Source organism: Talpa occidentalis, unplaced genomic scaffold (genome assembly GCF_014898055.3).
Source record: "Talpa occidentalis isolate TD23 unplaced genomic scaffold, MPIMG_talOcc4v2.1 talOcc4.12, whole genome shotgun sequence".
Lineage (NCBI taxonomy): Eukaryota > Metazoa > Chordata > Mammalia > Eulipotyphla > Talpidae > Talpa > Talpa occidentalis.
In genome coordinates this window covers 41,728,662-41,797,254 of record NW_023601212.1, presented here as the reverse complement: position 1 = coordinate 41,797,254, position 68,593 = coordinate 41,728,662, and the positions used below count along the sequence as shown (strand labels likewise).

At 49.8% G+C, this 68,593-nt stretch overlaps 2 protein-coding genes across 6 annotated transcripts; one reads left to right on the top strand and one right to left on the bottom strand.

Annotated features, from left to right (window-relative positions):
* Positions 1–9,253: 9,253 nt before the first annotated feature.
* On the top strand, positions 9,254–17,115 carry DDX39A (DExD-box helicase 39A). Of its 2 annotated transcripts, none has more exons than XM_037506009.2 (11): positions 9,254–9,388; positions 13,194–13,405; positions 13,528–13,655; positions 14,341–14,433; positions 14,784–14,967; positions 15,624–15,742; positions 16,021–16,152; positions 16,242–16,351; positions 16,450–16,594; positions 16,702–16,849; positions 16,937–17,115. In XM_037506009.2, exons 2-11 carry the CDS (start codon positions 13,198–13,200, stop codon positions 16,951–16,953), a joined length of 1,284 nt encoding a protein of 427 aa, XP_037361906.1. In that variant the 5' UTR covers positions 9,254–9,388; positions 13,194–13,197; the 3' UTR covers positions 16,954–17,115. The 2 variants fall into 2 exon arrangements, with proteins under 2 accessions (XP_037361906.1, XP_037361905.1); XM_037506008.2 differs by lacking the exon at positions 9,254–9,388 and adding an exon at positions 9,636–10,893.
* On the bottom strand, positions 17,078–31,286 carry ADGRE5 (adhesion G protein-coupled receptor E5). 4 transcript variants are annotated; one of them, XM_037506004.2, is made up of 20 exons: positions 31,145–31,286; positions 28,300–28,350; positions 27,960–28,085; positions 27,614–27,769; positions 24,621–24,752; positions 23,936–24,082; positions 23,369–23,515; positions 22,936–22,982; positions 22,746–22,823; positions 21,316–21,493; positions 21,106–21,234; positions 20,703–20,926; positions 20,038–20,232; positions 19,035–19,226; positions 18,612–18,850; positions 18,427–18,493; positions 18,248–18,339; positions 17,993–18,161; positions 17,806–17,907; positions 17,078–17,730 (listed from the first exon to the last, which is right to left on the bottom strand). In XM_037506004.2, exons 1-20 carry the CDS (start codon positions 31,185–31,187, stop codon positions 17,701–17,703), a joined length of 2,544 nt encoding a protein of 847 aa, XP_037361901.1. In that variant the 5' UTR covers positions 31,188–31,286; the 3' UTR covers positions 17,078–17,700. The 4 variants fall into 4 exon arrangements, with proteins under 4 accessions (XP_037361901.1, XP_037361902.1, XP_037361904.1 ...); XM_037506005.2 differs by having other exon boundaries at positions 20,038–20,229; XM_037506007.2 differs by lacking the exon at positions 23,369–23,515.
* Between the last annotated feature and the right edge of the window lie 37,307 nt (positions 31,287–68,593).

Below are 68,593 nucleotides of genomic sequence, written 5' to 3'. Positions count from 1 at the left end.
AAGTGCATGAAACACCTCCTTACATAAGTTTCACTTGTGCGCTTTCCCAGGTAACCTCCTCCTGAGGATTCTGTCACCATCAATTAACTTTGCTTATTTTTTAATTTCATACTTCATGGAATCATTTCATGATTTTTTAAAGTTTATGTCTGGATTCTCTCACTCAGCATATTTTGGTTTTTGTTCTATTGAAATTAAATTCACATACATAAAATTCACCCTTTTAAAGCTGGTGATTTTTAGTATATTCACAAAGAACGTGATATTTTTGAGATCTATCCATAATGTTGTGTGTACCTGTAGGGTAAGGAAAAACGTCAGGCTTTTCTGCCCTCCCGCCATCAGGATAGATGATGGATCCTTGCGGTCCTGAATGCATGCCTGATGGCGGGCACCTGGAATAGGGTGTGGGCCTAGGTAGATGGGATTCACCTGGGCTAAGACTGTGCTTTTTAAGGGCAGCGTCACAGGGACGCCAGGAGAAGCCGATGAAGAAGCCGAGAAGCAGCAGAACGAACAGAAGAGCAGAGAAGCAGAGAGAACACCAGAGAGCCTGGATAGAGTGAGGATTTGCTGGGGGCTGGGAGTCCTGCCAGCCTCCCGGCCCCCCAGCACCCCTGCCTGCCATATGCCTGATAAACCCCAATAAAAACCTGCAAAACCACTGAGGACTCTGACTCCTCCTTTACCCGGTCTGCTGGATCAGTAAAACTGCACTGTGGCCATTCCTGCCCATACGGTACCTTTATTCCTTTTGAGTTCTAGTGGTATTCCAAGGTATAGATGTATCACAATTCCCATATCAACTCGCTTATTGATAGATATTTGGGTTGCTTCCAGTTTAGGGCTAGTATGCATAGTGTTCCTTGCTCATATATTTTTGTGGACAAAAAAGTGTTTCATTAACTCTTAGGTCTATACCTGGAGTGATTTTGTCTCCTCAAGTGAGGAAGGGGATCATTAGCAATGTCTGGAGACAATTCCGATGGTCACAGCTAGGGGCTGAGAGTGAGTGTTACTGGCATTAGAGTACAATGCACAGGCCATGCCCCTGCCCCCTCAGGAGTGATCCAGCCCAAATGCCAGAAGTGGTGAGTTTCAGAAACCCTTATTTACTCTATTACAAACTGTCAAAATATTTTCCAAAGTGATTTCTCTTTCCATACCCACCAGCCGTGGCTGTGGTTGCTCTAAAGCCTCTTTAGCCCTCAATACTGTCAGTCTTTATCCTTTTAGCTATTTGAGTGGGTGTGTTTTAAATCCTTTATAACTTAAAATAATTCTAAGATGATTCAGCCAACATGACAAATGTCAACATTTTTTCATCTTGGTTGCTGAAGATGTACTTTAGGAAGCTCTAATCTTTTCTGGATTTAAATTTTGTGTGTGTGTGTTTTGTTTTGCTTTGCTTTGCTTTGTTTTGTTTTGTTTTTGAACAGTAAATAGTCCCCCTGGCTGCATGGATAGTGGGTGTACACTGGGGTATTTCCTGATTTCTCAACTGGATTCTACTGGCTTTGACCATCTCCTCCATACCTCATCTCAGATGATCTAATTACTCCAAGCTTGCCTCCCACCTGCTTTCCCTAGGCACCTCCATTCTCCCTGGGGACTGGTTTTCTCTAGGCTTCCTGTCTTCACCTTCAGAGGATGCAGCCAAGTCTAATGTAGGGAGATGGCTTGAGCTTGAATCTTTGCCAAATGTATGACCTTGGAACTGGGATTAACCCTCTCTGGACCTCAAGTCACACACCTGGCAATGGATATGCTAATTCATTCACACACCTCATCTGCTCCAGGTGGGGATTCAATCTGTTGATATATTTAGGTTTCTCAGAACAAGACTGAGCACCACGTGCAACCAAATGAGGTGAGTGAAACATTTGCCTCAGGTGCAGCATTTAAGGGAGTGCCAGAAAACTCAAGATACACAATGCTTTAATGTAAAATTTAAAAAAAATCAAAATGAATGCAAAAAATCCAAACAAAACAGGATTAGTAATCTGAATCTCTTCCTTTTTTTTTATAGAGGCATGTTTTTATTTATTTTTATTTATTTGTTTGTTTTGTTTATACATGCACTGGGTACAGTCAGAAGCGCAGGAGGGTGAGAGAATTCACCAGAGCCAGAGCAGGGAGCAGAGCAGGCAGAAGGACCGAAGTACACTGCTGAGGGGAGCAGCGGGCGGCAGGAGAGGTCTGCGCTCCATGTGGGACCCTCCTCGGGTGGCCGGGGAGCAGCCGGGGATCGAACCGGCGCCACAGAGGCCGCAGGCAGCTTTGCACCCCAGTGCTCAACCGCTGCGCCACTGGGGAGGCCCTGAATCTCTTCCTTTTGCCTCAGGTACCAATATGACTTGATTGATCTCTCTTTGCTTGAAATGTTGGTATTTTGTTCATCATATGGTTTTTAAATCAATTTTGATTTTGGGCCTCCCGTGGTGGCACAGTGGTTGAGCACTGGGCTGCGAAGCTGCCCGCAGCCTCTGCAGCGCTGGTTTGATCCCCGGCCACCAGCGAGGGTCCCACATGGCGTGCAAACCTCTCCTGCTGTGCCTGCAGCTCCCCTCAGCAGTGTATTTCGTCAGTCTGCCTGTTCTTTCCCCACTCTGGTGAATTCTCTCGCCCTCCCGCTCTTCTGACTGTACCCAGTGCTTGTATAAATAAAATATATAAATCTTTAAAAAAAAAAAAGAATTTTTAAAAAAATCAATTTTGATTTTAAAAGTGTATAAATACACAGACTCTGGGCTTGATTCCCATCATCTCCACCAAAACAAATAACAAACAGTGCATTATTTTATTATTTATATTGCTGACTGGGGTTTTTGGTGCCTACTCACATTTTGCATGCCTCCCCCTCACCCTGACCTTGCTGGGTTTATAGTAGGGCCTATGTAAATATCATGGTATAAACATCACATAGGATACAGTATCACTCTTCCTTATATTACATAAAGGCTACCTCTGGATTGACAGGTTTTACCTCACTAGGCTTTTAACTGGAGTTCTAGCTCTAGTGGCTTCAGCTTGTTTAGAACATAGACTTCAAGGTAGCCTACATGAAGTGAAATTTAAAGGCTAGAACCTTCTTGAAAAGTTGCGCAGGGAGATTTAACAGTATCAGAGGTTCAGGGAGACTGGCAATTTGGAGCAAGCTTGTTTGATCTCCTTGCCTTCCCCCATCTCTCAATCCTCAAATCAATCTATAGCTAAGAAAATTGACAATACCACATATGGTTGAGAATTGGGAGTAACTGGGAACTTCAAAGGGTGCCTGTGGGAGAGTAAAGTGAACACATGAAACCATACAAACCTGGGGGATGTCACATTTTGTGGGTCCTCACCAATGCACTCATTGCAAGACATGACTCAGGCTCAGAGTGCAAGAATAACAGTTTATTAACAAAGGGGAAATCAGGGGAAAAGAGTTTCTAAGGTCACAAACGGCCAGCTGTCCTATTCCAGACAGTGTTTGCAGTAGTCTAAACCAAAATCTGCCTGTGCTAGATGTTGTTGTGCCTTCAACAAGAGGCTGGAGCTGGTGGCACACTGATAAATGGTGGACCAGGACCCAACTCATGGCAGCAGCTGGAGGAGGTCAGAAGTGGTGCTGCTGAGGCAGTGCTGTAGCAGCCAGCAGCAGTAATCTGAAGGCTGGGTTGGATAGCTGTTGCTAAACACAACATTACCAGGAGGTCGCACTGGAAGTGCTGGAGGCAGGGGCTGTGCTAAGGGGGTGGGTCAGAGGGTCGGAACTGGTGGGTTGCTCTTAGAGATGGCCAGACAACTGTTAGAGGTGGCCAGGCAGAGGCCACCAGTTCCGGTTATTGCCAGTTAGCAGGCAGTGATGTGGAGGATTAGGTACCAGGGTTACAGCTCTTTAGAAATGCTAGGTCCAGGTCAGTGGCACTTATCGGCAGATGATGTGGAAACAGCTAGAGGCAGGAGCAGTGATTAGGCAGTCAAGTGGTGGTGGCAGAGGATCAGGCACCAGTAGTCAGGATGTGGCCGTCAGACAGATCAGATGAGAAGTTCTCAGTGAGTCTTTCTGAAGCAAAAGGTCTTGATGAATAAGAATCTCTGAAGTGAAGGTCTTCACTCTGAAGCTCTCTGAAGCCCCACTTATACCACTTTTCAAACCTGATTGGCCCATTGTAAGGGCAGGAACGGGCACAGTGCAGGTTTTCTGATCCCATGCAGACCGGGTAAAGGAGGAGTCAGAGTCCTCAGTAGTTTTGCAGGTCTTTTATTGGGGTTCACCAGGCATATGGCAGGTAGGGGTGCTGGCTGGGGGGCTGGGAGGCTGGCAGGCCTCCCAGTCCCCAGCAAGTCTTCACTCTATCTGGGCTCTCTAGCGTTCGTTCTGCTGCTTCTCGGCTTCTCTTTTGGCTTCTGCTTCTACTGCTGCTGCTGCTGCTGCTGCTGCTGCTGCTGCTGCTGCTGCTGCTGCTGGCGTCCCCGTGACGCCGCCCTTAAAAGCACAGTCTTAGCTCTGCTGAATCCCATCTACCTATGCCCACACCCTATTCCAGGTGCCCGCCATCAGGCATGCATTCAGGACAAGGATCCATCATCTATCCTGATGGCGGGAGGGCAGAAAAGCCTGATATTTTCTTTACCCTACAGTCCACCCCCTCAGGGTTTTCTGCCATACAGTCTATATATATATACAATTTTCTTTTTTTTTTTTTTTTTTTATAGAGGCATGTTTTTTATTTATTTATTTGTTTGTTTGTTTGTTTGTTTGTTTTGTTTATACATGCACTGGGTACAGTCAGAAGCGCGGGAGGGTGAGAGAATTCACCAGAGCCAGAGCGGGGAGCAGAGCAGGCAGAAGGACCGAAGTACACTGCTGAGGGGAGCAGCGGGCGGCAGGAGAGGTCTGCGCGCCATGCGGGACCCTCCTCTGGTGGCCGGGGAGCAGCCGGGGATCGAACCGGCGCCGCAGAGGCCGCGGGCAGCTTCGCAACCCAGAGCTCAACCGCTGCGCCACCGGGGAGGCCCTATATATACAATTTTCTAAGCAAACAAACAATGCAGCCATGGCCCACAAAAGCAAATACATCAAATATAACAAAATACAACAGAACACAAATAAGTCCAGGCAGGGCACCAACCTAGCGCAAAAGACAATTATTGGTACCAGCAGATAAGCCACCAAATCTGCTGCCGAAGGCACCGCTCATACGAGGGAGGGGAATCACTCACAGCATCTACTATAACACACCAGGAGCCGTCAGGCTTCCTGGCCTTCTCTGGCTGTAGTCTCGGCTACAAGGCACACACAGCATCCACCCCCAGGATGCACCAGCTCTGGGATTGGCAATTTTATTCTGTTGGGGGTAATCACCAACCCTCAGGGTTTCTGTCTGCAGTCGCTCCAACACTCGGCCTTCACATCCACCCATGCGACTCGCAGACCCCTGCACTCAAGCCAGCCCACTGCACGAGCACATGGGTCGGGGATCCAAACTCTGCATTCCCCACCCGTCCCCCAAGGACGGGTTCCTCAGCTCCTCACCCTCACTCAAGAATGAGCAGGGCATCACCCACAGGTGATTTTACGAGACTCACAGCTCTTCAGCATACTCAGGCTGCTTAACAGCCGCTCAGGGCTTCTCAACTTAGCATCAGTACCAGTTTTTACCTTCTCAGTTGGCTTTTCTCCTCCACCTGGCTGCTGGGCATGCACAGGCTGCTTTTGGCCATCAAGGCCCACTGGCCACCCCCAGATTCTCAAAAAAAAAAAAAAAAAAAAATAACCTGCCAAGGTCCTCCGCCTTCTGGCGGGATTGTCAGTCCAAGTTTATCAGTCCATGTCCATCAGTTGAAGTCCATTGGCCTCTCCCTGCATCAGCACCAGCGAGCGCTGAATCGTGGTCCTCTCCTCCCCGACGATTCTGCTGCCTCAGGGGTCATTGGCCGGTCCTTTCAGGTGTCGTTGTCTGGTTCTCTTGGGCGTCTCCTTCACGCCAGGTCTCGTCCTGTAGCTCGTGGACAGTGTCCACCTTCTGTGCCGCCATGGCGCCTCCAGCGTCATCACAGGCAAACAGTCTGTTCTCCTTAGTCCCTCCAGGTCTGCGGAGGGCTCCAATACCCGTCTACATGGATCTTGCCTACTTATGCCAATTTAAGGGGCAGGAACTGGACACGGTGCAGGTTTTCGGATCCCATGCAGACCGGGTAAAGGAGAAGTCAGAGTCCTCAGTAGTTCTGCAGGTCTTTTATTGGGGTTCACCAGGCATATGGCAGGCAGGGGTGCTGGCTGGGAGGCTGGCAGGCCTCCCAGTCCCCAGCAAGTCTTCACTCTATCTGGGCTCTCTAGCGTTCGTTCTGCTGCTTCTCGGCTTCTCTTTTGGCTTCTGCTTCGACTTCGGCTTCTACTGCTGCTGCTGCTTCGGCGGCTGCTGCGGCTGCTGCTGCTGCTGCTGGCGTCCCCGTGACGCCGCCCTTAAAAGCACAGTCTTGGCTCTGCTGAATCCCATCTACCTATGCCCACACCCTATTCCAGGTGCCCGCCATCAGGCATGCATTCAGGACAAGGATCCATCATCTATCCTGATGGCGGAAGGGCAGAAAAGCCTGATATTTTCTTTACCCTACACCCATTTTCAAAACCTGTGCAAGATCCAAACCTCAAACCTGGCCAATGTGTGGAAACCCTCCCTGCACCAGGTTTGGCTGTCTCATGTTGGGGGCACAGCAGAGCAAGGGAAACTGCAGGGCTCCTATCACACAACCACTTAGGAGAACAGTCAGGATCTACTAAAACTGAACACACACATGACTTAAGGCCCAACATTCCAAGGTATTTATCCTAGAGAAATGGGCTTGTGTTCACAAAAATACTTGCACGAGCTTTATTAATGGCCAAGAATTGGAATAAACCAAATGGAAAAAGTATAGTCATGCACCACTCTGGGGGTCTTGTTCTGAGAGATGTAGTTAAGATTTTTATCCTTGAGTTTCCAGTGTTGACAGAAAATTACTAAGCCACATGAATATATACTGGCTACATTGTGGTATTGTAATCAGGGCTAAAAGCTGTTATAGGTGGTGCTCCCCTGGTGGGAGCATGGAGGACACAGGTGAGGATGAATAGCCACAGGTGGAATATACCTGGGCAAGAAAGACTCAGTGGGGTAGAGACTCTGATAGAGAATATAAGGGACTGCAAAAGCAACATTCGAGATCAGCCATTCCTGGGGTCAGTCACCTCAGCCCCCATCATACCTGCTATTGAGGCAAAAACTGCTCAAGACTTTTGTTGCTGGCCTTTTATTTGAAATACATGTTTCAGGTATTCTGTGGTGGGAAGACGCCATCTTGGATGCCTTTTTGTTTAGGACTTCTGAACACTGTGGACTCTAATGTGAGATAACTGACCACTTGTGGCCTCAGTGACTGTTAAATAAATCCCATTATTATTATTCCCTGAATCTGAGTGGTCTTGCATTTGGGCATGTGGGTGAAAAACTCAGACAGTGACCAGAACACTATTTGGGCACTGTCCTTGGCAGTTTTATTACCCCTTATTGCCTTGTAACAGTATAAGCACACAGGGCCTCGCTGGTGGTGCAGGGGTTAAAGACAGTGTTATCAAGCTATCACCAGTCACTGAGTTCGATTCCCCAGTCGGCCAGGGAGCAACCCACATGGCGCAGCAAACCTCTCCTGTCTTGCCCGCTGCTCTCTTCAGCTGTGTATTTCAGTCAATCTGCCTGTTTTGTTCCCCACTATGTCTCTGGTTTTTACAGGGCAACCCTGATATTGAACGGGTTGCCTGGCTGTGGGTCCTCACCCGCGCGCTTGACCTTTCAATAATACTTTATTAATACTCCACTACAGGCATACACAAAAGGTTAATAAACGGTTTATTTACAAGGGAAAAGGAAATAAGGAAAATGTACAACTCAGGGAGAAAATAGGGAAATAAAGTCTTTAATGCGTCCTACCCAATTCGCTGACCTGGAAACCCAAAAAGCACTCTCAGAGCTGGCCAAACGCTGGGAGCTGGCGGAGAGCCAAAATGGGGGACCCCTCCAAAGCCCACGTGTCTGGCTTTATACCACACCTGGCTGCTTAACCCCACCCTCACGTCCCAGCCACCTTCCCTTTGGTGGTGATGGGATTTGGAGTTCCCAGTGTCTTTGGCTTTGGCCTGGGGTGGGGGTGGAGTCCACAAAGCCTGTATGGAATTAGCTTTAGGACATCCTTTTCCCCCTAACATGGTGAATCCCCTCCCCCCCACCACCTCTGGCCTGTACCCCAGCTCTTGTAAGCATAAATAAATAAATCTTTTAAAAAACAACAGTAGAAGCACACAGTAGAATACCACTTACCAATGAAAAAGAATGAACTATTTATAAATACAACATTGACAAATCTCAAAAAAATTTTGTTAAGCAAAAGAATCCAGACACAAAAGATAATCACGATTCCATTTATATAAAATTCAAGAACAGACAAAATGAATCTATGATAGAAATCCACATAGTGGTTGCCTGATGGATCTTAGGGAGGGGTGTGGTTGACTTGAGAAGGACACAAAACTTTCTGGGGTGATGCAAATATTTTGTATCTTCACTGGGCAATAGTGACTTGGGCGACAATTGCCAAAAATAATTGAATTTGTTCCTTTTATTACAAACTTTACCTCAGTGGGGGGAGGGGGAAAAGTTAGCAAATTTTACAATAAAGAATAAAATAATGACAAAACACTCTGGCCTTGGTTTTGTGGTCTGAACCTGCACAGCAGTGTCTGGTCCAGGACAAGACCCTCAGCAAATGGAACTGATGCTTATGACCATTTCTCATTCACTCCTTGAGCGGCCGCTTTCTCCACTCCCGTTGCAAAACGTCCTGTCCACGCTGGAGTCATTCCTAGCTCCCGATCATCCCCACAGTCCTTTCAGAGCCTTCCCCCCTTAGGACCCAGGGGGCTTGCGGATTGGTGCCCAGCCCCAAGCCCAGAGGTCAAAACCCACCGTAGAGGCCACATTTCATAACGATAAGACTATAGCCACAGGCCAGTCACCCCGGCTTCGCAGCCAGTACTGAACATGGTGCCGCCCGCCCAAGGCAAACCCCAGATCACGTGACGGCGTGCCGGGCTCAGCCTACTCCCGCGCCTACTTATAGATTGACCAATGAACCCGAGCCATGAGGCACGCCCTTTTCCTTTTTCCACCAATAGTTTCTCAACGCTTCCCCCAAGTTCCAATCACCGCTTCGTTCTCTCTTGAATGAAAAGCTGGAGATCCAGTGAGGGGCGCTACAGTCGGACGCTGGAGGCAGGAAGCGCGGTACCGCGTGTGGGGGCGCGAGACCGGTAACCGAGTCGAGCGGCTCTCCTCTCAGCACGCGGAGGCGAACGGGGAACCAGGTAAGCGGCGGGGCCGCGGCGCGGGGCCCTGGCGCGGGGATATGGGACCTGCGGGCGATGTTGAGGGGAGACGCCGAGGGTTAAGGGGAGTTGGGGGCGCGAGGAGAGGGGGGCGGGGCGGTTGGGGTGTCCCGCGCGTGTGGCGGTGGCCGTTGGACGTCGGGGCGCATGCGCGAGGGGCGGGTCGGCCGTTGGCGCGCGGCGCTCGCGGCCCGCTTCCGGGAGGGGTTGTCATGGCGGCTCCCGGACAAGCGGGTGTTGGGGAAGGTTTCTTTCTGTTTCCATAGACACTGAAGCCGTGAGGGGCCGTCGGTGGATGGGGAGTGGGATGGGGAGTCTCGGAGGGCGAAGACTAGGTCTGAGTCGTCTCTGGGAGAAACCGGGGATTGCAGACCGGTCAGCCTTCTCCGGGAGGCACCCGCCCCCCGCCTTCCCCTCCCCCTTCGGCTCTGCTTTAGCTCTGCGTTTAGGACATTGGGGTACCGGAGATTTAGGGCAAAACAGATGTTCTTTGGAAATAGCAGTCGCGTGGGGAACAAATTTCGAATTCGAAATTCTCCCCTGGGGCATGAGTGTCTCTGGGTGCGCGTTTGTGTGCTTTCTAGTTTCGCGGTTCACGCGTCTTGGGCCCATAACAGCCACCCCGTCAGAAAGGGCAAAGCCCGCCAAATCCTCTCCTGACCTAATTGGTGCCGAGCTTTAGTTCCTGTCTGGCCACTTATAAAATTTTGTACCTCAAAATCTGTCCCCGAATCTCTCCATGAAACAGAGATTAGGATTAACCATATTTCTTTAATGTACACTATCGCAATCACCAAGGTTTGAAGCCCAAAGCAGATGACTCTGGCTCTTTTCCATCCACAGAATACCTAGAGGATGGTCCACACTATGGTGGTCCACCTTCTTCCCTGCTTAATGCCTCCACCCTAGTTAATCTTAATCCTCTTTTTTTCTTTGGTGATAGTTTCCCAATGTAACCACCATGTTACAGGGTTATTATTTCTTGGGCAAATCCTGATTAAGTCACTCAACTAAAAAGGAAAAAAAAAAAAACCCATAGATTCTTGGTTGCTTAGCAGATAAAGTGAAAACGCTAGACCCAAGCATCCTCCACTTGAACCAGCCAGATACTGTCTCTGGTCTCAAAGGATGCTTTTTGGACTCACCTCTCCTAGCTTCCTGTTGTCCTTTGGTGCCTGGGAAATAGTCCCCCCCCACCTTTTTTTTTTTGCCTGTCACATTATGGCTCTTGGATGGCCTCTTTCAAGAATCTGATAAGCATGCAAGCAGACTTTAGCCTCCAAATTCTGTCTTAAATCCTTGATTCTCGTTCATTCATTCAGCCATTACTATCTTAAGTAATGTGTGCCAGGCCCTGTGCTAGGTGCTGGGTTGGGCAAAGTCTGGCATGACTGGAGGGGATGCTGGCAGCAAAAGCCTTTCTAGAGCAACATGCGACAGAAGATTTGTGATGGTCCAGGAATAGAAAGTACAGTGGTGCTAAGGTATGTTAGTGGTGTGGCGTTAATAAGGGGTATGGGAGTGTTGAGGTGTGAGCATGGAGGGGGTCAGGTCCTATATGTCCTGGTAGGTCATGGTGAGGACTCTTAACTTTTATTCTGGCACAGTTTAGAGGTTTCCTCTGGCTGCTGTGGAGAGTGGATGAAGTAGAGTCGGAGGTTGGAAAATAGGGATTAGTGAGATTATTGGCATTAGCCAGGGAAGAGATGAGGCACCCAAAATACCCATCATCTAACTGTGGTAGCTTAACAACAGGGATATATTCTGAGAAAATGTGTTTTTGAGGTGATTCTTTTCTTATGTGGACAACATAGAATGTAATTACACAAACCAAAGTGGGTAATATCCTTATTACCCACCTAGGCTATATGGTAGAACCTATGGGCATCACTGTTGACTGAAACACCATTAAGTGTTGCATGACTGTCCTGGTACAAGGGAATATTATTCAGCCATGAAATGGCATGAAGTGCTGATACACACAAGTGCTGCTATGTTGGTGAACATTCACAATATAATATCAATGAAAGAAGCCAGACACAGTTACAGAGTGTGTGATTCCATTTGAAATACCAAAATAGGCAAATCTGCTGGAGGAGGCACTGATGCCCTCCCCAGACCCAGGGTACCTCTGTGCAGACCCTGTGGGTCTCCATACCCACTCTTGCCCCCCACCCCCTCTTTGAAAGAGAAGGGACAAGAGGTAACTGTGTCTATTCTGAGACCAGAATCACCTGCTGGGTCACTCTGGTGGCTTGTTCTAGTTGTGACTGCCTGAGAGGTGGGCAGTACCAGCCAGCCCAGGATGAGCATGGGAGGGTTCTCCCCCAACCATGCGTCTTCCCATCCCACACATGCCACCCACCCCAGAAAAAAAAGAAAAGCAAACCCACAGAACAGAAAGTAGATTAGTGCTCACCAAAGGGTTGAAGGGTGGGTGGGCTGATTTCATTTTAAGTATAGCATCTTTGAGATGATGAAATGTCCTAAAACTTACTGATGGTGATAGCACATGCCTGTGACTACACTGAAAACCACTGAACTATAATTTTAAGTGGTAAATTGTATGACATGTGAATATCGTGATAAAACTATTCTAACTTAAAAAAAAAAAAGCCGATGGCAGCTGGGGCCCACCAAGGGGCAAGGGTGAGAAGTTACCTGATTGATCTGGTGTTATGTTGACTGACTGAACAGAAGAGTGTGAGAGAGAAAGACAACCCTTGAGAGAATGGGACACTCTTTAATGAGATGGGAAAAACAGGCCTTTGTGGAGAAACAGTTTCTGCTCTTGGCATTTTGAGTTCAGCTTTAAAAGGGAGTTGTGGAAGAGATAACTGGGTAACTGCTCTGGAGTTGAGGGGAGAGGTTGCTGAGAGAGTTTGGGGGGTGTCTGCATAGATGTGGTGACAGCTCTGGGGCCGGATGAAGCCATGGAGAAACAGTGGGGTCAGAAACAGGGCCTCCATTCAGCTCGGGAAGAAGCAGACTGCTTTAACCCTTCTACCCCAGGCTGGAAGCTGGGTGGGGAGGGAAAAAGTTTGGGTCCCCTGTAGCATGGCTTGCACCCAGAAGGTGCGCTGTGTATGTTGAATTAAATAAGCCCTGGAGGTACGCTGAGCTTTGTATTTATTTACCATCTCAACTTTATTTTTATTGGCCCTGGACCAATGGGAGTCCTTTTCATGAGAGCACTTAATTATTCCCTTGTGCAGTCCACAAATAGTGGAGGAGCAGCAGGGTGGGGCACACCCTGCTCTCACAAAGCTTACGGGCATCCTGGCAGCTCCAGGTTTCAGGGGTCTCGCCCCATGCAGACCAGGTGGGTTCTTTGTGGAGTGACAGGGAGGGGCTTCCTTTACCCAGCATTGGAGCCTAGAGCCAGGCACAGCCAGGTCCTGGTGGTGGCAGTGGAGCACCAAAACTTAGGGTAGGGCCTTCTGAGTCTGACTGGCCCAGCCAGGCTGGAGATGGTGTGGAGTGAGGAGGGTAGTGACCACTGGAGAGGCCTGGGAAGGCTGTGAGGAGGAATTATGGATTAGGTTTTACTTGGGGTGGGAGGTGGAGAGGGTGGGCCTTTCTGTGGGGCGGGGGAGGCACTGGAGGTGTGGTTTAGAGGAAGGTGCGGAGCTATGGTCACAGCAGGCCGCAGCTGGGAGGTACTGCTCAGTGGAGCTGGGACCCCTGCAGATCTGCCACACAGCCCAGCCTCAACCTGCTATGAGCAAGTTTCTCAGTTTCCTCATTTGCTCCCTTGATCCTGTGCTCCCCTCCCCGTTCCCAGCACCATGGCGGAACAGGATGTGGAGAATGAGCTTCTGGACTATGAGGAAGATGAGGAGCCCCAGGCGCCTTCAGAGAGCACTCCAGCTCCCCCTAAGAAAGATGTCAAGGGTTCCTACGTCTCCATCCACAGCTCTGGCTTCCGGGACTTTCTGCTGAAGCCAGAACTCCTGAGGGCCATAGTGGACTGTGGCTTTGAGCATCCATCTGAGGGTATGTATCCTGGCTCCCCTGTGCCAGGCCTTTCCTTTTGCCCTTGTGTGTGTCTCAGCATCCGTGTGAAGTCCGCAGGAGGGAGAGTTGGATTTTTAACCCTTTTGCCCTCTCATCTTCAGTTCAACACGAGTGCATTCCTCAGGCCATCCTGGGCATGGATGTCCTGTGCCAGGCCAAGTCAGGGATGGGCAAGACAGCAGTCTTTGTGCTGGCCACCCTGCAGCAGATCGAGCCTGTCAACGGACAGGTAGGTGGGTGGACAGGTTAAAAACTGTTCTCATGCTCTTTTTGTGCGCCCTATGAAGTTAAGTACATTACTAAGTAACAAAACCTGAAAACACCCATAGACCAAGAAATAAAAGTGAAAAGTGCCCTCAGTTTTACCATCCAGAGACATGGCTGTTAGCTTAGTGTGTACATGTTTGTTGAAGGGGCCTCACACCAACAGGGTTGTTACTGCTATTGTTGCTGGCAGGCTGTAGCTATCTGCTCATGTCATAAAGGTGTATCCACTGTGTTGGGGACTAATTTAGGTGAATTCCAGTGTTTTGCTCTTGTCAGGCTGGGGCACACATTCTTGGGTATGTAAGCCCTCATTCCCTTAAGGTAGATGGTGAGGACAGGAATCCTGTGTGTGTGTGTGTGGGAGGGGAGGGGTTGTTGTGTTTGGTGTTGTGGAAGAAGGCAGGGCAGCCCTTCCCAGTGGTGAGAGCCAGCTAGAGGAAGCCTCTGGTATGGTGGTGGCACCAGCTTGGCAGGGTAGAAGCGTTAGTCTTGAGAGGAGGCAAGACTGTGGGAAGGTGGAGGCGTTTAGATTAAACCTTGGAATGATTCAAACCTAGGAAGGTGGGAGCCTGGTGGGCAGGGGGCCAGCTATTGTGGGGAGGAATAACGACAATGCCTTGAGTGTGTCTCTCCCACCCGTCTCCCAGGTGACAGTCTTGGTAATGTGCCACACACGGGAGCTGGCCTTTCAGATCAGCAAGGAATATGAGCGCTTCTCCAAGTACATGCCCAGTGTCAAGGTGAGTGTCCTCTGGCCAGCCAGGCACCACATGGCCTTCTGCAGCTTTGTTGGCCTCAGCTGGGCCCCAGCCCGCGTTTACCAAGCTTGGCTGAGCTGCTGCCTTTGAGGTTTGTGGTGGTTTATGCTCCTTAAAAGCCTTATGAATTATGCACATCCCCAGAGGCCATGCCAGTCCCAGCCTGAGGGCTGCTGTTCAGTGGAGCCATGGCCCGGCTCTCAGACTAGCATGTGTCCTGCAGGCCTTCTGATGGGGGTGGCTGGGGTCCATGCTGCCATTGGCACTAGTACCAAGTGGGTGTGAGCCTTCAGCCCCACGTGAGTGAAAGCAGCGTTTCTCTACCCTCATAGGTGTCTGTATTCTTCGGAGGTCTCTCTATCAAGAAGGACGAGGAGGTGTTGAAGAAGAACTGTCCCCATGTCGTGGTAGGGACTCCGGGCCGAATCCTAGCACTTGTGCGTAACCGGAGTCTCAACCTGAAGAATGTGAAGCACTTTGTGCTGGATGAGTGTGACAAGATGCTGGAGCAGCTGGGTGAGTATCCACACTGCTCTGTGGGGACCACATAGGCCCCAGCTCTATCCTCCCACCCTCATAGTCCTCAGACTTACAGCCAGGTGGCCCCTGACGGGGCAGGCGAAAGGAGTCCTTAGAGTGGGGTTACATGGGTGGCTGGCATGTAGACCTCCTGTAAGTGATTTTAGGGAAAGTTCAGTATTAGCAGACCTGCTGCTTTTGAATCGAAGCCAAACAGGGCCCCATGTACATGTTACTCTTGGAATACTGTGGTCTCACCATTTGCCAGGTTAGTTCTAGGCACCTGCCTGTCCTCAGTGAGCCCCAATAGGCTGGTGGGAGATAGGGCTTGTCCTGAGAGGCAGCTGCAGCTCTCACCCCAGCAGCTATCTCTGCCTCAGGCTGCTCTCCCTGAAGCGTGGCTCGAGGTGCACTGGCACGGCTGCTCCGCTCTGGCAGCGTGTAAGTGGACGGCAGCTCCTCCCGCCTATGCTGGCCCTGAGTCCAGCCTCTCAGGCACCCTGGACTCACCCCTCCCTCCATTGCTCGGCTCACACCGCCCTCATCATGGTGCCCACGTCTCCCTGGCACAGGTGGGGAGGGGCTGGGCCTTGTCTCGGGTGGGGTTCGAGGTCTGGCAGACACACCCACCCATTCCTTGCCATCCTCCCCAGACATGCGGCGGGATGTACAAGAGATCTTCCGCTTGACACCCCATGAGAAGCAGTGCATGATGTTCAGTGCCACCCTCAGCAAAGAGATCCGGCCCGTCTGCAGGAAATTCATGCAAGATGTGAGTAGGGCGAGACAGTGGCCAGGACCTTGGTGCAGCAGCCTTGGCCCTCTTGGGTTGGGGGCCTGAGCTCGTGCTGCTCCACGGAAACCCACAGACTGGGGGCCCAGCCTGGTCTCCACCTGATCTGGACAAGAGCTCAGCCCCAGCCTTTGGGAGAGAAGTATTCGGGGGGCAGCAGCCCCTCTGGGGAACATCGAAGCTTGGAGTTGCTCCCTGGAAGGTTCTGGGCAGACAGGAGACCAGGAAGTAAGCCCTGCCCGCCCCTTCCCGCACAGCCCATGGAGGTGTTTGTGGATGATGAGACCAAGCTCACACTACATGGGCTGCAGCAATACTATGTCAAGCTCAAAGACAGTGAGAAGAACCGCAAACTCTTCGATCTCCTGGATGTGCTGGAGTTTAACCAGGTGACTGACACTATTGTCCAGTCTGTTCTGGGCTCCTGAGTGGCTGGAGTACAGGACCTAACTGCCCTCACTCCCCCCTCCCCTTGCAGGTGGTGATCTTTGTAAAGTCAGTTCAGCGCTGCATGGCCCTAGCCCAGCTCCTTGTGGAGCAGAACTTCCCAGCCATTGCCATCCACAGGGGCATGGCCCAGGAGGAGCGGTGAGTACACCACCTGCCAGGCCCCAGGCACGCCCTAGAGGAGGATGACCCTCAGGAACCTGTATCTGACGGTTACCTCTTGTTCTTCCTGCACCCAGACTGTCACGCTATCAGCAGTTCAAGGACTTCCAGCGGCGGATCCTGGTGGCCACTAATCTGTTTGGCCGAGGCATGGACATTGAACGAGTCAACATCGTCTTCAACTATGACATGCCTGAGGATTCAGACACCTACCTCCATCGGGTGAGTATTCCCACAGAAGTGTCATGTTCCTAACATATCCTACCTAGCTAGCTTGTCCTGAGGTCTTCAACTTGTGCCTCAGGCCTGATTCTTGCTCCTCCCTGCAGGTGGCCCGTGCGGGTCGCTTTGGCACCAAAGGCCTGGCTATCACTTTTGTGTCTGACGAGAATGATGCCAAAATCCTCAATGATGTTCAGGACCGGTTTGAAGTGAATGTGGCAGAACTTCCTGAGGAAATTGATATCTCCACATACAGTAAGTGGTCTAGTGAACCCCTGGTGGGGGTGGATCTTGAGGATCAAGGGCCATGCCTCACTGACCTCCTGTTTGTGTGTTTTACAGTTGAGCAGAGCCGGTAACCATGTGCTGGCAGCCAGGAAATGCCTTACTTCCCAAATGCTTCTTCAGGTCCTCTTTCTAGGCAACAGTAGGTCTTTCTTTTTATTGTTGAGAAGCTGTAGATTTGTGTAAGAATAAATTTTTATTATGGAAGCCTGGCTCCCACCTTGTGTAATTCTGTTATTAGCAACCCATGGACAAAATGAATGGGCCTGGTCTGTGAGCCCCGAGTCAGCCAGCAACACCACCTTCTGTATTGGTTTGTTTTTTAATTTTTTAAGTGTCAACTTGGAAAGGTTTATCAGGTAAAAAAGAAAAAAAAACCATTACACAACATCCACAACTTTTGAAATAGTGAGAACCCTCTGTTCCAGGAGCAGATGGGACCTCTGTACCGTTAGCTTTAGTCAGTGGCCTGGAGGCTTCTCTCACCTTCGGTCTTAGCTTTACTTGGGAAGTTGAACCCCAGTCCCTTGGCTTCTTGTTCTGTAGCAAAGATGGCTGAGGAGAAGGGCCAAGCCACACACAGCTCTCAAGTTTGTACCAGAGGAAACGGGCTGCAGCGACTGCCCCTACCCCAAGTCACAGCCAGAATGGAACAGAAGCAGGCTCTGTAGGTCCAACCTTCCACTCCGGCTGGGTATTTGTTTAAGTGCCAGACTACACCTGTCAGGCCTTGGAGGGAGCAGGGCGGCAGGAGAAGGGGCACTTAAGCATGTACAAAAGCTGCTGAGGCAACAGGAGCTGCAGGCCTGGCCAGGACTCCTTCACATGCCAGACTCTGATGGTCTGAGGGCCTAGAGAGAAAGGAGCTGGTGTGGATTGAGATGCTCTTGGGGTGCATTCTCCCCCACTCAAGGCATAGCCCTTACCCGACTCTGGTTGTGGCTGGAGCCCGACGTGGATGTTGTAGCAAACTCTGAGTACTTGTTCCCAGTGACCCTGCAGGCCCACTTCCGGTATTCCTCCCTCACCTGCAGGCCAGGGTGCCAGGTCAGGGGAGGAGACAGGCTGGGGCTTGGGGGTCCACCGCCCACAGTAACCCTATTAGCAGCCCACCTTCTTGTTGAGCAGACAGTGCAGCACGAAGAGGAAGAGGCCTTGTAGACAGTTGAGGACAGTGAAAGTGTAGGTCAGCAGCCAGCTCCGCGTGTCGAGCAGGAACAGTCCAAAGACCCAGGTGCAGCCCAGCACAAAGAGCTGGGCGATGGCTGTGATGGTCAGCACCCTGGGGGAGGAGGGCAGTGGCAGTCAGGGGGCCTGCCTCATAGCCCATCCTCTCTCCTCCAGTCCCTCTCTGCCCTGTGCTGTCACCTAGCTTTCTTCAATTTTTTCATGTCTGGGTTGATTTCAGCAAACTTCTGAGTGAGCTTCCAGACAGTGGTCACAAAGATGACAGCATTGCACTAGGTAGGGAGCACAGGATTCATATTAGGGGCCTTTCTCGGAACTGTGGAGAGTTCCGGGCTCAGTGAGGGGGGTGGTGCAGTTACCAAAATAATAACGGTCACAGGTCCCAGGAAGCTCCAAAGAAAGCCATGGTCGCGGTCCAACCAGCAGCTGGGTGAGAAGGGGTGGATTCCAGTCAGTGCCCCATAATACCAGCTTAGATCACAGAGGAGAGAAGCTATGCAGACCTGGCATCCCACCCTCCGTTGCCCCGCTACCCAGCACTCACTAGCTGGCACGGCCGTAGCCTTGGATTTTGAGGGCAGCTGCGCTGGCAGCTGAGATGGCCACGATGAGCAAGGGCACACCATAGCCGATCAGGTAGAGCCAGAGCTTGCCCAGGCCCTGGCCCTGGAACACATGCACCACGAGGAAGTAGAGTTCCAGACCTTCTAGGCTCATCCAGCAGAAGGCGGCCAGAAACCAGTAGTGCAGCAACCCGGCCACCAGGCGGCAGCGCAGCCCCACCTGTGGGATGGGGGCAGGGCAGAGGGAAGGGCACTGAGTCGAAGTGGGGCCTTGAGGTCTCAACCCTCTGTGGGCAGGGCCAGCTGACCGGTCGCAGGAGAGGGGAAAGAAAGGGAAAGGGGGCTTGGGCCCACTGACCAGGGCCTGAGGTGAGAGTGGGGCCTTCCACCCAGCAGGGCCTCACCTGGCCACCTTCGTTCTCGATGCCCACTAGGAAGATGGTGGAGCCCACCAAGAGGCAGATGCAGAGGTGCAGGTGCACGGTAGTGCGGGAGCTCTGGATGGGCCGCACCAGCAGGAAGGTGAGAATGCACAGCAGCAGGCAGATCACGGACAGCGACAGTCCCACCTTGGTGATGAGAGTCAGCCTCCAGTCCTAGATGCAGGTGTGGTGGGCAGGGCTTGATTAATGCCCCTAGGCTTTCCAGCCCTCCTTGTAGTTCCTGGGACTTCATCTGTGGATCTCTGATCAGGGGCCTTGCCTCCTCACCCACCACTCCCTTTCTCACATCTGAGCAAGCCTGCTGTCTCTCAATTCTAAACATTGCCCCCTTCGACACACCATGGGTGCAGCAGGGATCTTCCTGTCTCTAAGCACCTGATCGGGCCTTCCATGGCTACTTCTCTGACCTCTTCTGTCCCTCCTATACCTGGCCAAACTATCACCTCATCTAGTCCCATGCTTTTTTAAATTTATGCATATAGGAACTGGTGTGTAGGCCAAAAGTGTGGGGGTGGGGTGTGTGAGAGGATTCACCAGAGAAAGAGTGGGGAGCAGAACAGGTGGATCCACTGAAATACATTGCTAAGGGGAGCTGTGGGCGAGACAGGAGAGGTCTGCTCTACCATATGTGGATCAGCTCTCCGGCAGGCCAGGGATCGAACTCAGGCCATAGCAAGGATAGCATGATGGTGCTGAGACTTAACTCCTACACCACGAGGGAGGCCTGAGTCCAACGCTTTTCAGCTTCCTTCTCTACATGTGCTCCCTCTATGCTCCCAGTGGTCAGAGGCCCTGTGCAATGGCAGGAACACTGTTTAGTTGCAAGACATAGGGAGGGGGTGAGAGGTGGGGCCACTAGGGCAGTGCAATCAGACAGAAGTATTTGAACAGTTAGTTAGGTCATACTACCCGGAACCGGCTGCCTGTACCTCTGAGCTTGTGAGGGTGACCCCAGGCTGCTCACCTCCACGTCATAGTGGGCCATGAGGATGGCAAAGCTGCTTAGGTGGTTGCACTGGCAAGTGGTGCTGTTACTCCCGCTGCCCAGTGTCCGGCAGCCCGTGGTGGCCCAGTGCCCGCCCCTGACATGGTCATGCTTCCAGAAGGCACAAATCAGTTCCTGCCGTGGTCCAGGTGTCTTCTGCTGGCCTGACTCCTGCTGGCCGGTGGAGGTGCTCTAAGAATTTACCCTGGAGCCCACTCTTGGGTCCCGAACTCAGGCTGAGCCTGGGGATTCCAGCTTTTCATTTGACAAGTATCTACTGAGTGACTACTGTGTGTGCCTGGCCAGGGGACACAGCAGTAAGCAGGTCAGACACGGGGGAGTAATAAAAGGTGATAAGTGGTATTTTTTAAAAAGAAAGGAAAAAGCATAGGTGAGAGGTGGAACATACTTACAGATGGTAATTCTATATAAGAGGAAGGTGGCATTGGAACAGGCTGGAAAAAGGTAAAGAGCTGAATCATGTGGGAGAAGTGTCCCAGGCAGAGGGTACAGCAAGTGCAAAGGCCCTGAAGTAGGTTTGAGGAAGGAGCAGAATGGTAGAAGTGGGGAAAGGCAGGACCACTATGACCCTGGCTATGGGGTTAACAGTAGGGCTGAAAACCCCCTACCCCCCAATAACTTACAAGATGGGAGAAGGCGAAGGTGACTGGAGAGTCAAGTTTCTCTGTATTCTTGTTACTCAGAAACACCGAGTTGATGGCTGAAACGATCCTCAGCTGGGCACCTCTGATGGGCCCCTCGTAAGTTTTTTCCAGCTCAGATATCTTTTTGGGGTCTAGATCCAAGGAGGCGTTGACCACCATTTTCTGCATGTTTCGGCTGGAGAAGATGCCTGCCACAGTGGGAACTGCGGGAGAAATGCTGGCTACCTTCTCCTGCCCTCCTGCTGCCATGTCCCATTCTTCCTCCTAATTCATGCTTCACCCGTCCCTGGTGATGCCTGGAATCCCTCCCAATGGGTCAGTTTCCAGCTGTTACATATTTGGAACCTCACCACTAGCCATATCCCAGCTCCTGCTTCCTCACCGATTGGACCCCTGCCATTATTTGAGTCTTCAGCTCCAGTTGCCACAGCCCAGTTCAGCAGCATCTTTGCAAGGGCATGGCCCACGGTGACATTATCATTCCCTGGATCCTTGATCATCAGGGACAGCGCTAAGGGGAGACAGCAGTGATTGGGGGCTCCAGGTGCAGGATGGGGCCTCAGGGCTGGGGCAGGACAGGATGATGCCTCACCTGTGTCTGAAGGCGAATAGTAGGTGAAGGGTGCTTTTGGCATAACCTTGGCAAGGGACCTCAGGATCAACTCTAGGTTGAAGAGCAGGATGGTGGCTATGTGGTGTCGTTCAGGAAGGGCGAGGGCCTCCAGGTCTTCAGGGTTTTCCAACAGATTATCCACTGATTGGATGAAACCCTGGGGGTGATGTGTGATAGTTGTTGGATCATTACTGTCCCAAAGACCCTGAGCTCACATTGGGACAGCAATGACCCAACAACTGTCATACATCTCCCTTCCACAGGGGGACACAAGGGAACGACTTGGATTGCCTGGGGGACAGGTTTAGGGGAATCATCTAGATACTGCAGTAGCCAGAAGATAAGGGGGTGGAGTACATACACCTTTATTATATGTATATGTATCATGTACATGTATTATAACAACAGTGGTGCCTGACACTCATCAGGCATGGGCCTGGTGTCAGCTTGTTCTAAGTCTGCACTATCAGAAACCTCTTGAGTTACATGTGACTATTGAATACTTGAAAGCTATCTGCACTGAAATGGTAGTATTTTGCATCTGTTGGGTTTATTTTATTTTGTTTCAATGCAGCCACTGAAAAATTTTAAATGGCATTAAGAGGCTCCTAGATTTCTACTGGACTAAAACTTGTCTCTGATGATCATGTAGGCCTGGCACTGTTCTTTGAGCTTCACTTCTGCTAGTTCATTAAACCTTCACATTGACTGTGTGAAGCAGGAACCATTGCCCAGAGAGGGGGAAGTAAATTGCCTGAGGTTGCACAGCAGAAAGTAGCAGCAGGGAGGATGGGGTTAATCAGGGAGTTGGGGGGATTGAATTGTGGTCTGGCTCCAAAAGTGAAATACATTTTTACTATTATTTTTTTCTTTCTCTGTTTCACCCAGTGGTGAGGTTCGTAACTGCTCCATTCTATGCTATCCCTCTCTAATGTGTGTGTCCATGTGAGTGTGCACTTGCACATTTTGGGGTGTGTATGTCTGTGTGTTTGTGTAATTATACAGTTGACCCTTGAATAACACAAGTTTGACTTGCAAGGTTCATTTTTACTGATTTTTTTGCTGATTTTTTTCCCGATGGTGTCTCTGAAGTCATGGATTTGACCAACCTTGGACAGATGTTGGTTGGTGAATCCACATATGCAGAGCCTTCGGATACAGAGGCCCAACAGTAAGTCATATGCTGACTATAAGTTATATATATATATGCGGATTTTTGACTGTGAGTGGCGTCAGTTTCCCTAACTTCCAATTTGTTCTAGGGTCAACTGTATATATGGTATGTGTATGTGTGCGTACAGACACATGTCTTTCTCTTACCCATGGCTCCTGCTTGGGTACCTCACTTCACTTTGAGGCATTTCCTGGCCACCCACACTGTTCTGGGGACCCCTAGGTCCTGCCCGTACCTTGATGGTGTTCTGGGGCTCAGTTGACTTGAATTTTCTTTCAAGATCCTGGACTTCTTTAAAGTAACTGGAGAGTCTCTGGGAAGAAGGAAGATGAGGGTCAGAGAACCTCAGGAGTAGGTGGAGGAGCTTGGGGAAAAATGGGCTGTAGAGGGATTCCTGTCCCCTGGTCCCCACTGGAGCCACTCACCTTGCTCTTGATTTCAGGAGGCAGGGTCGGGGTGGGGAAGGTAAACTCTGCAGGGAACAAACAGGTCATTGTGTTGTGGGGAGGTCTGGGGTCAGGTTAGGTCTGGGTGCTGGGGATGTGGAGAAGGGAGTCAGGCCCCTCTCATGTCTGTGTACCACCCCCTTCAGAGTGGAAGTGCTGCCTGCCCCCCCAGACCTCCATCTGCCCTGTTTGGCTGGAGATGAGCCACCTGGTGACCACACATCCCTGAGTTAGACTCAGAGCCAGGGGCTTGTGCAGAGGTGGCCCGGGAGCCCCTTGTGGATGGTGAAAATATTGACTTCAGGGGGTGGGGAGTCAGGTGGGGAAGATCTCTGCTAGGGACAAGCAGTGGATTTTCAGGTGTGAGACTTCCTGGAAGAGGAGGACGTCTGGGTCAGGTGGGACCAGGTACCTTCACAGACGGTGGTTTTCTGGTTATTGGAGAATCCAGGTTTGGGCACCCAGCCCTGGGGGCAACGGCACTTGTATGAGCCCGGAGTATTGACGCAGTGGGTGGAGGTGTGACACGGGTGCTGCCCAGAGCTGCACTCGTCCACATCTGGAGACAAGAAGGGGGTCAGGCCCCTCCCCTGTCTGTCTCCCTCTCCCTTCTTCCAGGCTAAGCGTCTCCCACCGCTGCTGGCTGAAGGTGATGCCACCTGGTGCCCACACATCCCCGAGTGGGGGCCTGGGGCTCATGGAACTGGGGCCAAGGCCCCACATGCTGCACCTGAGCCCCGTGCAGATGTGCTGGCTGTGAGAATACTGACATATCTTCCTCTCGGTTAAAAATCAGCTGCCTGGGCCCTGGGGGATCCTTCCCTTTGGTTTCTTCCCCAGAGTCCCTCAGATATTTTCACATTTAGTTTCTAAAGCTTTTTGTGCTGCTTGACGTGTGATCAGGTATGGACCATGGTCAGGCATGGACTGAGATCAGGTGTGGGCTGTGGTCCCGGGAAGGGGGATCTTGGTTCTGCACCTTCACAGACAGTGTTGTTTGGGCCATTGGGGGATCCAGGGACCGGCTTCCAGCCAGGGCGGCAGCGGCACTCATAGCCTCCCACGAAGTTCAGGCAGTGGGTGGTCTGGTGGCAGGGGTTCAGACCTCCGGAACATTCATTCACATCTGGGGACAAAGCCAGAGGGTCAGGTCTCCACTCATTACATTAGCTTCTCACTGCCCAGCACCAAGGGCCTCCATCTGGCCCTTCAATTCACCCTCAGTGCATCTTATGATGTCCTCCCTCAAGATGAGTGTGGCAGGGACCATAGTCCCCAGTTCGTAGATGGCAAAACCAGAAAGGAAACTGAGTCATAGAGGCTGGACTTCCTGGCCAGAGAGTTTGCCTGCTCCTTCCTGAGCCCCAAACCCAGGTTCCCCTTCTGGAAACCAGAAGTGATCCCTCCCTGTTTTCACATGAGAGATGAGGAAGGGGCAAGGTCTGGGGCTGCTCACATGGCCAGGGGTCACCACAAGTGAACCCCAGTCCCAGAAGGCCCTGCTGCTTCTCTGCTCTGTGTTGGGGTCTCTGCATCCTTGGGCAGCACCCTGGCAGGCCCTTGACACTGCGGGAACCTGAGCATTTTCTCCCTCCTCTGCGGCAGGACCTCTCAGCTCTTCCCTAGCTCCAGGGCAGCCTCGTGGCATCCTCCAGGGCCTCTACCTGTGCACAGCTTCGGATCCTTCGGATTGAGCTCAAAGCCGGGCTGGCACTTGCAGGTGTAGCTGCCCTGAGTGTTGACGCAGATGCTGCGACTTTTACATATTTTGGGCTTCTGCTTACATTCTTCCACGTCTGTAAGGGGAAGGAAAAGGTGATAGGTGCCTACAGCTGTAGGAAGCTTTCAGGGTTGGGTGTCAGTCACGTTTCCTGCCATAGAAACATCCAGAAGTTGCCACTGTCTCCTCAGTGAGTGGGTGCCATTTTTAATTCACTTGGAGGCATCCTCTGGGTGATTGTGGTGGGCAAGATGCTCTGTTGTCCAGATGTGGCCTGAAGCAGCCTGAGTCCTCTCTGTCTGCCAGGCCCTGGACCTTCAACCTTCCTAGGCAGCTCCAGGCCGGGCTGGGGACCTCACAGCCCCCTGTGTCCCAGCCTGAGGATTTAGATGAAGGCCAGAGTGGCCCTTCCTGGGAACTGAGTGCAGGGAAAACGCTCACAGATCCTTTAGTTCATGATGATGTCTCCCCAGCACTCTGCTCACTGTGTGACTCCTCCTTAGAATCCGGTGGCCTGGCTGGACAGTACTCTCTCATCCACATTAACTGAGACTCCATCTCCATAGAGACAGACAAGACCCACCCCTGAGCCCAGCCCCTGGCAGACAAGGCTTTTGGGCAGGGTGGGGAAGTGGGTGCAGGCTGGGGTGGAGAGCGGGGGCTGATATCCAGTATGAGGATAGTGCAGGTGCCTTTTTCTGACCCCCCGCTGGACTGGCAGGAATTGAGAGCCCACATCTGAGCAAGGCTAGCCTTGGGTAAAGGCTGGGGGTTGGAGAGGGGAGCAGGTGCTGCCGGGCGAGGAGTGACAGGCATTTCTGTCTTTTCAGCCCTTGGTTTCCTATTAGGGATGCAGACCTGTAGGCCGGCTGAGTGGCGCTCACCCTGAGTCTTCTGTCCCCAAGTGGTCTGGGCCTCCTCAGGCTGACCTCTGTGGGTAAGGGTGGGCTGGGGCTGTGGTCCCTGGTGAAGCCCTCTCTCACCATCTGGGCTGAACAGGAACCTCTTCCATTTATCCAGCTCTCCAAGTGTGTGTGCAGGGTCCATGTAACCCAAGTCACAGTCACCTGAGCTGCCCTCATTTCCCCATGAGCTGGAATTATTGGGCAGGCTTAGGGCAAAAACTCGCATAGGGAAACAAGCAGAGACTGAGCATCCAAGAAATGTGGTCCGATGCCAAGAGGCATTTTCCTTAGGCAGGTTGCTGGCCAGGAGCAGGGTATGATGGACCCAACCTCAAATCTCAGTCCTGACCTTCCAGATGGGGTCCCTAGGTCCATCTGCCATGAGGAGCTGAGATGACCAAGCCTGTGTGGGTTCCGATGAGGACAGGTCTCATCCCCGACAGTCACTGATGATGGTGAAGTGGACGAATGTTGTGCTGAAACACACTTGATTGCTGCCCCCTTTTTTGTTTTACACAAATAAGATGCCAGGTGGCAGGACGGGCATAGCAATGGAAGTTACCTTCCGTGAAGGGTTCTGACTCTTGGGGTTCACAGAGGATAGGAAGATCACAGTTGCCCTCTGACATCTGAGCAAGTGGGGTGAGGAGCTCAGGGTGTGGCTGAGGTCTCCCACCCATAGCAGGCCCCGCTGCCATGACGGGTAGAGGTGTCCCTGGGACAGTGGGATGGAATGCTGAGGGAGGGGCGAGGCACAGACAGCCCAGCTGTGCCCGTCACAGAGCTAGGGCTCCAGGTGGCAGGCTCTGATCCATACCAGCAGGCTGCTCTCCCTTGTCACCCACCCTGAAGAACATGGGGGTCCTTTTCCCACCTCACTCTTGTTCCATGTCTCTGAGCAGCGGCCAGGGCCCTCTTCTCTCTGCCCTGGCCTGTCCTCACACAACACATCTTCAGTAACCACCAGCACTATCTGCACCAGGGACCTGAGCTCCCCCAGCCCAGGCACACTGAGGGGAAACCACAACCGCCATGTTTGGTTGTGCCAGTTGCTCACTGCACAAGGGCATCTGTCAAGAGGTAAGTGGAGGCTAAAAACCAGCCCTCTCTCCATTCCCCAAACACATTGTTCACCTGGAGGTGATGACAAGCCTTTTCGCAGTTCCGATGAAGACTATGTGTCCTGTGACCAGGCCACGTGGATGGGGCACAACACTCTCCCACAGGCCTCTGAGGACCAGCAGCACCCAGGTGGGGAGCCCTCCCACTGTATCTCATGCAGGTGCTCCACCCCCTTCCTCTAAGTGTTCTGTATTGACCTCTCTTGGGGAAGTCATGGCTCCTACAAGCCACTGCTGGCCCCGTCTGCCCCTGTGGATGACTAAAGCCCCCGCCCCGGCCTGCCTGCTCTCCTGGAAAGCAGGAGAGCCTGGTGGTGCCTGTAAGCCCAGGTCCTCTTGGACCCAAAGTCGTCAGGCACAGCCATGGAAGGGGTGTAGCTGAGGGGCATTTGGGGGTCACACTGGGGCAGCATGGCACCCAACAATGCCCATCTTGGAGAGGGTTTAATGATAATTTCAATCTAAAACGCCAATAACCCATCACTGTTGTGTGCTTTGTAATTTTGCATATCTCTCCAGCAATTCTGAAATAAGCACCATTGTCACCTCTCTTTTGCAAATGGGTAAACCAAGGCACAGATTGGTGAAGTAGTGTGAAAGTCACAACAAAAAGTAAAAGCTATTTTTGTTTTCATTTGTAAAAAGGATTCTTAAAAAAAATAAATAAAATCACAGCTTGTATATTAGCAGTGATTTCTCAGTAGGAGTCCCCGCCAGCATCACACACTCACCTGTCAGGTGGCCAAGTTAGGATTTGGGCCCTTAGCTCCCACGCCACCCTGCCTGTCTGTGCTGGTGGGACGGGCACAGGCTGCACCTGTAATCATGACCTGCACCCTGAACGTTGCAAGAATGGTTCTGGTGACACCCAACCATCACAGATGAGATGGAAGACTCAGGGTCACTCTTACCTTGGCACGTGTTCTCACTCTCATTCCTGAATGTTGTTCCCCCAGCCACAAGCTCATATCCTGGGATGCACGTGCAGTGGTAGCTCCCATCAGTGTTCTGGCAGTCTGCAAATCTCCCACAGGACACTGTCAGGGGTGGCCCACACTCGTTGATGTCTGGAATACAACAGGCCAAAGCGTCACCTCCTAAAGATGTGGGCTTCCACAGGGCAGAGATCGCCATCCTCTATCTGATGCTCCAGCATTGAGCCTGATGCTTAATCAGAAGACAGATTCCACCCCACAGGCACTGGATCATGCATCACAATCCCCATGAACCCCTCCAGCACCCCTCAAGTCTCTGTACCATCACAACTCTCCGAGGGGTTGGTGATGATCTCTCCAGACAAAGAACTGAATCCCGGAAGGCAACGACAGGCGGTAGCGCTGACACATGTGGAGTTTGGAGGGCACCACGGAGCACAGGCTGCAGCTGTAATTGTGGAGACGGAGACCACAGTCAGAGGGTGAGGGCTGAACCAGGGGCTGAGGAGGGGCAGGTTCATCTCCAGAGGAATGGCCCTGGAAAGGGTGGTCCTAAGCTTCAGCCTGCAACAGGCCTCTCCCCTCTGGGCTGAGGGGATGTGTGTGGGGGTCTGGGGCCCTTCTCCAGGCTCTGGTGTGAACTTTGTTGTTCCCATACTCACCCCTGGGCTTCCGGGATCCAGCTTCTGATAGAGTTAGCAAGACACACAGCACTGGAACAGAGAGAGGGAGTGTCAGGGAGCTGCTGGAACAGGAAGGCCTGAGTGGACACATCTGGGGGACCAGGAGCTGCTAACTCCTCCAGGCTCATGCCCTGTCCTTGGCTAAAGGGGAGATTAATCTGAGTACCTCCCTGGGTTCAAGATGCTGACAACCCGGGAGTGGGTTTCAGGATCTGAGGGATGGGCAGGACCTGAGCCAGGAAGGGGGCCAGGCAGGCAGCAGATCTGACTCCAGCTGAACTGTGGACTGAGAAAACAAACTAGCCAGGTAGAGAGATTCACATCCCAGACCCTGGTCAGGTTACCTCACCGCTCAGTGCCTCAATTTCCCCATCTGTAAAGTGGGAGTGATCTGGGGGCCCACTTTCTAGAGTAGTATAACATGCAGGCACTGCTTCATGTGTCCAAGTGTTTACTATCATTTCTTTATGTAAAAATGGGGAGACTGAGCCAGGTGTTCTTTCAGACCCCAGCACTAAGGCGCTCTGGGCCTACCTTCCTCAGTTCTCAGGTTCACGCACCGTATCCACATCTATCAGCCCCGTGACAGGCCTGGGAGCCTATGGTGACATTTCACCCTGGGCTCCCCACACACAGGAAAACATTGTGGGCTCTAGTTGGGGTGGTACCAAACAGACCCCTCCTTTCCTGCTGTTCCTGCAGTTCAGTGTACCCCACTCCCAGGGCATGTCTTGGAGGACCTTCCCCAAGTCACCAGGGGTGCTAGAGGCAGGGAACTGTGAGCTAGTCGTAAAAGAGGGATTGATAAGGAGACAGCGATGGAAAAGGAGAAAAAGAGGAGATAAAAACGCAGAGAGAGGGAGTGTGGGAGGGAGAGACAGAGAGAGAGAAACGGGGGAGAGAGAGGGAGAGAGGCACAGGCCAAGAGAGAATAAAGATGAGAGATAAGAGGGAGATGGAGAGAGAAACCAGGCAGAAGTTAAGACAGTGATAGAGATAGGCAGACAGATGGTGGAGATTGGACAAACACGGAGATAGATATGTAAAGAGGGAAGCTATTAGAAAGGGGGTGTCAACGGAAGGGAGGAGACAATGACAGCAGCAGGTAGAGGCTTGGGGGAAATATCTGGTCTCTGCCCATGTGGGGAAGCTGGGGAAGCATTTCAGACCCTGATGATACGGGGAGACCCAAAGTGGGGTGTGTGGTGGGGAAGAAAGAATGGGAGCCCAGGGACGGTGGGAATGAGTCACTTCCTGGGAGGGATGACTCATGGCTGACCTACTCTGGAGGGGCTCCCAGAGGAATTCTAGAGGCCAGCTGGAGGTGCTGTTGGGGGTACAGTCTAGAGGGTCCCTCAACCACTTAGCCCCTATGCCAACTTGGGTTCCCCTCAGTCCAGCAGGGCAAAACCCCCGCCCAGAAGCCCTCAGCCCAGGTAAACAGGCTGGAATGCCCTGCTCCTCCCCCCATGAAGATCCCTCTCCTTCCTCTCCAGCCATAGGGCTTCTCTAGTTGTCTCCTCGCTGGGACTCAGTTCCTCTTTGCAGGACAGACCACAAAATGACCTTCTGTGCCAGGATGGGACCTGGGCTGGTTTGTGCCCAGCTCCCAAGTTTCCAAATAGCAACTTTTGTGCTCTGAATAGCCCTGGGAGCCAGAGGCTCTGGCTATGTCCATTCTATGGATGGACAAACTGAGTTCAGGGAGAATCTGTTGAGCAGAGAGGGGGCTTAACAAGGTGGAATCGAAAGGTCCAGGTCCGCAGACTATGAGGAGGAGCTCATTCCCTCAGCCTGGTCTGGGCTGTGCTCTCCAACCCCCTAACCCTGCACTGGGCCTTCTCCATCTGGGGTCTTGGAAATGACCCAAACAGGAGCTGGAGAGAAGTTGTTTGCTGTTTATGGGCTCCCAGTCCATCTGGTTTGCATTTCCCTGGCAGTCCTGAGCGGTAGGATTCTTGCTTAGGGACCCTGTGTGTGGGTGGGGCTGCCACCTCTGCTTACTTCTCCAGCCCATGCCCAGACCCGCCAGTGTACTACCCAGCAGAAATAATAGTAACAACAACAATAATCCTGTTTGCTTAATTCTTACTATGAGCCAGGAAGAGTTTGTCTGTGAATGTACTCCACACTTAACACGGCTCTAAAAAGTAGAGACAGGTCTGACTCCACTTTACACATGTGGAAAGTGAGGTTCGGGGCTCTATGAGTTGGTAACCCCATCAGGTATGCTGAATGGACCCCTGTCCCTAGCTCCTGAGCCTGGGCTAGGGATTACCCAGAGTTCTTGCCTGTCACCCTGGGTAGACACAGGGAACCCCCATCCTGTGGTTGGGGATCCGGTTGGCACTCCAAATGCCATTTCTGCATTCTCTTTGTTGCCCAGTTGCTCAGGCAACAAGCTGTCCTGATAACTGTGAACCGTTAGGGCCACCTTGGGTGTGGCAGAAGCACATGAACAGGGAAGTCACAGCAAAGTCAAGTTCAAACTTTCACCCGGCAAAATCCCTTCAGCCCACAGCTGAGTTCCGCTGGGTCTGAGATCAAGAATGGGGGGGGTTTCTGGGACTTCCCGTGCCACTGAGACAACAGGGGATAAGTTGGGGGTACCCTGCAATGGAGGTTCTGGCCCCCAGGCTCCTTGGCACTCCCCATGCCCTCTATTAAAAGCAAATGCCTTCGGGTCCTGGTACACATTTTTTGCCTCCTTTCTTCCCCTGTGGTTTCCTCCACCCTGAGCTGGGGAGCTGCCACCAGATCCTCCCATTTCTCCAAGGTGGGGGGGGGCAGTCCAGAACCCAAGGGAAACCCCCAAAGCTCTCACCGAGAAGAACGAGGAAGACACTGCCGTGGTGGGAATCTTCCATGGTCTGAGTTGCTGGCAGGAGAAGCAGAGCATGGGGCAGGACCGTCAGTCTCTGTGGGCTGGGCAGCTGTGCCTTGTTCCCAGGCTGCCTGGTCTTTATGAAGTGGGGGCAGGGGAAAAAGCCACAGGCGCAGGGCCCTCCCCGGAACTGGCAAGGCAGCTGGAAGCCAACAGGAAAGTGCAATAGAAACACAGACCCAGAGGCGCTATGAGCACACACACACACACACACACACACACACACACACATGCACACGACAACCTGCTTTCAAATCCTTTACCCCAAGTTCCTCCATTTCAGCTACTGACAAATCCTTTGTGCACAGTCGCTTGTATCCCAGGGAAAAGTGGGCATCAAGACGGGGTGATCGGGGGGAGTCCTGTCCAGTGCCCTTTGTGGGTTGGGCACTGGGGAGAGGACACATCAGAAAGCCCAGGGCATCCACGTGAGGGGCCCCCTGTGTTCCCTGCCTCGGCACACCAGAGTCTCTGGGGCCAGCATCTGTGCTTATAGTCCCTTCCACCTGTTTTTCAGATGGGGAAACTGAGGCACAGAGAGCCAAATAGGAGCTGGGGGAGGGCAAAAAAAAACTTATGGGTGCTAGGCAGGCTCTGGAATCCTGGGGCCACCACACTTCTGGAGTTGGCTTTCTGGCCAGCGGTTCCGCTCTGGACACTTATCTCAGGGGCTCACGGACACTGCCTTGATCAACAGAGAATCACATGAGGGGAGAGCTCTTTCCGTTTCCAATAAGTCATGTGACTGGCTTGTCTCTGTAGTGATCTAATAATTTTTTAACATGTTATAATATATAAAGCACTTAATCCGAGCCAGGTCTGAGTCTAGGAGCTTTGTCTATTTCAGAAGACCTGTTGTTCTAATTTCCACTTTACAGAGCGGGAACGGAGGCCCAGAGGCAGGCAGCCAGGTCCCCTGGGCCCTAGAGGAGTTCCAGGTCCAGGAGCCGGTCTCTGTGGATGCTAGTGTGTCTTGAACAGCTTGGTGGTCCTGAGATTTCGCTGGGGACAGTATCCTGCTAGAATCCAAAAACCATTTTTATCTTCTTTGTGTTGTTATTTATTTTCAGTTTATGGAACTCTTTGGGGCAACAAGAAGGGTCTTCCAATTAAGGCGTCAATACTAAGTTTCCTTTTTTAATGAATGGATTCAACGATGCAAAATTGATGAAAATTGAAGAAAATACTAACTTCAAAGGGGGAGGATTGTGGATTAAAAGTCACTGATGGGCCTCCCCGGTGGCACAGGGGTTGAGCGCTGGGTTGCAAAGCTGCCCGCTGCCTCTGCGGCGCCGGTTCGATCCCCAGCTGCTCCCCGGCCACCCGAGGAGGGTCCCACATGGCGCGCAGACCTCTCCTGCCGCCCGCTGCTCCCCTCAGCAGTGTACTTCGGTCCTTCTGCCTGCTCTGCTCCCCGCTCTGGCTCTGGTGGATTCTCTCACCCTCCCGTGCTTCTGACTGTACCCAGTGCATGTATAAACAAAACAAAGAAACAAACAAATAAATAAAACATGCCTCTATAAAAAATAAAAATAAATAAAAATAAAAAATAAAATAAAAGTCACTGATGACTTTGTGTGAAGTCAGAGGGGCATTATCTCAGGGGTGGTTGAATACCCCCACTCTTGGAATTAACCCTTTCCTGCCCACTCCTGTCCCTTTGACCTGGACCGTGCATGGACAGCCTCCAGCCAGGGGACCGAGGGGGCTCACCAGGGGAGTCAACAGGGAGGAGGCTGGAGGGGAGGGGATCAGACTAGGTCCAAAGTGGATTTTTGGCTTTCTTCCCAGAAAGCTGGAAGCCCGAGGGCTCAATGTCCTCTCCCCATAAGTCCCTGGGTCAGACTGCTAGTGCTTGGAGAAACTGGGACATGGGGTTCAAGCCTGGAGGAGGGAATATGAGCCTCAGGGAGGGTTTCCAGCCTGGAGGAGGGAGTTAGAGCCTGAAGTAGGAGGGAGGCACTGTTGGGGCACTGTCAGACTCCTGATCTGGTCCCCGCTGGAGTGTCAGCACTGGTCCTTTTCCTTTCCTCTGCCCTGAGCTCCAGCGCTGCTGACCTATTTGGCAGCCCCTGCACAACTTCATGCCCTCTGTCCCCAACTGTGTGAGGCAAGGGTTTGGGTTCCCATTGGTCGGATGGGAAACTGGTGGCTGGGGAGTTGGGCCACTGGCCTGAGAGTCCTCAGCTAGAAAGTAGCTGAGCCACAAGTATTCAACTAAATACAATAATAATGTCATTTATTATATTACATCATTATTATTTTTTAAATTATAACTGCAACAGTAACAAATCACTATGGTAGGTAATTTTACTTATCTCACACCTACTGTATGTCTGGCCTTCTAAGCACCTCACAGGGATAAAACTCACTAATCTTCCCAGTAGCCATAGGAGGCAGGTGATGATTTCCATTTGACAGGGGTAAACTGAGACCCAGAGTGGTGAAATGCCTTGCAGAGTTGCAGGGCACCCCCACATCATATCAAAGGTCCTGGGTAAGCCACACCTGCTCCCCTCTTGGACTGTGTGTGACTTTAGTCCAGTCCTCTCTGGGTCTCAGTTTCCCCAAGAGTGAAATGGTCAGAAAATACAATACCCCAGTGAGGATCACAAAGGCTTGACTGAATTGCAGGGGTGTAGTTTAGATCCTCCATGAACAACAGAAGCAGCTGTTAGGGTGATCCTCTTCTCTATTCTCTGTTATCTTCGGCAGTGCTTCTGTGCCACCAGTCTATGCCCAGCACTCTCACAGGCATGGGCTAAAGCAGGGGGTCAGATGGGGCCTTTGGGTGGAAGGGTGTGTAACAGGAAGCCCCCGGCTTGGGAGACAATGGTAAAGGAAGGGGCTGGGCCAGCCCTATGCGGATGAGCCCAGCTGCGGCTCCAGGAGGGCGGCACAGCTATTGTGAGTCCAGACAGCTGTCCCTGAGCCAGGAAGCCCAGAGAGAGAGAGGGAAGAGGGTGGGAGGCTGTAGGCCAGCCCTGACCCTCAACCTTGGGGACTGGTGGGACAATGGAACCTTTGTCTCCTCCTTCAGGCTGGACCCCTGGCTTGCCCCCAGGCCAGGTCCTTAGCATCCATCTAACCACAGGTTTCTGGCGTAGACTGTGCCCAACTGTAGCTGACACCCTCCTAGTCCCCACCTCCAGCCCTGGCCCAGCCCAGCCTGGGAGTTGGGAGGCTGTAGGGAGTTGTGTTGTATTTATAGATCCCTGGCACTGTAGCTGAGCAGACTCCTAAATATAGAAGCCAAGCTATTTGGGGCCTCACCCCTGGGGCAGAGTGGGGGTGGCATCCCACAGCCACACATGTGCCTCCCTGGCCTAGCCCCCCAATACTGCCCAGGCCTCTCAGTCCCCTGGATGGGGTTGGGAGGTCCTGGGGGTAGGGGAAGTATGTTCACTTAAATGGGGTATAGAGAGAGAATGGATGGGGAAGTGCAAAGCATATGAAGGGAAGCAAGAAGCTGTGATGTCTTTGTGCGCCATCAGGTCCCAGGAAGAGAAAGGCTTGTGTTTCATGGGGTGTTGGGGTCCCTCTGCCTCCTTCAGCCCATGACTGACTGCGGTAAGAAAAGCTGGTTAATGGTGGAACAGGACTGGGGCATGGTAGGTGCCCTGTGGAACATGGTGGAGGACAGTTGGGCACCAGGGGTGGGCAGGGTGTGAGGGTTTACAAGAGGTTTGAGTCTGTAACCACTGGATACAATGATGTAAAGCACTTTATCTCAATAAACATAATTTTGGGGGAAAAAGTGTTGAACTGACACCTCAGTGTCCTCAGCTTCTAGGAAACTAAAGCTTTCAGGAAATTGCAGGGGCACCCCCAAGCCCCAAACAAACTCTTCGCCTAGCAACCCACTTCCCCTTTCTCCATGAGCACTGAGCTCACTGATTGGGGCAGGGGGCAGGGGGTGGTGACCTGGCGTGGGGGTGGTTGGGTGGGGCTATAAATAGCCAGTTTATAAGCAGCTGCAGAGACAGCTGGGGAAGGGGTGGCCTGAGTGGAAAGAGGCTGGACAGACAGACAGCCGGACCCCAAAGTGTCCCTCCTAGTTATCCGCAAGATTTGAGGAAGCAAAGGGGAAAGAGTTGCTGTAAAGGAGCAATAACAATGATTCTGTACGGCAGCACATTGACGGGACAGTCATTAAGATTTTAAGGGAACTGTAGGTTTTTCTCAGCAACACCTGATACAGGGATTGGAATATTAAAGAACTGTGAAAAAGCCCCCCTGGGCCAGTGCAGTGAGAGGGTAGGGCCTTGGCAGCATACTTCTTTATTCATTTTAGAATTGAGTGAAGTGCAAAAAAACATAGTTTGCAGCTTGTCAGATCAGGTAGATCCTCCCCCTTCCCCCATCACCACAAACATACCTTAAGAAGGTATAATTGACAAAGAGAAGTGTAGTATGTCTACAGTCTACAACACGATGATTTCATTGTAGTGGAATCTTGAACAAAAAAAGAAGTCTTCAAAGCCCACACAAATGCCACCTCCAGACTCGGAGGAAAAAAAACGAGATAAGGTGCCAGGAAGCAAACGTGCAAGAAAATGTAAAAAAATAAGCAAATGAGGGACTAGGAAACATTTTGGGCTTTGAGAAGAAGAGAAGGAGCAGGGTCACGGCCTGATTTGGTGGCTTGCTCCAGAGTTTGCTTTATGGAATTGAAAAAAAAAATGAATATTGCAAATAAAGTGGATGTGGGATAAACCGATGGTCATGATTATGTTGAATTGGTTTTGTGAAACTCACACCCTGTAAAAAAAATTGTTTTGAAAATTTCTAAGTGTTTAAGGTACTTCAAAAAGGGCTAAAAAAAGCAAAAGAAAGCAGTGGGGGTCAGTGGCCACAGAGGGGAGGTCTAGCTGTTGAAGGGGAATAGCCAGGGTGTCTGTGGCAGTCAGGGAGTCGGCAGCACCAACAGGAAGCTCTGCAGCCCTGAACTGGGAACACTGTGGCATTTGCTGGTGTTTCCGTCTCTTTCTCACAGTTCTCACCTCTTCTTCATTTTGCAAGGGCTTCTGGGAGCTGTGGGCTGGGGCTGGCAATGCCTGAACCTGGGCTTAGGAATATTGCAAAGGGTTCCTAGCATGTGGGGCAGAGTGGGGAAGAAAGAAAGTATAGGCAGAGTGCCCGGGTCAACCTCTTCCCATCAGTTTCGGGGTCCTCCCACCCCATTTCCAGGTCCTGGACAATTGGATGATGAATGGCTCTGATGGTTATATTCAGTCCCAGAAAAAAGTGACATGTTTCAGGAACCAGGTCTTTGGTAAGAATAAACTCACCCCTCCTCCAACTCCACACTCTATCAGATTGGGGTTTCCCTTCATCAGCTATGGAAAAGAGTTTGGCAGCTCCTCAGAAAGTTAAATATACTGACTCTATGACCTGGTCATTCTACAATTAGGTATATACCAGGAAGAATCAAAAGCAGGGACTCCAACAAGTTCAACAAGTTCTTGTACAGTCATATTCATAGCAGCGTAATTCAAAATACTCAAAAGGTAGAAACAATTCAGTTCATTGGCAGATGGGTGGATAATAAAATGTAGTCCATGCACATAATGGAATATTATTCTGTCACAAAAAGGAATGAAACTTTGATACATGCTAAAGCATAAGTGGAGGTAGTGGTCGTACAACTACGTAAATGCCACCAAATTGCTCACTTTTGCTTTTATTATTTTTTAAAGATTTATTTATGCATACAAGATCTGGGGTACAGGCCAGAGATGCGGGGGGTGAGAGGATTCACCAGAGCCAGAGTGGGGAACAGAACAAGCAGATTGACCGAAGTACACTGCTGAGGGGAGCAGTGGGCGAGTCAGGAGAGATCTGCTGCGCCATGTAGGTTTCTCCCTGGCCTGCCAGGAATCGAACTTGTGCTGCAGAGGCTGCAGGTTGCTTCATAGTGTGGTGCTTAACCTCTAGTATCACCAGGCAGGCCCCTGATCACTTTTGCTTTTTTTTTTTCTTTTTTAAAGATTTTATTTATTTATTTATACAAGCATTGGGTACAGTCAGAAGCGGGGGAGGGGGCTTCCTCGGTGGTGCAGCGGTTGAGCGCTGGGTTGAGAAGCTGCCCGCAGCCTCTGCAGAGCCTATTCGATCCCGGCCTCCAAACAAGGGTCCCACATGGCGCGCAGATCTCTCCTGCCACCCGCTGCTCCCCTCAGCAGTGTATTTCATCACTCTGCCTGTTCTGCTCCCCGCTCTGGCTCTGGTGAATCCTCTCACCCTCCCGCGTTTCTGACTGTATCCAGTGCTTGTATAAATAAATAAATAAATAAATCTTAAAAAAAAAAAAAAAAAAAAGAAGAAGAAGAAGAAGCACGGGAGGTTGAGAGAATTCACCAGAGCCAGAGCAGGGAGCAGAACAGGCAGACTGACAAAGTACACTGCTGAGGGGAAAGCAGCGAGCGTGGCAGGAGAGGTCTGCGCGCCATGTGGACCCTCACCAGTGGCTGGGGATCAAACCGACGCTGTACAGGCTGCAGGCAGCTTCGCAGCCCAGCGCTCAACGACTGCGCTACCGGGGAGGCCCTATGCTCACTTTTAAATGGTTCATTTTGTTCCAATGTGAATTTCACCTCAAAAAAAAAAAAATCCTGAAAGGATCATGGCACTGTTCCCCAAGGCAGCCCTGGGCATCTCTGCTAATGCAACCTCTCCTTTGTGATTCATGGATCATCCCTCAGTAAATCTTTCCACTACCCTGAGTCAAGGCAGGCATTACTCTCCTTTTACAGATCTGACAATCATATATTCACTCAATAAACATTGCTTGCCAGGCTCTTAAGGAAATGGCACTGGTTTCCATTTCAGTGATATAAAGGATCCTTTCAAAATAAATTCATTTAAGAAGTAAAAAGGAAAAGCAGGTTGATTGAGGAAACAATCTGTAGTCAGTGGAGAGAGGAATGAATGATGTTGGAGTGCAGCAGGAGGCAAGGACAGGGTAGTGCGCCTGGGTCCTCTGTTCAGTCATAAGCCCGCCTCAGCCAGCGTCTTCTGGTAATGGCACCCAGAGTAGAGAGTAAAGCCCCTCTAGGCGGACAGCACTGTCTTCAGTGAGTGCTCAGAGGAGGACTTTTCTGAGAGCATTTCCTATTAGCAACTCCATATCTGGGGGTGATGGTGTCACTGGGGTTTTTGTGTTTCCTGGTGTGGGTGTTGGTGCCAAATGATGAATTGCAGCAGCAGTACTTTGGCAGATATGCCACAGCCACCCTGCTTCTTACCAACATTCCTCCCCCCACTTGTTCCTGGCTCAAGGAGTTAGCTTTGGGACCCCATTTGTTGCCTAGTGCCCATGAGGCCAGCTGGCCCTGCCATTGGCAAGGAAACTGGCACCCATGCTCTGAGCTTTCTTTGAAACAGTCATTAAAATCCCTGGCCAGACAAATGACCACTAAGCAGGTGAACAGACATACAACGTGGCTTACGACCATGGAAACACAAACGACAGTGAGAAACCAGCTGACACCTGCAAGGATGGCTACTATCAAGAAAACAGAAGGTAAAGTGTTGTGAGGATGTGGAGAACTGAAACCCTTGTGCACTATTGTTGGGGATGTAAAATGGTGCGGCCACTGTGGAAAATAGTGTGGCAGGTCCTTACAAAATTAAACATAGGGCCTCCCCTGGTGGCGCAGGCGGTTGAGCGCCACACTGTGAAGATGTCCGCAGCCTCTGCACTGCCGGATCAATCCCAGCGGGCCGGCGAGGGTGCCACATGGCGCGGCAGACCTCTCCTGTCTCGCCCACTGCTCCCCTCAGCAGTATATTTTGTCAGTCTCCCTGTTCTGCTCCCTGCTCTGCTGAATCCTCTCACCCTCCTGCGCATCTGTCCTATACCCCTGGTTCTTGTATAAATAAATAAATAAATCTTAAAAAAAAATTAAACGTAGAATTAGCATATGATCCAGCAATCCCACTTGTGGTCATACCAACAAAAGAATTAAAAGCTGTGACTCAAACAGGTTCTTGTACATCCACATTCGCAGCAGCATTACTCACAACTGCCAAAAAGTGGAGCAACCCAATTTTCCATCAATAGGTGAATGAATAAACAGAATGTGGTGTGTTCAGATGATGGAATAATATTCAGTCTTAAAAAGGAAGGAGATTCTGACACAGGCTACAACCTGGACGAAGCTTGATAACATATCGAGTGGAAATAAGCCAGACACAGAAGGACACATGCTGCGCGGTGCTGATTAGGTGAGGGCCCTACATGTAGGAGGCAGGTTCTCAGAAACAGAAAGTAGGATGGTGATGCCATGGTTGGGGGAGGGGATGGACCAGTGGGTATAGTTTCAGTTTTGTAAAATGAAAAAGCTCTGGTGGTTGGTTGCACAACAGTGTGAATATTCTTTTTTTTTTTTTTTTAAGATTTATTTATTTATTTATGCATACAAGAACTGGGGTAGAGGCCAGAGGTGTGGGGGGTGAGAGGATTCACCAGAGACAAAGTGGGAAACAGAACAGGCAGACTGACTGAAATACACTGCTGAGGGGAGCAGCGGAAGAGACAGGAGAGGTCTGCTGTGCCATGTGGGTCAGCTCCCTGGCTGGGGATCGAACTTGTGTTGCAGTGGCTGCGGATAGCTTCATAGGTTGTATCTTAACCCCTTGCGCCACCAGGGAGGCCCCACTGTGAATATTTGTAACATCCCTGAGTGGTCCTCTTAAAAATGGTTAAGATGGTGCATTTTATGCAATGTGGTTGTTGTTGGGGTTTTTGTTTTTTTGTTTTTTTTGTTTTTTTTGCCACTTATTTTAAAAAAAGGAAGGAGGAAATCCTGTCACATGATACAACATGGATGAACATGGTGTTTCCCTGAGTGAATTGAGCCAGTCACAACAGTGCCAGTGCTATAGGGTTGCACTTACATGAGGTCCAGAATAAAGTGGGGTAGTGGGTGCCAAGGGTAGGGCAGGGGGCAGGGGTGATTCATGGGGACTGTTTCAGTTGAGGAGGATTGGATGGCACAATAATGTGAGTGCCCTTAGTGCCACTGGCCTCCACTTAAAAAAAAACTCAGGACTGGAGGATACAACAGAATTGAGAGTAGTCCCTAAAGGGTAACAGACCCTCCAGGAAGTCAACACTGGTTACACCCGGGACCCCTTATTTTTCCATGCCCCCACCTCCCTGCTTAGCTCCAGCACCCAGCTGCCCCCTCTGCTTCACCAGGGTTGCTCCATGGTCACTGGGATCTGTCACCATCCAGGGACCAGGAAAGAAGGGGCTGACCCACTCACTTGTGGCCATGTGACTTGCTTTGGTCGGTGAAAGTTGAGCAGCCATCACACATGTCTTGGTGTGGAAACTCTCAGAGCTGCTGTGGCTGCGCTGCTTACTTTTCCTTCTGCCAAGACAAATTGCAAGGTGCCAGATGATAATGACTGAGTAAGAAGCAAAATCTCTGATGTTTTAAAATCCCTGAGATTTGGAGCTTACTTGTTACTGCAGCGGAGCTGAGCCTGCCCTGACTCAGATGTGGCAGGGAGTCCTCTCTAATGTCCTCTGGTGCTTCAAACTGCAAACCTGGATACTGGAGCTTCCTGAGGGCTGAGGAACTCACCTCAGGGGCAAAACATAAGGGAGTGCCAAAGAACCCATAGTCAAGGTGTCTATAATTCTAATGCAATGTCTTAAATAATCAAAACTAAGGTGAAACATCATGATGAGTAAGAGAGCACAATTTCAGATGAAGACAGTGCTATGCTTAGACATATTAGAGTCTGAGGCAAAAGGGAAAATCAATCTGTGTGCTTCACTCTGGCCCTAGCCCTGATAAACACCCATGATGCTCAGCCTGGGGGGTTTCTCTGTCCATGTGGCCACAAGGTTTCATGTTTTGGTTAAGTGATCTCCTAAGATCACTCTGTACTTCAGAGCCAGTTGCAAGACCAGGTTGCTACCTGTGCTTCTGACTTACTGGCTACAAACTGGGGGGTCAGGGGGGGCCCGACCCCCTTCTCAGTGTCAATTAATTAGCTGGAATGGCTCACAGAACTCAGGAAATTCATTTATTTACTAGATAACTGATTTATTACAAAGTTGCTAACCAGGCAGTCAGTTGGAAGAGATGCATAAGACAAGATATGGGGGCAAGGCACCCAGCTTTCATACCCTCTCCAGGTGTACCTGGAGTTCTCCCAGCATGCTCACCAACCTGGGAGTTCTCCAAACCCCCTCCTCTTGGTTTTTTATGGAGACTTCACTACATAGGCAGAGCAGATTAAGTCACTGACCACTGGCAATTGTACTCAATCTCCAGCCCATCTCCCCACCTTAGAGGTCTAGGGATAGGACTGGAATTTCCAACCCTCTATCCCAGTGGTGGGTTGTTCTCCTGGCAATCAGCCCCCATCTGTAGGTGTTTCTGCAAAAGTCACCTCATTCACATAATAAAAGACACCTTTAACACTGGGAACTCCCAAGACTTTTGGGAACTGAGAGTTAGGAACTGTGGATGAAGACCAAATATATATTTAGCCATCTGAATGACCAAAATGCATGCTTCTTACAAATCACAATATTATAGTCCTACATTCTCTCATGTGTCCCCAGAGGGATGAGCCCCAGGAGCCCATAGCTAGTCAAGCTCAATGTTTGCTGCTCCGCCCCACCCCCCATTCCTCTTCCTGCCTTATGCTTCCTATGCTTCCCTTCCAATGAAGAATCTGCATTCAAACCCTTGTCTCAGGATTTGCAAATAGGGCAAACCAGCCAAGGCAGATGTCCAGAAGCACTTTTTTTTTTTTAAGATTTATTTATTTATGCATACAAGAACTGGGATGCAGGCCAGAGGTGCGGGGGATGAGAGGATTCACCAGAGACAGAGTGGGGAACAGAACAGGCAGATTGACTGAAACACACTGTTGAAGGGAGCAGTGGATAAGTCAGATGAGGTCTGCTGAGCCGTGTGAGTATCTCCCTGGTGGGAGATCGGACTAATGCCGCAGTGGTTGCGGATAGCTTCATAGGTTACATCTCAACCCCTTGTGTCACCAGGGAGGTCCTAGCAGCACTTTTTTAATGTGGCAAACACCGTAACTCATGGTTCCCCTCCTAACCTCTGGTCAAACCTGCTAAAATCTGAGTAACTGCTGGATAACAAATCACCCCACACTTAGGGGCTTGAAATAACAGTAGATACAAGTTTCTGTGGGTGAGGTGAGGGCATGTCTTGCTGGGTTTTCTGTTTTCAGGTCTCTCTCAGGTTGTCAGGTAGGAATTGGCTGGGGCTGCAGTCTCATTTGAAGGCTCCATTCCTTAGCTCACGTATGTGTTTTTGACAGGATTCAGTTCCTCACTGGGGGTTGAGAAGGGAGCTCTCAGCTCCTCAACATGTGGTCCTCTCCATAGGGAAGCTCATAATATAGTGAGTGACTAATGGGGCAGGGGAAGGAAGGGAGGGGGAGAGAGAGAGAGTGAGAGAGAGAGAGAGAGAGAGAGAGAGAGAGAGAGAGAGAATTAGTAGGAGTGAGATAGAAGTCTCAATCTCAGAAGTAACATTCCATCACCTTTGTCCTACTCTATTGTTAGAAGCAAGTCAGTTGTTCAGGCCCTCCCGAATTCCCTTCTTACTGTCATTCTATCTCCAAGCCCCTGGGCCTTTTATTTATTTTTTTTAAAGATTTATTTATTTTTATACAAGACCCGGGGTACAGGTCAGAGGCATGGGAAGATGAGAGGATTCACCAGAGACAGAGTGGGAGCAGAACAGGCAGATGACCAAAATACACTGCTGAGGGGAGCAGCGGGCGTGACAGGAGAGGTCTGCCACGCCATGTGGGAATCTCCATGGCAGGCCAGGAAGTGAACCGGTGCTGCAGAGGCTGCGGACAGCTTCACAGCACTGTGCTCAACCCACTGCACCCAACCCTCTGCGCCACCAGGGCGGCCTGCCCCAAGGCCTTTTAACTTGACTCCAGGTGACTCCTTTGATCTTAGAAACTTGATCTCACCTCAGGGCCTTTGTACCTCCTGTTCTTTCTGCCTAGAATTCTCTGCCCACAGATATCAATATGGCTCCTCCAGCAGGGTCACTCACCAGACTGGGTGAGTGTCTGCTGGGGTTCCAGTCTCATCTGAAGTCTTGATCAGGTATGGACCCACCTCCTTCCAGACTTGATTTAATATGAACTCCTTAAAATGCATTCCTGGTCCTCCATAACATTTATACTGGTGCAGTAAAGAGTTAACTCGGTGGATTTGGGGTGCTCCAGTCCTCTGCATGCCAAAGAAGCCCTGTCTGTGGGATGACCTTCTTCCTGCTCCTGGGATGTCATCTTTAAGTCCCTGGAATATCCTACCTGATAGGAGTATCTGTAGTCATAGGATGTAGCCATATTAAATAGTCTAAAATCACAGTATGATTTATGGTTGGGGTTTTGGGCCACTGTGTGATATCAACTAGATCTCTGGAGCAGCTAGACCCAGAAGTCAGCCATTCAGGTGGTTAGTCAGGCTTATATGACCAACTCCCAGTAAAAGTCCTGGACAAAGAGGTTTGGGTAAGTTTGCCTGGTTGGCAATACTTCATCTATGCTGTCTTGCACTGCCACTGGGAGAATTAAGCACTGTGCAAACACCACCACGGGAGGGAACACATGGAAGCTTGTGCCCTGTCTCTCCTGGTCCTTGCCCCATTAGTCTTTGCTTTTTGCTGATTTTAATTGTTATCCCTTCCTTGTAATAAGTCATCACTGTGCATATGGCAGCTTAAGAATTCTGTGAGCACTAGTGAATTATTCATCATGAGGGTGGTCCTGGGGATCCTGAACCCATTCTCCCTACCCCAGTAGTTCTCTTTGAGATCTTCATTACCCTTGATTGGCATGTTCCTTATCATTGGCTATTTCCCGTCTCTCTCCTCTGGATCTAGGGCCCTAGGAGGCCAGGTCCTCACCCATGAAAGGTAGGAGAATAGAGTGGTCAGGGGTCCAATCTTGCTTCTGCCACTTCCTGGGGGTGCAGTTCTTGGCAAGTTGTATGACCACATTGTGCTCACTGTCCCCAACTGTAAAACAGGATCAGAAACACTGGTTTCTCCTTCACAGAGCTGCTGGGAATGCATGGGCTGATTCATTAATAACCAGAAAGACCTCTATAAATATTAGCTTCTAAGCATTGATTACTCTGTCTCTCCAGTAGCTAGAGAAGAGTCCAGTAGTCCGTGCTCAGTACAGAAAGTGAACTTAGGAGATCCTTCTGAGGCCTTTGGCAGAGGAGGAAGCACTGTGGCCAGAGAATCTCAGAGGTGACAGGAAGACCAGATCTCTCACCTGTGACTTTGGCTATACATGGGCCATGTTAGGGTTATTTGGGACTTCCTGGAGGGAACTGGGCCCACTGTGGCTAACAGGAAGGACACCTGCAGAAGTGGCAGCACTAGGTGGAGAAGGGGAGCAAGGGGGAAGCCAAACCTCACAATCATGGCTCTGAGGGAGAAAATGCGTGGGAGGCTTGGGGAGGCTGGAGCTGTGACTAGAAGGCCTGCCCTCCGCTTGGCTGACCTGAGGATGCCTCCCTACTGCTGAAGCCCTGGAGATGCTGATGGGCTGCCACACGTGGTCTGCATGACATCCCCTCCCGGAGGAATGTGCCTCTCTCCCCAGGCTGCCTTTAGGCTCTTCCACATAAGGCTTTAAGGGGGTGCTAATGCCGTATGAGTTCAGGACAAAGGAATCAGAAGCACATGGCCTGGATTCCCCAGGGAGAAGATCTGGAAATGAGACCAAAAAGAACAGGGCAAAGAGGGGTTCTGGAAGGAGGCAGCAGTGGGGAGTTGCCTGGCTCTGAGCAGCCCTGTCCTTTATGGTACCCATGACCACAGAGCACTGAAATCAGGGTCATGCTGCCACTGGGGATGTAGGTCATGGGGACCCACAAGCCACCAGGACCACTCTCTCTGCCTCTCTGAGCCTTGGTTTCTTTCCTGCTCACCCAGATGCTCAGGTCAAAGTATTTGGAATCATTCATGTCTCTGTCGCTGTCTCCCACTCTCTCACATCAGCAAACCTTGAAGGCTTTACTTTCAAAATCTATCCAGAATTCACCCACTTTTCACCTCCATGGCCCACCATGGACAAGCTCCATCATCTGTTGCTATGGTCCCCTCCACCTTGATCTTGCAAGCATGTTCATCCTCCAGTAGGTTGTTCCCCGAGACAGTAGCCAGGGATGACTTTGAACTCTTGAGTCATTTCCCATCCCTCCTGTGCTCAAGAACCCTTCATGGCTGCCACCTAATTTACTCCTACCTTAATCTAAGTCCTCTCTGGATCCCCTGCCAGGTATTGCCCACTCAGCCCTGTCTCCTCCCTGCCCTCCCCTCCTCCTGCTCGCCCCTCATACTCCCTCCAGCCCCACATGCCTCCTCACTGCTCCTGGTGCACTCCCAGGGCCTTTGCACTTGCTCTTATCTCTGCTTGGTTCCCTTCTCTCCTGCAGGCTCCCTCCTCATCCTCCTTCAGGTCTTCACTCAAACTTCACCCACTCAGAGGATCTTCCTTGGTCACCCCTCTCCCCCCCACCACTTCAATTTGGACTCTTCCCATCCCTACTATATTTGTTGTATATGACACTATATATTTTATTTATTTAAAGATTTATTTATTTATGTATACAAGAACTGGTGTATGGCCAAAGGTGTGGGGTATGAGAGGATTCACCAGAGACAGAGAGGGGAACAGAACAGGCAGATTGACTGAAATACACTGCTGAGGGGAGCAACGGGCAAGTCAGGAGAGGTCTGCTGTGCCATGTGGGTCAACTTCCTGCTGGGGATCAAACTTGAGCTTCAGTGGCTGCGAATAGCTTCACAGGCTGCATCTCAACCCCTTGCACCACCAGGGAGGCCCTGACACTATATATTTAGTTCTTGATCTTGCTTCTTGTCTGTTTCCCCTGAGAATGTCAGTCCCAAGAAGGCAGGGTTTTAGTTCCCTGCCACACCTCCAGTATTCACTGATTTAATCAAATGAATGGTGACAATCCCATTTGCAGATTGAGGGAAGCCTTTATTGTATCTTTATCAAAGCATAATTTACAAAGCCCCCTCCTTGACCACCTAAACATAAACACACAATAGGCAAATTACCTGTTACAGAGCACTATACACTCCTCAACCCCTGGTGAGGAACTGAATCTTGCCAAAAACACATGAGTGAGCTCAAGTGGAGTCTTCATGTGAGACTGTAGTCCCAGCCAACTCCTCCCTAGCAGGTTCTTCATTAGAAGGGAAGCTTCAGAAGCATGAGTCAGGGAGAGGAAAGAGACAGAGAGGGGTGGGCAGCAAACAGGGACTGGCTTGACTGGCACATTTCTGCTGTGGGCTCCTGGGGCTCGTCCCTCTGGGGACACTGAGAGTGCAAGACTCTGTAATGTGCAATTCACCTACTGTGTGTGTACATTTAGGTGGTTTTTAGCAAATTTACTAAGTTGTGAAACCATCACCACACTCCAGGGTTTGAGAAGACTTTCGTCACCAGTGAAGTTCCCCGCCACCCCTCTGTCCCTCCTCCCACCCCTCCCCACCACCCCAGGCAGCTGCAGGTGTGCCTTGTCTCCATAGCTTTGGCTTCTCTAGAAATTTCTAGAAATTTCACATAAGTGGCAACAAACAATGCATAATATTTTGTCTGGCTTCTTTCATTCAGCGTTAATGCTTCTGGGGTTCATCCCAGTTGCTGCCATTGTCAATAACTTGTTCCTCTTCATGAACAAGAAATAGTTCTGAGCATCGGTGGACCACATTTTATCAGTTCATCTGCGAATGGAAATTTGGGTTGTTGCTCCCTTTCTGCTGATACAGAGACTGCAGTTGTGCACTTGTGCACAAGTCTTTGTAAGGACATATGCTTTCACTTCTGGATCAAATGGTAAATGCACTTTTTAAGAAACTACCAGATTGGTTTCCAAAGCCATGGGACCATTTTACAGCCCCACCAGGAGTGGCTGAGGATTTCAATACCTCTATATTTTCACTAACACTAGGTATTGTCAGCCTTTTTAATCTTAGTACTTCTAATAGCTCTGTGCAGTGGTATCTCACTGTGGTTTTCATCTGCATTTCTCTAACTATTGGTGACATTGAATGTCTCTCCCCATCTTTCATCTGACACAGACGATATTTCAATAAAGGATATTTCAACAAATATCCTTTGTTGAAGTTTCTGCTCAAATGTCTTGCCCATTTTTAAATTGGGTTTTTGCTTTCTTATTAGTGAGCTTTAAAAGACATTATTTTCAACTACTTGTTATTGCTATACAGAGATATAATTTATTTTAATATATAGACCTTGTATCCAGAGACTTTGCTACATTTACTTAGTTCTATTAGTTTATGGGCAGATTTTATTACCTCTGCTAGATACATAATTGTGTCATTCACAAATAATGAAGATTTTATTTACTGCATTTTAATTTTTAAATCTTCTGTAATCGTTTCTGTCTCTGTTACCCTGACTACATTTAGTGTGAAGTTGAAGAGATGATAGTAGCCAATCTTTTCTCCTTCTAACTTAAGACAGAAATCTTTCACTATTTCACAATTTAGTTTGATATTTGCTGTTTTTTCCCTTTGTATGTATTTTATACATACGCCTTTCTTTGTATGTATCTTATATAGAAGTTGCTTTCTATTATGACCTTGTTTAGTTATAAATATAAGTGGATGTTGTCTTACTATTGAGTTTTGAGCGCTCTTTATGTATGCAATTTGCACACATTTTTCCTTAGTCTGTTGTTTGTTTTGGAACGCACAAGTTTTCATTTTGATGAAGACCACTTTATTAATGTTTTCTTCTATGAATCATGATTTTGAAGACATATCTAAGAAATTTTTGCCTAAGCCAAGGTCACAAAAGTTTCCTTCTCTGTTTGCTCCCAATAGAGTTTTATAGTTTTAGGTTCTACATCTAAGTCTACAATCCATTTAGAGTTACTTTTTGTGTAGAATGTGAAGGCAGGTCTAAGATATTTTAATTTTGTTGTTTGTTTTGCATATGTATATTTTATTATTTGGAGAATGTAAGTGGTGTTGGGGGCAGGGGTTCTGTTTCTGGTGGAGTTCACACAAGTCTCATACTCCCCTGGCTGCAGTTCTCCCACCAGAGCCAGGGCAGGCTGCAGGAGAGAAAAACCATAGGAGCCTGACCAAACAGGATGTTGCCCAACCCTCTCAGGGCTGAAGTCCAAGCTCAAGGGCCCTTATAGGCACTTCATCAACTGCTCTATTCAGGTCCAACCACATGGCTGGCCACCCCACCCCTACCCTTTCCTAGATCTCTGGGTTTAACCAGAAACTTTGACGCCCCAAATGAGCAAGGTGCCAACGAGCCCCCAACCCAACCCTGTATCTTTTTAGAAGGGGCAGCCCCTGTCTCTGTGCCCTTCTCAGGTCTCATTTCTGAGTGACCCAGCTTCCCTACCCATCCCTGCCCCCAAGTTAGGCTGTGCCACCAGCTGCCCATAGCCACGCCTGTCCTCACCAAGCTGGAGAGGGCAAAAGCAAACATTCCCAGCAGCTTTCCCCAGGTGTGTTCTGGGTTGGGGTGAAACTGGGGGCTCTTGGTCTCCTGGGGAAGGGAACCTGGGTAGCCTGTCCTACCATCTCCTCACCCCACCTGAGCTTCTCCCATGGATCATGGGAAAAGGGGAGAAACCAAACCACCGGGAGACTTGGGAGAGAAAGGCAGTGGGCTGTCCTGCAGAGACCACAGCAGGTAGAGTCCCAGCCTGGGGTGGAGGACGAGCTCTTGGCAAGGCCACTTCCCGCTGTTTATTATATACACAGCCTGATTTGGCTGCATGTTGATCTGACCATCCATTCTTCCTGTGAGCACCTGGGTCAGGTCAGGTCTGATGCCTGCTCTATTCAGAACCACCTGTAGCTCCCCGCTTATATTCCCCCTTTGAAATCCCACCTTCATATTTGGGATGAAATCCAAAGTCCTTCCAGAGACCCACAAGACCCTGCAGGATTTCCCCTGTAACTCTCTCCCCCACCTCACCTCCCAGTCTCTCCCTTGCTCCCTCCCTCCAGTCTCATGAGCCTTCTCAATGTTCCCCAGACACCCCATTCATGGCCCAACCTCAGGGTTTTTGCATTGGCTAACCCCCTGTCTGGAATATGCTTTCTCAGATACTTTTAGTCCTTCTGCCTCCAGTCTTTGCTCAGATCCACCACCTATTTAAAATCTCAGCTCCATTTCTATTCTATCCCCCTGCCTTAATTTCTTCTGTAGCACACATCATTTTCTAATATCACTGTAATTCATTTATTTATCTAGAAAGTCAGCCCCAGGAGGGCAGTGTTTTTTCTGTCTTGTTCATTGCTCTATTTTTAGCACTTAGACCAGGGTCAGGCACACAGAAGGTACTCAATACATGTTTGAATGAATTTTCTCCTTTTCTTCTACCTTTTGTCCACTTATGGATGGTGGGGCCAGCCCCACCCCTTTCACCAGGAGTTGGTAATTGCCAATGGGTACAATCCATCTTTTGGCCATAGGAATTGGTTCCTAAATGACATGTGATCCCAGTCTGTTCAATGAAAGGTAGCCATGGAATTTTTGCTAGAGCTATTGTCAAAGGAGCTTCCTTGTTTGTTGAAAAGGTGAAAAGTACAATTTTGACTCAGCTATGTAGAGGGGAATGGTGGTTCAGACCAGAATGGACTAAGGATTAAATTCCTTCTTCCTCCTTCCCTCCCTTCCTCCCTCCTTCCCTCCCTCCCTTCTTGTATCTGTCCTTCCTCCCTCTTTCTCCCTCTCTCCTTCCTTCCACCCTCTTCTCCAACCTCCCTTCTTTCCTTCTATCTCTAATTTAATCCTTAGTCCATTCCGGCCTGAACCACCATTTCCCCCATACATAGCCAAGTCAAAGCTGAACTATTCATCTCCCCAGCAAACAACCCCTCTCCCTTTGCTATCTCCCCAGGCCTTCCCCTCTCCCATCCCATGCTTATTGGACTCTGTAGGTGTGAGCCGTGGCTCCCCCACTAGAGAGCTGTGTGCTCTTGGTAAATGTCTTCACCCCTCTGGGATCCATTTCCCCCGTCTGTAAAACAAGCATAACAGCCTGACCACTGTTCCCAGGTTGGTTTCCTCTCTAAACTTTTGTGAACCACTGGTTATCTGATCCTCACTCTCACCTGCCCTGTTCCATCTCACCACCCTAGAACTCTGCTTTGAATTCTCTGAGTCCATACCATGACCTGCAGAAAAAGATCCAATTTACCCTGGCCTCCAGGATCAGCACAGTCAGGACCCAGGAATCGAGGGGCCTGTAGACATTACCCTAATTTTACAGATGAGGAAACTGGGCCCTGGGTTATCCAGAAAGGATATGAACAAGGCAATTTCCCAGAGGGGTAAAAGCATAATAGGCTGGAGAATTCCCAGGAAGGAAGTGGTGCATGGAAAGACAGGGTAGCCAAGGAGGGCTTCCTGGAAGTGATGGCATTGTAGGGTTAAATCTTCTCAGATACAACACCATCAGGGGGAAGTAAGCCAGGATAGTAGGAAAGGGCCTGAAGTGGGTACTGGTATGATGTGTTTAGGACCCAGCAAGAGGGTCAGGAGGAAAGCAGGGAGGTGACAGACCCTAATAATACTCATTTTGCTAGGGACCTAGCCAGGAGAAGATGCTGGGAGAAGAAGAGTGGTCTGAGAGACTAAGTGAGCTCCCACTGAGAACTATCACCTTGGTACCCACCAGGGCTCCCTCTTTGCCAGGATAGCATTCTGGCGTACTGCATTCTGTTCACTCTCTGTGCCTAGTTCATTGTAACTTTGCCCCCATTTAACAGATAAGGAAACTGAGGGTGTAAACAGCAACTATCCCCCCTATACACACACACACACACAACCTGCCAGGCCAAAAATAGCACCACCAGCTTCTCCAGTCCTTGCCACCCACTAGGTGGGAGAGAATCTTAGATGCCCAAGACCCACCAGAGTTGACCTGGTGTCCTTAAGAAGAACCCTTGATCAACTCTTCCAAGAAGAGGACCTCCCTCCTCTGAATTCAGTCTTTTTGCATCAGGCCCAGAAAGTGGATTTTCTGGGGGTAGACTGATAGTTTAAGGTCATCCCAACTCCCTCCCTGCAGTCTACCACCCACCTCCATTGCTGGGTAAGTGAAAGAGCCAAAGGCAGGTGGGGGGGCACTTCTGGGAGGGGAAATATTTTGATTCTCAGAAGGCAGGAGAATTGCCTGATTCCCAACCGATTAGGGGTAATTAACCCTTCGCAAGGCAGTAATTAAGTCTGTGCCTCTGAAACCATAATTAGAAGCTCCAGGAGGCTCCACCTTCTCCCAAGTGCCAGGCAGTCCCCAAAGCTGAGGCCGGCTGGGACTGGGGGCAGGGCTCTTCTCTCTAACTAGGATGAGATCCACAGCCTCACCTGTGGCCCCCAAGGCAGGGACCCAGGGAACCGGATTCATGAAAGCCAAGCATCTCCTATTGGGGGATCATAAGACCACACAAGTGACTTTGCTTTGGGGGGCATGAAGGCAGGGAATTGGGCTGTGCTGTGGTGTGAGGTATGGAGTTGCTGACAACCCCTGTGGGTTTTCCTTTCTAGTGGAAAGGAACTTAGGCAGAGACTCTAGCTTCAAATCAGGGTAAGGGCCAGGGCATAGGCTGGCCGCAGGAGGATAAGGGAAGTTTTGGGTGATTTCAAAGAAGACAGTCTGTGGGCCTGCTGGGGGTGCCCATCACGGCCTAGAGGCATTGAGCCTGGAAGTCAGAGTGACTGGGTCTCCCAGGAGGCAGCTGGGGGCAGGGGGCATGGAGAAAGGGGGCTTTGTCAGCAGAGCTGACCCCACAGCTGGTCCCCATGGAGTGCCTGGTGTGGGGCAGGTGGCATATAAGGAATCTCAAGTCATGTAGGTTTACATGGCCCTGAAATCCCCCAAGGAGCTCTCTGGGGCCAACGCCAGGTTCTCCCCTGCCCCACGCTAGGCCTGTAGCCATTCCTCTCCACTGCATACTTGCTCCTGGGCCTGTGCGATGGGTGGTGAAGCGGGGCAGGATGGCACCTGTGTGGTGCTGGGTGATGTTTGAGGTGAGGTTTATTCTCCTCTTGGGTACTTAGCAGTTGATCCTCAGGGTGGGAACATGGTCTCAGATTTGTCTCCAAAACACACCTTGACATCTCCCTTTCCAGTTTTCAGCTCTTACTCCCCTGACCTCCTTCCTTCTTGTCCAACCCCCAAACTTCTTTCTGTCCCAGGACCTTTGCATTTGCTGTGCCTGACATTGGACCACCTTGCCCCAGCCTTGGGAAGGCTAAGGGTCTTATCCCTCTCAGACCACTGTGCAAACAGTGTCTCCCTGAAGAGCCCTCCTCACATACTTGATCCAGAGAAAACTGCCGACACAGCCTCCTTTTCCGTTCTCCTTCAAAACACCTCCTCAACCAGCAATTGTGCCCTTCCTCCTGTTTTCTCCCAGACCATAGCTCCAGAAAGGCACTGAGGTTTATCTGTTCTTTTCTTCTGTGTCTTCAGAACCCAGAGCAGAGTCTGGTACACATAGGTAATAAATGTTTGTTGGGGTAAGTAGACAAGATTAGTGTGGAAGCTTTGACCGTGAAAAAGCAGAACGTGTGGAATTTTGTAGGCTGGTCCTGATGGCCTGTTTCTTAAATGCTGGGATGAGTGGAGGAGGGGTGCGCGGGGGATCCTGGATGGGGAGAAACCGCGCAGGCGACCCACTTTCCAGGAGCGGCACGCACAGCCGGCCTGTGGCCCACAGGTGGCGCTCGCTCCCCGCGCTGCGGCCACGCGAGGCAGGCGTGGGAAAACCTAAACGAACGTGCGGGCGGGGGAGTAACCCCCAGACTAAGCCCCCTCCCCTGTTCGCCACCTGGAGTTAGCCCTAGCCTCGAATTTGGACGCCAAGCCCTAAGGCCCAGCCTTGGGTCCCAAATCCTGGTTAGGGGACTTTTTGATGAAGTACTGTTGCCGGAGCCCCGGGAGAGGCCGGCTAGAGCGGAGGGCCCCGCCCCTCGGCCCCACGCGTGCCCCGGCTCCCCACGAAGAGGCACCCCCATGCCTGGCGGGGGCCGTTTAGGTGGAGTCATGGGTACAGAGCTTTGTGTTAGGTTGGCCCTGGGGCCGCCCTTGGAGTGAGTGAATTCCCAGTTTACAGATGGGGGAACGAAGGCTCAACAAGGCTGCAGGACTCACCCCGGTTCACAGAGCCAGGAAATGGTAAGGCTGGGGTTGGTGCTCCAGGGTGCCCACTTCCACGGTCAGCCATTGAAAAAAAATTTAATGGATTTCTTACTTTAAGTAATTAGGTTAATCTGTTTAGTGGGAAGGGTCCCTTTCCAGTCTCCTTTCTTTGCCTTCACAGGTATGTTATCCATCCATAAGGGGGCATTTGGTTTCTTTTTTTCCTTTTTTAAGAATTATTTATTTATTCATACAAGAACTGGGATACAGGCCAGAGGTGAGGGGAGGGTGTGTGTGAAAGGATCCACCAGACACAGAGTGGGGAACAGAACAGGCAGACTGACTGAAACACACTGCTGAGGGGAGCAGCAGGTGAGACCGTAGAGGTCTGCAGCACCATGTGGGTAGCTCCCTGGCCAGGGACTAACTCCTGCTGCAGTGGCTGTGGACAGCATCATAGTGCTGTGACTTAACCCTTTGCAACACCAGGGAGGCCCCAGCATCTGGTTTCTTTCTTTTTTTTTTTTTTTAAGATTTATTTTTTTATGCATACGAGAACTGGAGTATAGGCCAGAGGTGCAGGGGGTGAGAGGATTCACCAGAGACAGAATGGGGAACAGAACAGGCGGACTGACTGAAATATACTGGTGAGGGGAGCAGTGGGCAAGTCAGGAGAGGTCTGCCGCACCATGTGGGTAGCTCCCTGGCCAGGGATTGAACCATGCTGCAGTAGCTGAGGAGTGCCTCATAGTGCTGACGTCTAACCCCTTGTGCCACCAGGGAGGCCCAGCATCTGGTTTCTAACCGGATCACTGGGCATACACTTTCCTCTCTGAAACTCAGTTTCTTTATCTATAAAATGGGCTTAATGGTCATTGAATCACCTGCCCAGATGACTGTTTGAATTGAATGAGTTATTCCCACAAAATTCTTCTGGAGGAGAGCCTGACACTTGAGTGGCACCAGCTCAAGCTGGTCCCCTCTGGGGTCTACATGTCCTGATGGGAAACACAACAGACTTGAATGTGCCCACTGTTGCCCTGGTAGGAGGACCCAGTGCTGGTGTCTCTGTGGACTGAGGCCGCCTGCTGCATGTCTACGTTTGTTGTGTGGGCAGCCAGCAGATTCCATGTGAGGGTGTACCATGCACTTACAGATCAGGATTTCTCACTATCAGTGTTCTTGACATTGGGGCACAACCCTTCTTTGCTATGGGGATCAGTCTGAGCCCTGCAGGGTATTTAGCCTCCACCCACCCTGGCCTCCATCCACCATGCATTGCTCTCCCTCAACTGGGACAAAAATGTGTGCAGACGTTGCCACATGTCCCCTGAAAGCAGCATGCCCCTCCCCCTTGAGAATGGCAGCTGTGTACCCTCCTGGCATGGACACACAGTTCAGGGCATTCTATGTCTCTATGGGTGCCCTGATACATGGATGGGAGGGTATATGGTTTATTTGGGACACATGTAGATTGAATGTTTGTGTTCTCCCGCATTCATATGTTGAATGGGATTAGTGTCTTTATAAAGGAGACCCCAGAGAGCTCCCTGTTCCTTCCTGCACATGGGGACACAGTAGGAAAATGCATCTATGAACCAGGAAGCAGGTCCCTCTGTAATCTTGGGCTCCTCGGTCTCCAGACCTATGAAAAATGAATGTCTGTTGTTCATAAACCACCCTTGTCTGTGGTACTTTGCTGCTGTAATCTGAAGGGAATAAGACAGGAAGCAATTAGGGAACCTGGGGGTCGGGAGGTCGAGGAAAGAAAAGGAGGAGAGATAGGTCTGGGGTGCTCTGGGGCATTTAGGAGGCCATGTGGGCCACACACTGCCAGGAGAGGCAGCTGGGTTATTTACCCACCCAGACCCAGGGTCTTCAGCCAAGGGCCGCTCCTGGAGGCACCCTCTCCTGCACTGCTGACTCCAAGCCAAGTCAGGCCCAGATGGGGCTGGGGCTCTGCAGCATCTGTGTGTGTGTTGGTGGGGGGGCGTGTTTCTCCACCTTTCATGTGGTCATGGCGGGGGTCTTGGCTGTCTGCACTGGGCTGTGTGAGCCCACCCTGATTTCTGCAGCCGGCTGTGTGTATATTTGGTGTGCCAGTGTGTGTTTATCTGCCATGCATGTGTTTGCGTCTGTATTTATCTGATGAGATGGTGTGCCTCTTTGTTTTCCCTTCTGCTCGTCTCCACGAATGTGGGGGAAACTTCTGTTTTTAATCAGAGGCCAGGGAACTGTCTCATCACCACGTTAGCAATGCATTATTAACGAGGCCAATGGGAAAGGAGCTCTTCGAGCCTTCCCTGAAGTGGAGCCCAAGGGTCCTGCCCTGGGATCTTCCAGCAGGGAGGCCCTCAACCTGCTCCCTGTGTGAAAAAGAGGGAAACCAGAGCTCTTCAGTCAGCAGTCCAGAAAAGGGAGTTTTATGTGAAAAGTATTTTACCTGCATGAAAGTTGAATGAATCACCTCACACATGGAGGAAAAGGAATTTTTGACCCTATTTACAGATGAGGAAACTAAGGCTGAGATTAGAACTGAATGCTTGGAGCATGAGGCCAGAAGCTCTCAGGTCTCCACTAGGAATATCTTTGTTTTTTCAGGTGGCAATCACCTTGATGCTGTCATGGATTGCTTGGTCCTCATTTGTACCTCAGTTTCCCCTTCTGGTCACTATGAGGTCTTCTGTAGAGGCCATCCCACGAGCAGAAATCTGAATAATACATGTTGATTGGTAGGGAACCAATTTTCTCATACTTTCCTTCTTCAGTTGCTCCAGGGACAAGGACCTGGATGTCTTTGTGAGCACAGATATTAATTACCATTCATTAATAACCCCTGGCAGAGTGAGGGTGTTGCCTGTGGATCCCCAAGCTCTACAGAACCAGAGGCTGACTTGGAGCCCAGGTGTGTGGCAGGAAGAGACCCATGTGGGCAAGGAGCCAAGAGTACTACCTGGACTACTTGACCAGGTGAAGCCACTCCTGAGCCCAAACCCTAAAGACAAAGTCCCAGATCCTATGTCTTCTTGTAGCTACAGACCTGTATTTGGGAGATGGAAATTGTGGCCTCCCAAAAGGCCCCATCTTCAGCTCAAATCTTGACTCTGGCACCTACTGCATGATCTTAGACAAGTCGATAGCCTTCTCTTTGCCTCAGTTTCCTCATCTGAGTCTCTGCCACTTGCTGACTGAGTCACCCGGAAACAGGGATTTTGTGTACGTGGATGTCAGTTTCCCCACCTGTAAAATATTTCTTTCCTCCCGAAGAAACAGCTGTGATTGTGCCAAAGCTTGGAGATGTATGGTGAAGGCAGAAGAGTGTCCCTCCCAAGAAGGTTAACTTTTATCACTTAAACAGAGTCACACTGCTTATTATTGGTTCCTTGGGCACTGCTGTAGTTCAGTAGTGTCCCCTTAAAAGATATGTCCTGTGAATGTGACCTTATTTGGAAAGAGTCTTTGTAGATGCAATTATATTAAGTCCTGTCTTTATGTTGTCTATAGGTTCTTGGAAACTGTGACATTAAGCAAAACAATGCACAACAAAAGTAGGTCCTCCTAACATCACTTTACTCAATGTGTACTAGGATTTTTTTCCTCATCAACGTTATAATGAAACAGGAAAGGACCTTATTTAAGGACCTGCTATAGTTAGGTATGAGGTCATAGTGGACTGTGTGTGTGTGTGTGTGTGTGTGCACTAAATCCAAAGGATACTGTGACTGGTATCCTATTAGAAAGGAAATAACACAGAGAGAAGAAGGCTATGTGAAGATGGAAGTGGAGATTGGAGCGATGCGTACAAAAACCAAGGAATACCAAGGATTGCTGGAGCTGTGAGATACCTGGAGAGAGGCATGGGATGGTTCTCCCTCAGAGCCTTCAAATGAAATCAACCCTACCAACACCCTGGCTATGGACTTCTGACCCCTAGAACTATGGAAGAGTGAATTTCTATTGTTTTAAGTCACTCAGTTTGTGGTATTTTGTTTTGCTAGTTTCAGGAAATGAACATAGGCAGCTACATCTTTTTCACAGTTGCATAGTATTCCACAATACTATGCTCTCCCCATTATTTCATGGAGACATGAGATGTTTCTCATTTCATGTGGTCACACAGAGCCTACCCAAAATATTCTGGCTCCCACCTCCATGCTCTGGAGCAGTGATTCCTTGTGGCCATTCACCCAGAAGGGAACCTCCAGAAGTGGAAGGTTTGCACACTTTCACATTTTAGCACATATTGCCAAGATGCTCCCCAAAGTGCTGTGCAATTCACCCCCCACTCTGAATAGGAATACCCCAAGAATTTCTTTCAAATGTGGGTCAGAGTTGCTCAACGATAATGGGTTCTACAGAAATGCTTCTGTTCCAGTGAGAGTTATGGAAGCTTTCTTTTTGAAAAAAAAAAATTTTTTTTTTTTACATCACTGTTCATTTTTGTACAATGTTTGATTTCTCTCCTCTGGTGTAGTTCCCATAAAATTCCCACGACCACATCACCCATGAACCGTCACCATAGTCTCTGTGCTCTTTCCTCCCATTTTGACTCATTCCCTCCCCTGCTGTGCACCTTGGATTTATGGTTTGCCTGCTCATTTTGTCTTTTTTTTTTTTTTGACCCCTTGTTCAGTTTCCCTGAATTTTTCCTATAAGTGAAAAGATCTATATTTTTCTTTTTCCTTCTGACTTATTTTGTGGAAACTTTCTTAACTCTTCCTCTTGGATGGTGCTGAAACAACTGTCTCGGAGATCAGATCTAATTTTCCCAAATCTGAGTCCAAGGACACTAGGGGGGTGGGAGATCCAGGATGCTGTTGACCTGGTAGGTAACCCCAGGAAGCAAGAGTAGGAAAAAGGGGGAGTGCGGAAGGGAAGGGAGGCAGCTGATGAAAATGTGTTCATGAGGGAGTCTCCTCTGTGGGTACCTGCAGCTCCATCTTGCTGGGGTATGGTGGCACACCCCTTAGCACTTTCCCAGCAGGTGGGGTGGGAGCTGGGGTCCTGATCCACAGACCCCCATCCATCACTAGTCAAGGGCTGCTCCAGTGGTGAGTTTGCTCTCCAGCACTTTCCTCCCACCTGGGGAAGAGTCCGCCAACCAGGGCTGGTTGTGAGAGCTGTGGGGTCAGCGTGGGCAGCACTGACACTCTGAGGAAATGGAGACAGACAGCAAACTGAACAAGTAGCTCAGCATGTGGGTGACGGTGTCTGACACTGAATGTGGCATTCAGTAGGCCAGTAATAAATATTGTGAAATGTTCTGTGTGTGTCCTGGAGAGGGAGGGAGGAAGGGGGAGAGAGAGAGAGAAAGAGAGAGAGAGAGAGAGAGAGAGAGAGAGAGAGGCTTGAAGCTTGAGTGGAATAGGCACTGGGCTGGCAGAGAGGGAGGGAGGGAGGGAGGGAGGGAGGGAGGGAGGGAGGGAGGGAGGGAGGCAGAGGTTGGTAATGATGCTGAAAAGTAATCCACTCTTCTCTCTGGGAGGTGGTGAAACTCTAATTAGAATGAAAATGTGGTTTAATGAGGATGAAAACAGTAATTGTGCCAGGCAGCTATGTCCCCAATTTCCCAAGGGGCCCCTTTACCCTCTCCCAGGGGCTGGGACAGGGCTGTGCATGAGGAGGACTTGGGGCTGAGGAGGGGTGTGATTGGAACCTCAGTTTCCCCCCAAAGGACTCTCCAAGATGGCACCAGGGAATGAGGCACTGTAGAGCCCCACCTGCCTTCAGGGCTGGGCCAGGTGCCCAAGGCCCTGCTTCCCATCCCATCTCTCCTCCTTGGGAATAACATTGCAAACAGAGAAGGGAAGCAGCAGTATTGCTTATTGAGCACCCACTATATGCCAACCTCTTTACACAGGCTAACACATGTCATCTCTAAAATGCTCACCGTTTCCAGATGGCAAAACTGAGGCACAGAAATCACAATTTATTAAAGCGTGGGTGAGACACATAGGCTCAAATAGGGGCTTCCTTCTTTTCTTAACCAGGTGGTGCTGGGAACATTGAGGTGATGCTAGTAATCAAAGTCAAGGGACCCCACATCCATGCCTCCCTTCCACCCAATTTCCCTGACAAAATGTGAGGTGCCATTCATCTCTCTGCTACTTCCTTTATTTGAGGAAGGGGTTATGACTGGAGGGAAGATGGGTGTGGTTTTAGGGTGCAATGGGCATGGCGTTGGAGGTGCAATGGGCATGACTTGATGGGAGGTGAGCCTGGCAGGATGGATTTGCCAATACTGCTGGGTCCAGAAGAAATAGAAACTGAGGTGCTGCTATTGGCTGAAGAATTGGAATGCAAAATTGGGGCTCTTGACTACTAGGCTTGAGCTTTCTTGTGGTGGAAATTTGAAGGGTTCTTCAAATATTGGTCTGAATAAGAATGAAGTTTATAAGATCTCAGGGTCTCCAGTTTTGTTACTGGAGGTGCCACTAATAAAATGCAGCCAGCAATGAGGATATCAGAACGAAACATTAATTAGACTCATATGGACAATAAAAACAGAACTGTTGTGCTTTCAAGGTCAGGAAGTGATTAGATTGTTTGTCACATATATGGCAGAAGAATATTAAAAGCCTTCACATACAAAGAACACTTACTAATCAATAAGAAAAAAAACAAACACCCCAATTGTGAAGTTGGCACAGGGAATGAATAGGAGGTTCACAAAAAAATGGTAAAATGTTGACAGACCTTTGCAAGATGCTCAATCTGACTTGCCAAGCTTATTAGTGGTATGAAGTTTTGGAGCTCACACACTCATGCACTGTGATGGGAGGTCAAACCATTGATAATACAATCTTCCTGGAGGGAAGTCCAAATGTTATTTTAAACATGAAAGTGTGTGAACTCTCTGACCCAGCAAGTCTATCTCTAGGAATACACAAAGACCTACAAAGAGAAATGCAGGGTGGTTGAGAGCCCCAGAGTCAGTGTTCAAATTCTTGTTTCCACCACCTGCAAGCTTCGTGGCCTCAGATATATGACTTGATGTCACAGAGCCTCCCACTTTCCCTGCACAATGTACAGGGAAATGTACAATGTACAACTGTACAATGGCATACCACCAGGACCCCCGGAAGTGTGAAGTGTTTAGTCTCTTGCCAAACCCATAATAAGTGCTTGCTATTATTATCATCATTCTGAAAACCTTCAAGGAAAGCTAGAAAACCATATGCCCAGGAACTTCATGAAATATACAGTTGATCCTTGAAAAACATGGGAGTTAATGATGCCAAACCCTGTGCAGTCAAAAATCCATGTATAACTTTTGATTCCCTAAAAACTTAATTACTAATAGCTTGCTGTTGACCAGAAACCTTGCTGAGAATATAAATAGTCAATGAACACATATTTACACACATTAATGTATACAGAATTCTTACAGTAAAATAAGCTAGCAAAATGTTAAGAAAATCCTAAGTGGATTGTGTAAGTCTTCACATCAGGTTGGTTGTGTGCAAGTTCAAGCCCATGTTCAAAGGGCCAAGTATAGAACATGAAATGAAAATGGTTAACACTCCTAATTCCTGACACCTTGCGACCTCCATGACAAAAAGAAAACATCGTAGACATCATATTTAATCACTATGTCAAGCATGTTAGTCCAGTAGCAGAGTGCAATGTAGGGTATTCAAGTTCAGAACTGACTGAAAAGTTTCACAGTCATTTTTTTCCTTTCTTTGTGCAGCGGCTTGATGTTGTCTATTTTGTTTCACTTTAAAAGGCAGGTCACAAATACAATATTTTTCTATTAGAGGGTCTGGTTGCTGTCACCTGGACCCCCAGTAAAGGGTGGTGTCTAGACTATGAAAAAGGGGAGGACAGGGAAAAGCTAACCACACCTCTGGTTAGCTTTCGCGGCCATCAGTGAGTGGCTCTGTCCTAGGAACTCCTGTGCCTGCACGTGAAGGCACGTGCACGTGCCAGGACTGGAGGAGTGGGAGACAAGAGAGCCACTTGCTCCTCAGGAGCAAAATTTAATGGGGTGTCCAAGAATTCAGTCATCAAAAGAAATATTTTATAACATTTTAAAAAAATTAAATGATGGCAAAATCCCTATTAACAATGCACCAAATTTTTCAATAGGGCCAAGATCTGCCCCTGAGCAGCATCACTTACCCCACCTACCCTAGTCTTGCCTCTGAACACATGCAAGCTTACACACAACTCTGCACGTGTGCGTGCGTGTGTCCGTGGGTGTGAACACACACATATTTCTGTATTTCTGTGTGTTCATGTGTGGTGTGTATGTTGAATACATATATATGCATTTGTAGGCATGTGTGTGCCTGCCTACACAGAAAAACATCCAGAAAGATGTCTCAGAATGTAGCCATCATTCTTTCCAGTAGGTAAGAATGCAGATATTTCCCTCTGTAATTGCCTCAATTCCCTCCACCTCCCCCAACCCCATATGTGTCATCTTACAACCAGGATTAAAAACAAGAAAGTTATTTCGCTATGGAAAGAAGGTTGTAGTGCAAAAGCATCTTCCCCAGGGAAGCCTGCCAGGAAGGAAGGGGAAGGAGAGATCCCTGAATTTATTGACCACATTAATTGTTGACGTTTACTGAGCATTTCATCGTGGACCAGAAATTGTGCCGAATGTTTTCATGTGTGACACTTCAGTGCTTTGTCTGTGACTGTATCTGTGGCAGATGCATGGTGCTGAACAAATATTTGTTGAATGAATGAGTGACTAAAATGACAAGCCCATCACCCCATCCTGGGACCCAGGACCACTGTGCTGTTCCCTCTGCCTGGTACATCCTTCCTATGGCCCTCACATGTCAGGCTCCTTCTCATCAAGCAGACTCTGGGTGCACATTACCTCCTCCAAGAAGCCCTCTCTGCTGCCCTCTCTACTCCAACCCATCAACGCATTTTAATTCTCTAAATAGCATGTTTCTCATTCTTCCTCCCCTGCTTTATTTTCAATTGTGACAATGTTTCTCATTTTTATTGCTCATCTCTCTGCTGAGGACAGACCTCTCATTCACCACCTTGCACTCAGTGCCTGGCACATAGTAGGAGCTTAATAAATACTTTATGAATCAATGACTGATGACCCTTTCCCATTACCAGTTACCTCCCATGAGCTTATTGAAGTTCAGAGATTCAAAGTCACCTGTTCGAGGTAACAGCATTTTTCAGGTGATGAGACCAGGATCTGAATCCTTGTCCGTCTGATGTCAGACCCTGCATTGGGCTGCTTGCAAGTAGACCAGCTGCCATGAGAGCCTCTGACAAGGATGGAAACACTACTTTGGCTTATCGAGTATCTACTGTTTGCCACTTAGATGGGCTCATTTGTTAGGGTTCCAGAGCTGATACATGGGACATGGCCTGAGGAGTGGGTTGAAATGTACCCTCAAAAAGCTGCATGCAAGTCCTAAGCCCTAGCACATGTGAATGTGGCCTTATTTGGAATAGGGTCTTTGCAGATGTAATTAATGAAGGATTTTAAGATGAAAGAATCCTGAGTTATACATGTAGGTGCCAAATCTGTGCATGAGCATCCTCATAAGAGATAGAGAGGAGAAGAAATACACCAGGAGAGGCAGAGACAATGTGAAGATGGACGCAGAGCCTGGAGGGATGCAGCTGTAGGACAAGGACAGCTGGAGCCAAGGGAAACTGAAAGTGGCAGGAAGGACTCCCCCCTCAGAGCCCCTTCAAGGGGCACGGCCTTGGAACACCTTGACTTTGGACTTCTTCCTTCCAGGACGGTGAGAAAATGAATTCTGGTTGTTTTTATTTATTTATTTATTTATTTATTTATTTATTTATTTATTTATTTATTTATTTTTTATGTAAAGATTTATTTTTATTTATTTATACAAGCACTGGGTACAGTCAGAAGCGCGGGAGGGTGAGAGAATTCACCAGAGCCAGAGCGGGGAGCAGAGCAGGCAGAAGGACCGAAGTACACTGCTGAGGGGAGCAGCGGGCGGCAGGAGAGGTCTGCGCGCCATGTGGGACCCTCCTCCCATGGCCGGGTGGCAGCCGGGGATCGAACTGGCGCTGCAGAGGCTGCGGGCGGCTTCGCAACCCAGTGCTCAACCGCTGTGCCACCAGGGAGACCCGAATTCTGGTTGTTTTTAAATGTTTGTAGACATTTGCCACAGAGGCCACAAGAAACGAATGAGGTCTATTTTTACACTTTAGCATAAATGTTGTCAAATGCACAGAAAGACTGAAAGAACTTTCCAGTGAGTGCCCACACATATAACCACCACCAGGCTCTATTTGTCACTATCTGCCCTTTGACCTAGCTATCTACCCACCTCATTATAACAGAAATTTCAAATTAAGACATTATTTAGAAAATGTTTAGGCTCACAGTAAACTGTAGGGAAAAGTACAGAGTTTCCATTTGGCCCCTGCCCCTACACATGCGAACCTCTCCTGCTAGTCATATCCCTACCAGAGGTGTTAGCCACTCTCAATGATCCTACCCTGACACATTGTGATCACCCAGAGTTCATAATTTACATTATTTTTCCCTTTTGTGTTGCACATTCTATGGGTCTGAACAAATATATAGTGACTTGCATGCACCATTATAGTATCATAAAGAGTATTTTCACTGCCCTATAAATGCTCTGTCACCTTCTCCCTAACCCCTGTCAACCTTCATCTTTTTACTGTCTGCTTAGCTCTGCCTTTTCCAGAATGTCATGTAGTCAGCATCAGACACTATGCAGCCTTTTCAGAAGGTTTCTTCCACTTAGTGATATGTACTTAAGTTTCCTCCACATCTCTTTGTGACTTGAGAGCTCATTTCTTTATTGCACTGAATAATATTCTATTGTCTGGATGGACCATGGCTTATTTATCCATTCAACTGCTGAAGGACATCACCTCATTTCTAAATGCATTTCAAGGGAAGTCGCCACCTCCTCCCGATTTATTTTAACACAGCAGCCAAAGGGATCTTTTAAAAGTCAGCTCATGCTCCTGCCCTGTTCAAAACCTTCCCAGGGTCACTGTCAAGTGGAAATCAAAGGCCTCACTGCACCCAGAGCCTCCATCCTTCTGCCCTATAGCCCGTATCCTCCTGACCAATGCTACCTTGTCCTGCACGGTCACCACTGGCCACCAGCACCTACTGAGCACTTGAAATGACACTTAAGCTATGCTCCAAATGAAAACATACCAGATTCTGAAGACTTTGTAGAAATAAACATCCCATTAATCATTTTTTATATTTAGTACACATTAAAAGGATGTTTTGGCTATAGCAGGATAAATAAAAGATGTGATTACAGTTAATTGCATCTTTTCCACTTGTTTTTGTGGTTGCTGAAAAACTTTAAATTTCATATCATATGTGCCCACATTGGCGGCCTCATCATATTTCTGTTGGTTGTTGCTGGCCTAGGATGTCTGTTCCTTGAGGGCTGGGGTCTCAGAGACCTAATAAATATTTGTTGAATAAGTGAATGAATCCAAACCTGAAGGACACCAAAGAGGAATAAAATAAAAAGGAACAAATTACTGATCTAGGAATCATGGATCAGTCCCAGAAGCTCCATGCTGAGCAAAGAAAGTTCAACAAAAGAGGCCACCCAATGTGATTCTATTCCTATGGAGAAGGCTAGATTATGGCCTATAGTAGAAATCCCAATAGAGGTTGGGGGTGGAGGATGAGTGGGATGGGCTACTTCTGGGGTCTTCTGAATGAAAGTGTTCCCCACTTTGATGGGACCCCCCCCACACACAGGGTCAGATGCACTTGTAATGCAATCAGGCATCAGGCCCCACTAAATTTAAATGTCCCCTCAAGAGCACAGGGAAAAGATTTCAGGCATGATGACAGACCGGCGAGAAGCAATGGGATCTGGACTCAGTTCCGAGGCAGAACCTGCAGGGTTTGCTGGTGGGTAAAAGGTGGCGGTGAGAGGAAGCACCCTGGCCTCCCGCTTTAGGGAGGGGGAAGCCCCGACCTCTGCCCCCAGCTGGGATGCGCTGGCTGGTCTAAAAGCTTCCCTGCAGATGCCCAGGCGGTCAATAGCAGACACCCCGGCTCCATCCAGCTTGCCGGGCAGCCCCAGCCCCTTCCCGCCAATCCAGTCCCCAGGAGGGGTCCCTGGCTGAGAGGGGAGTGGCGGGGAAGGAGCCTGCTCCGCAGCACCGCGCCTGGCACTGGTCCCCCTCCCCTTACTCTCCTTGTTCTCATTGCCCAGAATCCTAGCCAAGAAACTTGCTCCAGTCCAGGCAGCCACTTGGGGAAGGGGAGGGAGAAGGAGGACTGCCTGGTAATAGACTCCCTCAATCAAGAGGCACCCCAAACTTGGATGACTTAGAGAAAGGTAAGAATCTTAATTCTAGGACAATCCACATGTTGTCCATATTTGTTTCCTCTCCTCTTCCAACTTTGTTTTTAATTTTTATAAAAAAGATTTATTTATTTATGCATACAAGAGGTGGGGTATAGGTCAGAGGTGGTGGGGGGGGGGTTAGAGGAATCACCAGAGACAGAGTGGGGAGCAGAACAGTTGGATCTACTGAAATATACTGCTGAGGGGAGCAGCAGGTGAGACAGGTGAGGTCTGCTGCGCCATGTGGGTAGCTTCCTGGCCAGCTGGGCATCAAACTCGTGCTGTGCTGCAGTGGCTGTGGATAGCTTCACAGTGCTGCAACTTAATCCCTTGCACCACCAGGGAGGCCCCTAACTTTGTTTTTAAAGGACTATTTTTTTTAAAGATTTATTTATTTATTTATACATACAAGCACTGGGTATAGTCAGAAGCGCGGGAGGGTAAGAATTCACCAGAGCCAGAGCGGGGAGCAGAGCAGGCAGAAGGACCGAAGTACACCGCTGAGGGGAGCAGCAGGTGGCAGGAGAGGTCTGCGTGCCCTGTGGGACCCTCTTCCAGTGGCCGGGAGCAACCGGGGATCAAACCCGGCACTGCAGAGGCTGAGGGCAGCCTTGCAACCCAGCGCTCAACCTCTGCGCCACCGGGGAGGCCCTTTAAAGGACTATTTTAAAGTAAATCCCAGGTACACTATTATTTCCCCAAATACCGGAGTTTTCTCAAAATGTAAAGCACATGACTTCATGATGTGCCTTGAAGTTATCCAGTGGTTTCTCATTATTCTTCCCTCAGTCCTCAGAAGGCTGGTCCCTCCTCCCCTTTCCTCTGTCCCTGCCATTGTCTTTTCCTACTGACCACTCCCCAAGCTTGTCCCTACCTCAGGGCCTTTTGTACTTGCCTGGATGGCTCTTCCCCCAGATATCTGCATGACTCCTGGGAATGGTTGCATCCAAGATGGTGTCTGTAAATCAATATCTATATTATCACATCGAGTTCACCTGTAAATTTCCTTTTTTTCCTTCACCATACAATCGTACCATACAATCTCCTATTATTTGACTTACTGACCCCCGTTCCCATCCCTTCTGGTAACCGCAAATGGTCTTATAACCTAAAAGTTTATTTTTGTTCTATTTAATTCATCCATTTATTTAGTTTCTCAATATGACACAGATAAATGAAATAATACTGTGTTTGTTTCTCTCCCATTTGACTTATTTCAAAACCTCTATGATCATCCATTTTGTTGCTAATGGCAGAATTTCATCTCTTTTTTTAACAGCTCTGTGAGTAGTATTCCATTGTGTATAAACACTGTATCTCCATCTAATCATCTGTCCACGGCCATCTAGGTTGTTTTCGGTTCTTGGCTATTTAAATAATTCTACAATAAACACACACACACACACACACCCCCTTCAAATTAGTGTTTTAGGATTTTTCACACAAATACCCAGAGGTGAAATCACTGGACCATATGGAATTTTTCTTTCTCTCTCTCTCTCTTTTTTTCTTTCTTTCTTTTTTTTTTTTTGAGGAATCCCCATACTGCTTTCTACAATGGTTGCAGCAATTCACGTTTCCACCCACAGCCTTTGCGGGTTCCCTTCTCTCTACATTCTCCTCAACACTAGTTCCTTGTCTTTTGGGTGCTTATCACCTTCTATATAACTAATTAATTGCTATCCCCTTCCCACTAGGCCTTGGGTTCTGGGAGGATAGGGGCCTTTGCTGAGTTCACTGCTGCATCCTGTCTTGGAGCACTACCGGGCCCACACACAGTCACTTCACTGGACTTAAAATATACCCACCGAGTTATCATGCCCTCCACAGGGTGAGGCCAGTTACTAGTTTTAGGTCAGATGTGGACTGGGGCCTTGGGTACTCCCCGCTCTGTTGAGCTGAGCTGTAGGTACAATTTCTGCCTTTCCTCACCCCCATCTGATCTGCTTGTTTTTCACATCTTCCCAGCATCTCAGGAATTTTCAGGGACGGAAATCCCCTTCCTGTCCAAATAGAGACGCAGAAAGCACTCATCTTTGTCTACTCAGTGCGCCTTGGAGACAGGAGAAACTGGCTTGGGCACCACCCAGAGAGGCTCCCTTGTCCCTCTGCAGCTGCTTCTGACCAGCCTTGATGAGCAGGGCTCTGGAAATCCATGTCAGGAGGGGTCCATCAGTTCTGGAGACACTGTCCTGCAGGAATCATACTTTGGAGGGGCCTCTGAAACTAGCCCCCCAGCCCCACCCATGGATATATTAGCCACTGTGGGGCTGACAGACAAGCTCTCTCCAGTCCCCATGCACTTTATCTGCAGGGGAAAGGCAAGACCCAGGCCTTGTTCACGAAGGGCCTGTGTGTCCTGGAGGCTGTGTGTGAGGCGTCTTGCCATCTGCCTTGCTGTGGACTGAATGGTTTGCCTGCAAATTCACATGCTGAAACTCTAATCTGTCTCATGACTCTATGTGGGGCCTTTATGGAGGTAATTAAGGTGAAAAGAGGTCGGAAGGGTGGGGTCTGATCCTATAGGACTGGCATTCTTATAAGAGGAAGAGATGTCACAGATGTGTGTGCACAGAGTGAATGCATGTGAGGCCACAGTGACAAGGCAGCCATCTGCAAGTCTGGAAGAGAGGTTCATCAGAAGCCAACCTGGCTAGTACCTCGATCTTGACTTTCTAGCCAATAGAACTGTGCGAAAATAAATGTCTGTTCTCTCTCTCTCTGTCTCTCTCTCTCTCTCTTTCTCACACACACACACACACACACACACACATCTGGGGCATTTTGTTAGGGCAACACAGGTAGCTGAGACAGGGTAGGACAGCCGCTGGCCCCTGCAGCTCTGGA

Coding starts and splice junctions, on each gene's coding strand:
- DDX39A (XM_037506008.2), top strand. CDS start 10,841: ATGCGACAGAAGATTTGTGATGGTCCAGGAATAGAAAGTACAGTGGTG. Junction 14,968..15,623: donor CAAGATGCTGGAGCAGCTGG/GTGAGTATCCAC, acceptor CATCCTCCCCAG/ACATGCGGCGGGATGTACAA. Junction 15,743..16,020: donor GCAGGAAATTCATGCAAGAT/GTGAGTAGGGCG, acceptor CTTCCCGCACAG/CCCATGGAGGTGTTTGTGGA.
- ADGRE5 (XM_037506004.2), bottom strand. CDS start 31,187: ATGGAAGATTCCCACCACGGCAGTGTCTTCCTCGTTCTTCTCG. Junction 24,083..24,620: donor GGATCCGAAGCTGTGCACAG/GTAGAGGCCCTG, acceptor CTTTGTCCCCAG/ATGTGAATGAATGTTCCGGA. Junction 18,494..18,611: donor GGCTACGGCCGTGCCAGCTA/GTGAGTGCTGGG, acceptor CTTCTCACCCAG/CTGCTGGTTGGACCGCGACC.